Source organism: Gastrolobium bilobum, unplaced genomic scaffold (genome assembly GCF_033153095.1).
Source record: "Gastrolobium bilobum isolate Gb01-03AN ecotype WA unplaced genomic scaffold, APGP_CSIRO_Gbil_v1 utg12646, whole genome shotgun sequence".
Taxonomy (NCBI): Eukaryota; Viridiplantae; Streptophyta; class Magnoliopsida; order Fabales; family Fabaceae; genus Gastrolobium; species Gastrolobium bilobum.
Genome location: NW_026898844.1, coordinates 1 through 65,054, shown reverse-complemented (window position 1 = coordinate 65,054; position 65,054 = coordinate 1). Strand labels below are relative to the sequence as shown.

Here is a 65,054-nt window from a genome sequence, read left to right as displayed (position 1 = left end):
CAGGTTACATGTGTTCGAAGATTCACTTTGATTTAAGATTTCAAGAATTTGTCGACAGTAACCCACAAGTAGCCTCATGGATAGATCAGATTCCCAAAGAGAAATGGTGCAGATCTTATGATGAGGAGGGCCGAAGGTTTGGTCATATGACGACTAACCTATCTGAGTGTATCAATAAGGTCCTACGGGGTGCACGTAATTTGCCAGTAACGGCATTGGCCAAGATGACGACTTGTTGAAAGGCTGGAGAATTGCGTGGACGGTTCACAGCTAGACGATTTCCTTGCAGTCATGTGCTAGCGGTGTGCAAGGTTGAAAAATTGAACCACTATGACTATGTCGATCCTGTGTTCTCAATTACACAAATTGAGAAGGTCTATGCTGCACATTGGTTTCCAATGGGTAATGAGTTGTTGATCCCAGAAATAGATGGTCCAAAATTAATCCCAAATGCATCTTTGGTTCGTGCACAAGGTAGACCGAAGTCTTCAAGGATACAGAATGAAATGGATTGGGTTGAGTCCCAACCCACAAGCAGTCAAACTAGATGCAGCACCTGCAAGCAAATTGGTCACAATAAACGTACATGTCCTATGAGGATTAATCCTAGCTGAACCAATGTTGTGCATGTATTTAAGGTCTTTTGTAAGAGTTCATGTAATTCTGTTATGAATTTTGATGTTACTTTGTGTTACTGTATAACTCATTATGTAATTTGACATTTCATTTCTAAGTCCATTATCTAACATTGGTCCATATTGATAGATTGAAACTCATAACTAATACTAATATTACCAAAAAATGAAATCACCAAGTTTCGGGGAGCGTAAACAAACGGTTTGGGGTAATACGTACCCAATCGCATACGAATCCTGTACAATACTATTTTGTACCTGAAAGTGTGTTCCCCAAGTCATTATATGCGTGTACATTGATATTCGATCGGTTCCGTGCCAAAAAAATGCGTGCAAAACAGAATGGGGTGTCAAAACCAGTTATTTAGTCGAGCAACCTGTACTGGTTTAGTCGATTACACAGTTTAGTCGACTAAACCAGTACAGGTTGCTCGACTAAATAACTGGTTACCCCATTCTGTTTTGCACGCATTTTTTTGGCACGGAACCGATCGAATATCAATGTACACGCATATAATGACTTGGGGAACACACTTTCAGGTACAAAATAGTATTGTACAGGTTATAAACCACGAATGTACATGTATTGCATAAATCTTGGGTTAGGGTATCCGAAACTTGTGTTCTTCATTTAACTCTGTTATGAGCACCTGTTCTGAATTTCATTGGACATTTTAGACCCGTTGGACTGTGATTAGACACAAATTGAAAACAAGAAGGTAAAAGATATTTGTTCCTTCATTTGGTAAACAAGAAAACAACAATAATTACGTAAACGGTTCACAACATGATGGGAACATCAAATAGTTCATTTCATAACCATAATATTACATAAACTACAAATGTCAAATAGGAAGACCGAAGTCAATTACATAACAACATACACTACAAACGTAAAATAGAAACATAAACCCTAAATCTAATCCTCATCCTCCTCGGACGCCGTCTCCTCGTCATCCTCATCTGACACATCAGCCCCCTGCCCTGCAACATCCTCAATCTGCTGTCCTCGTCCAAGCTCTAGACGAGCAAGCCTATCTTCAACACCCTTGAACCGTCCCTGTATATGTCTAAATCTTTCATTTCCCTTCTGCACGTGACTCTTCCTCCATTTTTTGTGTTTCAGCGCCATTTTTCCTATTTTCTTCAGCGTGGCGTTTATGCCCTTCATGACATCACGTAATGAAAACCCACCCTCAGGCTCAGCTATCTCCTGCTGGTCACCCTCATCATCATCGTCATCATCATCCTCCACCTCGGGCTCAACCATGTCTACAACTGGAGCAACATCAGGAACCTCAACATCAGCCGCACCTGTGAACTGCCACACTCCTGTTTGGGGGTTCTTTGTCATCTTGCACTGCTCCAGTAGACGTTTTCCAAACTTATGATTATACCCTGTGGTCTTCTTCAAGGTCACATTACCCATGGGAACATCAAAATGCTCCAATATCCTCTGAACAAGACAAGCAAATGGAAGTGCACCCTTGTGTTTGGCCTTATACATCATCCAACAGATGTAGTGCCTCCAGTTCACCGAAGTACCATGTCGGATAGCCCACATGATGGGAATGTCATGCTCCAACACCCTGGAATGATTGAACGCTCGCGGAAACAGAATGTGGGTGATGACATAGTGTAGTATGCGGGACTCCACAGTAAGCAACCCCACCGTATAGGCAATGTGTTGCCCACGGACTCTTCTCTGCTCCTGCACGGCATCACCGCGTGTATATCCTGGAAGTATGGTCCCGCTGTCTGCGTCATATTCCACAGTCTGCGCAGAATCAAAGTCATACCCCAGTAACTCCAACCATACCGGAGCCGTCATGATGATCTCCACCCCGCAGACCCTAGACCTCAGCTCACCCTGATGGTAGCTGAGGTTATGGTAGAAGGCCCGTACATGCAGCTCAGAATATGAACACGACAGTTCAGCCAAGGTCCTAAGATGTGATTCCTCCAACCACCTCACAATGTTAAAACCTTCTTGTTCAAAAAAGGCTGTATCAAGTGATTTGGCCCCACAAATCGGTCGGTTAACAAAGTCACGGACAAAAGATTCATGAACCACCGGGTCATTCTCGAACAAGTATCCGAATGGGAGGTCGACAGCAGCGGGGTCTTCCTCTTGTGGCCTTGACGAAGACGGACGGTCTTGTCGTAGCTTCTGTCGTCTCTCATTTCCAGTGCTAGACGATCTTCTACGGCCAGCCATGGGAACAACTGTACCTACAATGCAAGTGGAAACAAAAATCAATGAACAATAACAATATCAAAAAATTTAAAATTCAATATAAAAAACAAAACCTAATCCTAAAATAAAACAGAAAACAGAAACCCTAACCCTAACCCTAAAACAGAAACCCTAACCCTAAACCTAACCCAACCCCAAGCACATAACAAAAACCCATTCCTTGCCCTAACACTACAACCCAAACAAAACAGCAACATAAACCCTAACCCTAACCCTAACCCTAACCCTAACCCTCAACCCTAAGCCTAAGGCACCACATCACCCCTAACCCTCACCCTCACAACAAACTTAGCACCCTACCCCTAACCTAAATCCACAAAACCGCAAACAGAAATCAAATGCATGGATAAAAAAAAAAAAAAAACTAAACTGGATGGTGGATAGTTCTGGGGATTATTAATTATTTAATTAGGGGCAAAAGGGTCAAAAAGCCTATTTATACCTCTATTTTAAATAATTATTATTTAATAATTCTCATTTTTAAATTTTAAATATTTTATGTATCTCTTATTTCATATAAATAATAAAAATATTATTATATGGGTTTTAAATTTTAATTATTTTTTTAATTTTGTTGATGACTATGCATAAATATTAACTACGTACGAATCCCACGTTTAGTGATGCGAATCTTACTTTATTCTTTGTTTCTTGTTCTCATTGTGGATGAAAGGAAGGGTTACTTGACTCTATCATTCGTCTTACTTGCTCTGTTCAAAACTCTTAATTTCTTATATTATCTACATCGATCGTGTCTCTTTTATATTAGATTTTCTTTTGATTTAGTAGTAAAGAAACTGCATATAGAATTAAAAACTGAGATGCAGAAATCATGTGTATGATATAATATTGATCTATATAATTGGATTTTATTTTATTTTTTGGGTGTGTGTGAGTGAATATGTAATCTGAATTCAAAGGACAAAAGACTGAATTCAAAGATAGCGTTAATAAAGTAAAAATTAATTATAAAATAAGAAATCCCAAAAATAATGCTATGGAAATTATTTTTATAAATTTAGGAGTTTTTAAATAAAGAAGCTAATATATGTTAGTAGGAAAAAATTAATGAATAAAATATAATTAATCAAGAATATTGCTTATAAAATTAAAAAATTGAATTTAATTAAGAATAAATTAAGATAAAACTATTAAAAAGATTCTTAGAATAAATATAAGGGAAAACTTCAAAAATCCCCCTACAAAGTTTCTCAAAATCACTTAACCCCCTCCTGTTCTCAAAGTTTTCTGCATAACACACCAGTGCAGTGGATGGACAGTCTGTTGAATCATGAAGGTCACCACAGGCTGAGCATGGTTCAGTTTCAGCTGCTGTGAGTTTGCAAGACTTCCATCCTTGGTGCTTCTTGATCATTTTTCAGGTTCTTCACCTCATTCATGAGTGAGGCTAGCTGGGCTTCCATGACAGTTTGTTTGTCTAGTTCGAGCATGCAAGGCTTCCTTACTGGGTTCACCCTGTCTATTGGCCATTGGAGACATCTTTCGGCAGTTCCTTCTATGATGTCATACCTGGATTCAAGAGTTCATGTAAAAAAAATATCCTCCTGCAGCAAAATCTAAATGTGACTGAGAAGTATGGTCAAGTCCCTTAAAGAAAGATTGTAACACTCCCCAACTCTCTACCCCATGGTTTGGACATTTTCTAATGATGTCCTTGTATCTTTCCCATGCTTCGTAGAGATTTTCTCCATAAAACATCCTAAAGTTAGAGATTTCTGCTTTTACATCAGCTTGTCGGGACATAGGGAGAAACCTCTCTATGAACTTGTTAGAGAGTTCATCCCATGAGTGTATTGAACCAGGGGTGAGAGTTTTCATCCATGTTTTTGCTTTTAAGCCCAAAGAGTGAGGAAATAACCTCATTCTCATACTCTCATCTGTCACACCCTCAGCTTTAAAATTATCACAGATATCTTGAAATGTTGTGAGGTGTGTGTATGGATCTTCTGCAGGGAGTCCATTGAAGACTCCTGCTTCCCTAATCATGTGAAACATGATAGGTTTCAGTTCAAAATTGGGTGCTACAGGAGGGAGGATTACTCCTCTCTCTGGTCTGTTCCTGAAAGGAGCAGCCAGAGTTCTGAAATTTTGTTCAGGAGGAATATCTTCATTATTATTGTGATCAACCATGTTTTCAAGAATTTCTTCCCTGAGGTTTCTTCTTCTTCTACGAAGTGTACGTTCTGGTTCAGGATCAAAGAGAAACTCAGGTACTTCAATGGAGTGGTCAAAGTTTGTTTCAAACTCTTCACTCATAAACCATAAACACAAGTTATATGAACAGCAAGTTCAGTGATATAAAAAAAATCAAATATACAGAGTATGTACTAAAACAGTAATAAGAACAAAATTTAGTGTTGCTATCCCCGGAAACGGCGCCAAAAACTTGTTGGGTGGTTTGCTGATGGTGGAAAAATATAAGTTCTGATGGGGGACGTTCCTCTGTTCTATATTGGTGATAGAACACAGATTCGTTCCCTTACTTCCAACCTAAGTGCGCAAGTGCACGCATCAAGTAATAATGGGTGTATTAAGGCCCAGATTATCGTTCCCACGAGGATAGAACTGTAAATATTGTCTTATACTATTTTATAAAGAATGAAAATGAGAAGAAAAGTTAGTGAATGAACTGTCTAGTCAAATGTTCCCTACTGTCTTGACAACGTTCCTCAGGAACAGTAAGTTCAGTCTGGTGGCAAACAATTGCTCGCTGCGTTATATATGTGATCCTTCCTGTTTAGAAGAAGGTGAGATAATAATCATTGGAGATTTGGTAGATACAAGATTAAATAAAGTAAAAATAATAAAACAATAATAACTATAATTAAGAGACAACAAGTGGATGGTTTTAAAAACAGTTTAACAAAAGGAACGGATTCACTGCTTCATTCTTAAATAGTTATTTCCTCTGCTCAAGACTTAGCACTTTTTGGCTTTGTCCCAGTTTCTTATCTGCCAACTCTGATTCCTCAGCTCATGGAGTAGATGGCTCACAAGTTTCCATATTCTTATGGCTCCCTTGACTCCAACATGTACTCAGTACAGAACCTTAAAGTGGACGAAGCGGCCCCTTATTCCTAAGGTGACCAATAGTGTTTTTGCCATGACACTACCTGCCCCCAATGGCTAAGCTGTCTGAAATCCCTTCCTTATGGAAGTTCCTTTCTCAGTATGTGTTCAATTTCCATTGATACACAATGAATATAGCTTACTTAGCCAGAGAAATACAAAAAGCTTCAGTCAAGAGTTTCGAAAATAATTCTTTAAGAGTGTTGCAGTTTATCCTTTCTATAGATAGTTCAGCCCATGACTAATATTTTAAACATAATTATTCTAAACTGAAGTCTCATAGACCCGAGATTCAGCTCAGAGATAACGAATGGAACGAAAAGAAGAAACACTTATATTGAAATCAAACAAGAAAGATTGCAACAAAGCATAAAATGGAGAAGATGGTTTGATGCTCGTGGGGAGTCTTAATGGATGATACAGAACAGAGAAGAAGGGTTGTCACTTAACTACAGTTACAGCTATATAAAACTAAACTACGAACTACTACTAGGTGATATCTTCTTTTAGGACTTCAATCCCTCCAGAATTCGATGATGTTTTTGTATTTGGGACGTCTTATTTATAGGCAGAAGAGGAATGACAGTCTTGTAAATCCTTTGGCGTGAGTTTCTTGAATGAAGGGACGGGGCGGTGGCAACAGTGTTTAGAAGCTTTGCAAATTGCTTGATGGGACAGTATTTGTTGATGATTAGTCGTTTTGTGCCGTCCTCCCATGCCTTGCTTTCTTTTTGGCCAATGAGAACTCTTGATTCTCTGCTCTTCACGTTTCCTGGTGCTTAAGTGGTGCACCGCCTCTGCTTTTAGAAGACTTTGTTTCCATGTTTCTTGCAAAAGGGACATATGCATTAAATGAGTGGAGCAGGTGCATTAAATGCTTCTCAGTCCGTTCCTCTTTTAATATATTTTAAAAGAATACATCACCATATGTTCCCACACTGTGTTTTTGTCACAAATGTGTAAAACAAGTGATTTTCATGCTGAAGTTGCTCATCAGATGAGGGAACGTAAGGTATTTTGCCAACAAAATAGGCTTAGATGGGAACGAATTTACGTCCCATCAATATCATCGAGCAGTTTCAAGATCTGACGGTGACCTCATTGTTTGGAGGTGCACTTCTCGAAATGGAAACCGTGCAAGTTGAGAACGAGCTCATGGAAAAGATCAAAGAGGCGCAAGTGCAGAGAGAGTGCCTAGATTATGTGAAGAACTAGGACGGTGTGTCTTGGAAAGAGGATGGACAGTTGATCTTTCAGAAGAGGATTGTGGTTCTTCGATGTCCGTTTACTGTTGAAGTGATGACAGAGGCTCATAAGGGCCAGTTTACTGTCCACCCTGGTGCTACAAAGATGTATCAGGACTTGAAGAGGAACTATTGGTGGCCGGGCATGAAAAAGGACATAACTGTGTTTGTGTCTAAGTGTCTGATATGCTAGAAGGTAAAGATAGAACACCAGAAGTCGTATGGTAAACTTCAACCTCTTGAGATTCTGGAATGGAAATGGGATAGCATTTCCATGGGCTTCATGGTGGGATTGCCGAAGACTCAGGCTGGTTACGACTCTATCTGGGTTATTGTGGACAGGTTGACCAAGTCTGCCCACTTTCTCCCGGTGAAGGTGAGCTTCACTACTGAGCAGTTGGCCAGACTATATGTTCGCGAGATTATGAGACTTCACGGGGTGCCCGAGAGTATCATTAGTGATAGGGATCCGAAGTTCACATCTCGGTTCTGGGAGGCGCTGTAGGAGGCTTTTGGTACGCAGTTGAGACTGAGTACAACCTATCACCCTCAGACTGACGGACAGACTGAGCGGACCATCCAGGTATTGGAGGACATGTTGAGGGCTTGCACTTTGGAGCAAGGTTCAGCATGGGATAGGTACCTGCCATTGGTTGAATTTTTGTACAACAACAGTTTTCATGCTAGCCTGGGCATGGCACCCTACGAGGCATTGTATGGAAGGAGGTGTCGGACTCCTACCTGCTGGTCTGAGGTTAGAGACAAGGAGTTGTTTGGCTTGGACTTTGTCCAAGATACTACCCTGCAGATCCAGTTGATCAGGGAAAAGTTGAAGCAGACGCAGAATCGCTAGAAGAGTTACTATGATGTGAGGCATCGTCCACTGGAATTTAGTGAGGGTGAGCACGTATTTGTGAGACTTTCACTTGTCACCGGTGTTGGTCAGGCACTTGGAGTGAGAAAGCTGAGCCCGCGGTTCATTGGGCCATACCAGATACTTGGTAGAGTAGGACCTGTTGCCTACCGGCTTGCCTTGCCTCTGAACTTGGCCAACATCCACAACGTATTTCACGTGTCTCAGCTTTGCAAATATGTGGCGGATCCTTCGCACGTGGTGCAAACGGATGATGTGGAGGTTCGGGAGAACTTAAAGACTCTCGTCGAACCACTCAAGATTCTCGATCGAGGCGAGAAGCAGCTGAGGAGCAAGATCATTTCGATGGTCAAAGTGCAGTGGACTTGGGAACGAGAGGACGAGCTTCTCCGACAGTATCCCGACTTCCGAGACAGGCATGTTTCTGATTTTGAAGACAAAATACTTAAAAAGGTAGGGTGAATGTAAGAACCTGCACCACTAATTAAGGAAGTTAATTAATTAATTATGAGAAATTAGGAAATAATTTCGTAATTGACCCTAATAATTATGAGAAGGCTTAAATAATTATGGTAAGTGATTAATAATGTTGAAAGTCGCTTTTCTGACGAAAAGTGCAGATACCGGTTCTGCTACTCCGTATAAATGCGTACCGACGAAGTATTTCGAAAAATTATAATAAGTGCATGAATATTCTTAGAATATTATATAGGACTTGTAAAACAAGTTTCAGGTTAAAATAATGAGAACTGGTGCCAGAACTGATACTGGCTATGGAAAAGCGCGTACCAGAAAGGTGCTGCAAAAAATAAAATAAAAATATCATAAATGTTAGAAAAATGAGTAGGTTCAGATTCCAAAGTTTGGGATTAAAATGCTAAGCGTAGCATTTAGAGCTAATACAATGCGATTAAGACTTAAGTGACAATATATACCTAGTGCACATGATCCTAAGTCTATTTTGTGCCTCCATCGTTGGAATTTCTGAAGCTTTGTGACCAGCCACCTTGTCACTCTCTTCCTTCTTCATTTTCTCACCAAAGACACCACCTTTGATCATTGTTTCTTCTCTTGGTCAACATATCTTGGTGTGAGCTACCTTGGATGGGTGAGAGAACCTTGCTTCTGAGTTGTGAGCACTGTTTTGGGAGAGTTGTTGGGCTGAGTTTCTTGTTAGGAGTAATGGAAGCTTTCTCTTGGGTTGTAAAGGCTTCAAGGAGCCATCTTGTGAAGTAAAAGACTGACCTTGATGCCATTTTCGTGTTGTGGTGAAGTCAGTGCCTTGGAGGCTGATTGGTGAGCTCCAAGAGCCATGATTGCTCTGTTTTGAGCTTGGGTAAGTGTCACCTACCTTGATCATGAGTTTTAGTGGTTAAAAATAGAGCCTTGATGCATGTAGGGATGGCAAAGTGGGCGGCCCGCCCCGCCCCGTCCCACCCCGCCATCAGCCCGCCAAAAAATGAGTCAGCCCGCCCCGCCCCGCTTTTGAAAGTGGGCTGAAAAACTCAGCTCGCCCCGCCCCGTTTGACGGGTTGGGCGGGTTGGCCCGCCAGCCCGAGCCTATTTTACACTGACCCGCCTCGGCCCGCCTATGCCTGCCATTAACCCGCCAAAAAATAAGCCTGCCCCGCCCCGCCCCGCCTCGCTTTAGAGATGGGTTGAAAAACTCAGCCCGCCACGCCCCGTTTAGCAGGCGGGGCGGGTTGGCCCGCCGAGCTGAGCCCGCTTTGCCATCTCTAGATGCATGTAATGAGCAAAAGATAATAACTTAAGGTTGGGTAAGGTTAAACACACCTAGAAATGCATGTTTAAGACTCTGAAATCGTGAAAAGAACCACCTTTGGGAAGGATATCTCGTGAAATGCAAAATTGCATTCTGTCGCGAAATATCCGGATATTGATATCCAGATATGGGGTCTTGAGATATCCGAGTATGGATATCCGGATATGATATCCGGATATGGGATATCCGGATATGGCCCCGACAAATATCCGGATATTCTGGATTTTCGAGGAACAATAACAGTACTATTCATGCAGAACTGAGTTATGGGTTTGTGGACCCTAGATTGTGGAAGTTGAACTTCTGTAATGATTAAGTTAAGTCAGAATCAAGAGATTAAGGGCTTGTGGCTTTGTGAGAAGCCTTAAGACTTAGAACGCAAAGGAAAGACGTTGTCTTTATATCGTATGCTTGTAGAGTATAAATATTGATGTTGTTATTGGTCATAACAGATTGTGATTGTGCTGTGTGTGGACCTTGAGCTTGTGTGAACTCTTGGCTTGGATAGCTAGCTTGCAAGGTAAGCTTTCGTGTCCTCGGTTTAGCCATTATATGTTCCACCATATCCCATGGGGGGATGGTTATATGCATGATGTGTTTTCATGTATTGTTTTATTGAAATGCTATGGAGCTGTTAAGTGCAAAACGCTTATGATATGTATGTGGTGTTTTGCCTAGCCAGGAAGCCATGGGGTGGTCCTGGGGGCGGGTACAGATGGGCTGGTACTGTGTGGGTAATAGACGTATTCCTGCACTGATTTTGGAACAAATATTGAATTACTGCTTTTAGAACTTATATTGCACATCTAAGTGAACTTGGGGTGGAAGATCCTTGAGGACCCCTTGTCTTACTGAGATTTCTATTTAGAGATCTCACCCCACGTTTGGGGCACCATTTCAGGTTCAGGTAATGCGGGGGTTGAGACCTCTAGCGGCAGGAGGCCGGAGCTGAGATAGATGATTGCTGTTATGATTATATGCTGGATGCTGTTATGTTATCTTTATGATTATGTTGTTACTGTTGAGACTGTTGTTGGGCCTTGTTGCCTTATTTGGTGAGCATGTGGATTGTCCATGCCACATTTGATTATGTTTTGTAGTTTAGACTTGAGTTATATAAACTATCAGGGTTGTCCGGCTTACGTGTTGTAGTGCCGTGACTAGAGACTCAGTTAATGATCTTAATTATGTTATGAGGTTATTCAGTATAGATATCTGTCTTTTGCATCACATACAGGCAATGTTTTGGAAATGAATTAAGTAATTCAACTTGGTAAGGATAATGACATCATAATTGAAAAGAAAAAGAATATTCTGCATTTTAATTAAGCGTGGCTTAATACGATGGCATGTTAACAAACTACCCAGGGTGTTACACTTGTAGATAGTGGAGCTTCACAACACATGACAGGTTCAAAAGATTTGATGTAAGACATGAGGACTATATCACCTTTGCCCGTGAGTTTGCCAAATGGTACCATGGTTCTAGCAGAGCAACGTGGGAATGTGGTTCTTGATTCATCTTTTATTTTGCATGATGTTTTATATGTGTCACAGTTACGGTGCAATTTGATTTCTGTGTCCCAATTATTAAAAGAAACAAACAACAATGTGATCTTTTCTGACAAGGGTTGTGTATTGCAGGACCATATGCTGAGCCAGACGATTGGACTAGGTGACAAGCGAGCAGGGGTGTATGTGTTTCACTCTGCACAACCATCTGTTGCTGCTATTCGCACAAGAGAAACTATAGAAGTATGGCATAGACGATTGGGACATGCATCTCATGAAGTAGTTTCTTTGCTTCCTTTTTCTAGTAGTTTGAATAAAGAAAATCAAAAGAAGGCGTGTGATATTTGTTATCAAGCCAAACAAGTTCGTAGTATGTTTCCTTTGAGTTTTAGTAACAGTAAAGCATGTTTTGATCTTATTCACTGTGACACATGGGGTCCTTATAAAAATTCATCTTATTCTGGTGCTCGTTATTTTTTGACAATTGTCGATGATTACAGTAGAGCTATTTGGGTATACATGCTTGCAGATAAAAGTGAAACCTTTTCTAGGTTGCAAAAATTTATTCTCATTATTCAGACTCAATTTCAGAAAATAGTTAAGGTGATCCGGTCTGATAATGGCACAGAGTTCAAAAATAATAATTTAACCAAGTTGTACACAGATATGGGCATTTTAAGTCAAACGTCTTTTGTTCATACACCGGAACAAAACGGAAAGGTGGAACAAAAACGTAGACACATACTTAATGTGTCTCGTGCGTTGTTGTTTCAGGCAAACTTACCGGTTGAATTTTGGGAAGAAAGTGTCTTGGCAGCCGTCTATCTTATAAATCGAACCCCATCTAAGGGTCTTGGAGGTCGAACCCCACATGAGCTGTTACATGGTATTCCACCTGATTTTGAACATTTGAGGGTTTTTGGAAGTTTATGTTATGCAGCGGTTCACCCCAAACCGTACGATAAATTCAGTTCTCGTTCACGCCGTTGCATTTTTATTGGCTACCCTATTGACCAGAAGGGGTGGTGTGTGATGGATCTAGAAACTCGTGAACGTTTTGTGAGTTGTGATGTTCGCTTTCATGAAGATGAATTTCCATTTGCAGTAAGGAACCATGTTGATGATGAAGTTTTCTCGCCAACTCTTCCTGCTGTTATCCCACACAGTTCTGATCCTGGTTGTGGTACTCAAAATGAGTTGTCTATTGCTGAAGAGAGGGGAAAGCCTATATCCATGTATCCAGCTGAAAATGTTGAGGAAGAACATGAGGCTGAACCCGATACTATTACAGGATCTACAGAGATTGTTGTTGCTCCAGCAGAAGACCCACTTGTGCGTCGTTTTACTCGGACTCGGAAGCAACCAGAATATTTGAACCAATATGCCTGTAGAATTGAAACACATAGTACCTTTGCACCTGTCACCAATTCCGATTGTGCTGCTCACATAAGGTACCCTTTACACAATTATGTTGATTTTGATAAATTTTCTCCTAAACATCGAGCATTTTTAGCCGCTATTGATGCAGGATATGAGCCAACAAATTTTCGTGAAGCAATGACGGATACCAGGTGGATTGATGCAATGAGAAAAGAGATCTCAGCACTTGAGGAAACCAATACATGGCGTATCACAAACCTTCCTCTAGGAAAGCATGCCTTGCCCAGTAAATGGGTTTTCAAAATAAAATATAATGCAGATGGTTCGATCGAGCGATACAAGGCTTGTCTTGTTATTGCAAGAAATAGACAAGTTGAAGGAGAAGATTATGGTGAAACATTTGCACCCATTGCCAAAATGGTTAGTGTGCGAACATTGCTTGCTATTGCATCTGCGAAGAAATGGGAGGTACATCAGTTAGATGTACACAATGCATTTTTAAATGAAGATTTGGAGGAAGAAGTCTATATGCGCTTTCCTCCAGGTTTTCGGCCATCCACTGGCTCTTCTCATCAGGTGTGTCGTCTTCAAAAGTCGTGATATGGTTTAAAGCAATCGCCACACAATTGGTTTTCTAAGCTCCGTTCTTCGTTGCTCGAATATGGATTTGAACAATCCAAGGCTGATTATACATTGTTTTCCTTTTCTCATGGTGATGTATTCTTAGCTCTTTTGGTGTATGTGGATGACATAATCTTAGCTGGGAACAATACTGCAGCTTGTATGCAGGTGAAAAATTATCTTAACACTTTCTTCAAGATCAAGGATCTAAGACCACTGAAGTATTTTCTAGGAATAGAGGTTGCCCGGAGTCAAGAGGGTATTTTCTTGTGTCAACGAAAGTACGCATTAAGCATTCTCGCTGAGGCAGGCTTGAGTGGGAGCAAACCAGCAGTTACTCCCATGGAACAAAATCATAGGTTAGCTCTTGATCATGGACCCTTATCTAACCAACCAGAACGTTATCGACGACTTATTGGTAAACTTATATACTTGACCATTACCATGCCTGATTTGAGCTATGCGGTTCATGTTTTATCACAGTTCATGCAGGCGCCACGTGAGACACATTTTCATGTGGTTACTCGTGTTTTGCGTTACATAAAAAAGAGTCCCGGGCAGGGTGTTTTGCTGCCTTCTATTAGTGATTTGAAGTTACATGGTTATTGTGATTCAGATTGGGCATCATGTCCCCTTACAAGGCGGTCTGTTACAATTTATTTTGTCATGCCTGGTCACTCTCCTGTATCTTGGAGAATAAAGAAACAAGTCACCGTAGCTCGTTCTTCAGCAGAGGTCGAATACAGGGCCATGGTTACGGTTACTTCCGAGTTGATTTGGCTTAAAGGATTTCTCTTGAGTCTTGGAGTTAATCATTCTGGTCCTATGGATCTCCTATGTGATAATCAAGCAGCACTTCACATTGCTGCTAATCCAGTATTTCACGAGCGAACTAAACACATTGAGCTTTACTGTCACTTTGTTCGGGATCATATTTTCGCGGGTCATATTGCTACAGCGCATGTTCATTTTCAATCTCAGCTGGCAGATTTGTTCACAAAAGCTCTTGGACACTCGACCTTCCATGGTTTCCTTCCCAAGTTGGGCATTTCATCCTTACATGCTCCAACTTGAGGGGGAGTATTGGAGGTTATTTGAATTTTGAATTTAATGTAATAGGAGTTGATTGCGAGCTGATTGCGTTTTGTATTTAATAGGAGTTGATTATGTTTTGTATTTAATAGGAGCTGATTGTGTTTTGTATTTAATAGGAGTTGATTGCATTTTATTAAGAGTTGCCATTTTACGAGTTGGTTACAGATTGTGTACATACCAATTTTATCTAATGGACCAACATCATTTCTCCAACATTATTCAACGGTGCACAACTAGCATCATAACTTGAGCTGGCGATCCAGCCATCCAGGCATTGACTTAAAGGTTGGAATTGTTGTTTGCACCTATAACACCATTCCTTCATTTTTCATTCTGTGATGATATACAATATCAAAGCCTATTCATGTGTAGCTTTAAGTTATGGGAGGCTAGATTGCTTGACATAATATCGGAGCTTATGCCCAAATAATTTAAACTTTGATATTTACCATCCCATTTTCCAATAATAAACGTTAATTTTGAGTATGAAGTAAAAAAAATCAATGTACTTACCAATTATTTGTTGTATATATAGCTTTAAGTCATGGGAGGATAGATTGCTTGACATAATATCGGAGCTTATGCCCAAATAATTTAAACTTTGATATTTACCATCCCATTTTCCAATAATAAACGTTAATTTTGAGTATGAAGTAAAAAAATCAATGTACTTACCAATTATTTGTTGTATATATATATATATATATATATATATATATATATATATATAGTAGAAGTATTATATATTTACTCTCGCATCATGTATTTCAAGTGGTATATACTCCGTAGTTCTATATATAATATGACCTCCATTGTGCTATTACACACACAGATTTATTCCAATGTTCATTTAGTTTCTTGTTACTCTACATGGTATCTAGAGCCTAATGAGAGGAACCTTGATTCGCTTATTTTCTTCGGTGAACCCATTGTTCATCGCATTTTTCAATTTTTTTGGGGGATACTGTCTCTTTGTCCGTTTCCGAACGTCTCTTTTGTTCTTGGATTGTCTTTGTGTTGTTGTCGACCTTTTCTCCTCCCGAACCACCGTCATAAACATGTTGACCGCCACTCCTTCGTCGTTGACCACCGCCGTCCGTTGACTTTTTTCGGTGAACCATCTACCATTGTGCTTCTCTCGGCAGTGTGGTTGTTTTTGTCCAGGTCGCCTCCACATTCGATCATCCACACGCGCGTGGAAGTTTCGCCTCTCCCTAGGGTTGGCTGGCACATGGCAGCTCCTTTCCAGCAGCGACTGGTTGAGTTTGCCCCTTCTCCGAGACGATTCTGAATCTGGTCTTGTTTTGGTGTTTTGACTTCATTATTGGTGACACACAGATCCCACTTCGTCTAGTTAGTTTTATGATCTGTCGTTTCTGATTTTTGGTCTTTTTTTGGTGATTATGGACTCTCTCTCCCTATCTCTTCTGCTTTTGCGTCTCCGAGTGGTCGTGGACGTAAATACTCTAAGGGCCGGTTACTTTGCACTCACTGTTATCAGACTAATCATACAGTTGACCGTTGTTGAAAGCTCCTTGGCAAGCCACCTCTGCCTCGTTGGACTGCTCATGTTGCTCAATCTCCTTATATTGCTCCTGATCCAGGGTTGCCTTCTGCACCATAACCTCCTGCATCTCTTCTTAATGAATTTGTGACCTGGTGTTCTGAGAAGCAAGCATTTGGTTCTGCTGCCTCTATTGCTCCATCTGATAATACTTTGTTGGGATATCTTAGTTACAATCTCGAGGCCCTTGGACTCTTGATTCTGGGGCTTCTTATTACATTTCTGGTAAGAAGTACTTATTCACCTCTCTTTGTACTACATGTTCATATTCTACTATTACTATGGCCAATGGGTCTTTGTTCCAATCCCATAAGATCGACACAATTTTTCTCTTCCCTACTTTATCTATGGATCTAGTTCTTTATGTTCCTGATTTCTCTTTTAACTTACTTTTTATTAGTCGTTTAACCAAATCCCTTGATTGTGTGGTTTTCTTTATGAAAACTTCTGTCATTTTGCAGGATCGGAGTTCGGGGAAGGTGATTACCATGGAAGGTGATTACTAGAGTATATGAGTTTCATGGTCTCTATCAAATTTTTCCTTCTTCTTCAGCTTTCTCTACTTCAGACTCTCCCCTAATTATCCATGCTCGTTTAGGTTATTCAAGTCTTGTCAAGCTTCAGAAGATGGTACCTCATTTATCGTCTCTTTCTAGTTTACATTATAAGTCATGTCAGTTTGGCTCATAGTACGTTCTCAAGTCGTCTTAGTCATCGAGCTTTGTCTCGTTTTCTTTTTGGTCCATTTTGATATTTGGGGGACGAGTCATCATCCTTCTTCTTTGGGGTTTAAGTATTTTGTTACATTTATTGATGATTATTCCATATGTACTTGGTTATTTTTAATGAAAAATCGTTCTGAGTTATTATCTTTTTGTTCAATTATTCTATAAAAATCAAAACTTAGTTTGGTATTCGTATTCGTACTTTTCGTAGTAATAATGCATGTGAGTATTTATTTCATCAATTTCAACATTTCTTTTCTTCACATGGCATTCTTCATCAAACATGTTGTCCTCATAACCTCAACAAAATGGTGTAGTCGAGCGTAAGAACTGTCACCTTGTTGAGACTACTCGCAAATTGTTAATTAATGGCAATATTCGCTACAAGTTTTGGGGTGATGTTATTCTCACCCCTTGCGATGTCATTAATTGTATGCCCTATTCTATTCTTCATCACAGCATACCTCATTCTATTTTGTTTCCCCATCAACCTTTATATCCTCTGACCCCACATGTCTTTGGTTCTACGTGTTTTGTTAATCATCTCGGTTTTGGCTTGGATAAACTAGTTCCCAAGTCTCATAAATGTGTTTTTCTGGGTTACTCTTAGTCTCAAAAGGATTATCGTTTCCACTCTCCGACTCTACGTGGATACTTTATCTCAGCAGATGTTTCATTTTTCGAATTAGTCCCATTTTCTGGCTCCACTACTGTTCCTATGGACCCTGGTTCTGTTCGGTCATCTCTCCTTGTCGCCTCCTTTGAATACCTTTCGCCTTTCCCAGTCTCTGTGTCTGACTCTCATTCGGCCACCTCTTCTCCTAATGAGTTGTAACATGTTTCCCCACTTCTAGTTTCTCCATATGTTTCTGTGGGCTTACATCCTACTGCATCTCCTCCTTTAGCTTAAGTTCCACCTTCGGCTCTTAACCTTCCCATTGCTCTTTGTAAAGGTACCCATGATACCCGCCCTTCGGTCAGGTATTCAGTTAATATTAGTTACCATTGTCTTTCTCCATCATATTTTGTATGTCTTTCTTCTTTGTCTTCTGTGTTTATTCCTAAGACTACATGTGACGTCCTTTCATATTCCAGATAGAGACAGTCTATGATTGATGAAATGAGAGCTCTTATCCCAATGGCACGTGAGATCTGGTCTATCTTCCATCTGGAAAATCTGTTGTTAGTTGCCGCTGGGTTTATGCTATTAAGGTTTGTCCCGATGGTAAAGCTTATCGTCTTAAATCTTGCTTGGTGGCAAAAGGTTTCACTCAATTGTTTGGACTGGATTATGGTGACACTTTTTCCCCTGTGGCAAAAATGTCTTATGTTCGCCTCTTTATTGTCATGGCTGCTATCCGCCACTGGCTTCTCTATCAACTTGATATTAAAAATGCTTTTCTTCATAGTGATCTTGCGGAGGAAGTCTATATGGAGAAACTTCCTAGGTTTGTTGCTCAAGGGGAGTCTGGTCTTGTTTGTCGTCTCTATATGGTCTCAAGCAATCTCCACGAGCTTGGTTTCACAAATTTAGCAATGTTGTTCAACAATTTGGTATGACTCGGAAAAAGTGATGATATTGTCATCATAGGTAGTGATAATCATGGGATTACTCAGTGAAAACAACATTTATGTCATTATTTTTTGACCACGAGTCTTGGAAAACTTCAATATTTCTTAGGAATCTAGATGGCCCAATCTAAAGATTGAATTGTGATATCTCGGAGGAAATATACTCTACATATTCTTGAAGAAAATGCTTTATTAAATTCTAAGTCTGTTGATACCCCTATGAATCCAAATATCAAGCTTCTACCGAATCATGGGGAGCCTTTTTTAGATCTTGAAAGGTATAGAAGATTGGTTTTAAAACTGAACTATCTTACAATCACTGCCTGACATATTTATTTGTAGTTAGTGTGGTAAGTCAGTTTCTTAATTCTCCATCTCAATAACTGGAATGCCATCATTCGTATTTTCAAGTATATCAAGACTAGGGGTGTTAAAAGAGCTAAGGGCCTTTGGTTGTTGGATCCAGACTTAGATTTGTATAAAAGCTTATTTAATAAAAAGGCCTCAGGTTCCAAATCAAAAATCGGGTTAAACTCCGTCAAGCTGGCCTACTAACTCTCTTTTTTATAGTAACCTAATTTTCACTCCTATCATCGCGCCTATCTCACTCAAGCCATCAAGCAACCATTCTCCGTCATTCTCTTCGTCGAAGCCATCTCCAAGCATTTCACCATCATTTTCCCTTTCAATTTCTGCCATCTTCGAGCATTTCACCTTTCTCTCTTGTTGAAGGTCTCTCTTCGTCTCTCGGTGGTTCCCAACGGTTGAAGGTCTTCATCCTCTTCCCGCGACCTCCGTTTTCAGCCATCCGACAGAGCTTAAGGCCGCCGATAGAGTTAACATCAACGTTCGCTGCTCCGATGAATCGACATTTACTATTGGTGTTATCATTGATGCTTATCGGGCAAGTTTGGATGAAAATACAGTTAAGCATTAATTTGCAGTGCAGATTAGGTACGTAATAAGTATGGCATAAAAAAAACAAAAGGTATTAATTTACTTAATTTAAATTATTTTATATCTTATGATATTATAATTGAATGTTGAAAATGATTTGACTTTTTTTTCTTTATATAAGAGGTGGCAACATCATAATACATTAAAATGTTGATATGAGTATATGAAATTGTTTACGCATAATTTGTAATCTTTTGTTCTTTTGGATATGCAAAATTTTGCATTAGTTTAGTTTATTGGTTAAGCATATTTTTTGAATGATTTTGTTCTATATTATGCTATTTAGATATATATTGTATTTATGAATCTTTATGGAATTATTAGTGTTGTTGGTTGTATATTCTTTTTGGATACATTTTTGTTGTCTTTTTTTTTTGACAAGTTAACAGGCTAAGCCATACTTTTATTTTTGTAAATAAGCTAGACATAAGCCAATAATTATATTCATAACAGGTTATAGGCTAGGCCGGTCTGACATATTTAAACACAGGTTTAGCCTTTCAAGACCAAAGCTCGGCCCGTTAACCCCCTAATCAGGACATATCCAGGAAAAAGCCTTGAATATGAAGATAAAGGTCATGTTAAATTTGTCAGATACTCTAATGCTAATTGGGTCGGTTGTCCTACTAATAGGACACCTACTACTAGATATTGTGTCTTCGTTGGAAGCAACTTGGTTTCCAGAAAAAATAAGAAACAGAATGTAGTTGTCAGATCAAGTGCTGAAGCAGAGTATCGCTGCATGACTACTACTACTACTTGCGAGCTCATTTGACTTAAGCAACTTCTTAGAGAGCTCAAGTTTGGAGACACTGGACCAGCAACTCTCATTTGTGATAACCAAGCAACACTACATATTTTTTTCCAAATATATAGGAGGAAGATCATTTGACTCCAGAGTAAGACTTAGAACTTTTACTCCTCATCCTAGCCGTTGATTTACGTCCATCCAACGGTTATAGTTTAAGAAGTTATATTAATTAATTAATTATTAATTACACTATAAATGACAACCGTTGATTTCCGTCCATCAACGGCTAAGATGAGGAGTAAGAGTTAAAAGTCTTACTCTGGAGTCAAAAAAACCCTCCATATATATATATATATATATATATATATATATATATATATATAATAAAAGTAGTATAAACTTAATCTCACATCACATATTCAGGTTATATATACTCAGTAGTTCTATATATATAGTTCTATATATAATATAACCTCCGCTATGCTATTACACACGTATTTATTCCAATGTTCGTTTCATCTCGTATTATTAGTATTCACGTTTCCAAGCCAAACCGCGAGGGTTGGAGGTTGTTATGCACTTCAATAATAACGGCAGGTTCTTGTTTGTTCTCCATTTCACCTTCACGTGCCTCCCCACAATAACTTTTTGACAACTAAGACTTAGAATTCGAAAATCCCTTGCTTCCAGCTCAATTGTGTCCTACTTTCATAACTACCATCTCAAAGGTCCAATGCATGAAATAGCCCTTTAATCTAGTTGATATCGCTCTCTACATACCCCAACTGTTTAATTTATGCTATCTCTTCATAGGGGTTTTGAGCTTGCCTTCTACCATACCTCAGCATTGAATTTTGCATCAACATCTCCCTTGTTAAATCAGGTTCTGCCCCTAATAAATTTGTGAACCAGTGCACACAATTTCCTTCCTTTTGCATATTTGGTGAACCAATATATACAATTCACTCACAGAACCGGACTAACAAAGTCCATCTGTATTTAAGCTTTTCAACGCCACATTCCCATTAAACTTGTTGGTATTAAAAGGAACAAATAGAAAATGAAAATAACAATTGCAAATAGTATGACTTATGTGTAAAATATGAATCTTTGAAGAAATATCAGGTATTCATATTCTCAATTCCAAGGTATGAATTTCAGTGTTACAGTTAAGGAATGGAATCAAGTATCCTTGTAGAATTTGTTCAGTAATTACATTCTATATCATGATAACGACAAACTATTTTAATGCTAAACATAGCTGTACAAAATATAAGTTCAAATGAAAACTGTTATATGCATTATCAAGATTCAAGATCATACTGCATTGTTCAAAGTTCAAACAATCATTCAAAGGCAGTGCCCCCGCTGGAACGGGGAAGACAGAGCCAAAAATGGCGTAGTTAAGATGTTAGGCTGCAAAGGCTGAAAAGAAAATCCCGCTGACTGTGGGGGATGTTGAACTGAACTGTTAAGACAACAAGCCAATACAAAAGCAGGGAAACAAGTCATGTACCTAAGCTCAGTTTAGAAAACAAATAGTAATACATCTTTTCTCTACTACAAAACACAGCGTTTTACTTTTTTTACATATTTATGTACACTACGCTATTTGCACACCTAAGCATGCAAACCACTTGTATACCTACCTACACAGATGGCACCATTTTAATTCAAGTGGATCTACTTAAACATTTTCTGCAGAAGTTCGGATTAGATATAACTAAGTGTGCAGAAAGCTTTCTCCTTTGAAAACACGCGTCAAATATATAAATGGGAAAAAAATGCACTTGGACAAGAAAGGTTATTCAACTCTCTTCCTCTCCCATTTCGCGAAAAAGTAATTTAATTTCCATTTTCAACCAAAAGACAACTATCATAAACTATAAATAAATTAAATAGCACAACAAACAATAAAAATTTGGTAGCAGTTCCTTTTTTTTAAGAAAATAAAAAATAAAATTAACAAGCTTCTATTAGAAAAGCTAAAGAAATGTTTCGTTGATTTTTGGATTGCTAGTGTCCTACTCGTGGTACTTTCTCGTAGGCCAGAGATTTGCCCCAATATGGCAGTTTCCGAGATATTTATCATTTACACTTATATCAGTAAATCATACAACAAATGCATTTAGATCTAAAGCTGCACGAGTTGCTTAGCCAAGACGAGAGTAGTTGAATCCATTTCAACATCTAACATTCAATCTTACACAGGCTCTCCAATGTAATGAAGCTTTTAGTCCAAGACACTAAAACTGATAACAATTATCTTTTACTCGTTTTTAACAGTCAAAAACTTACCCTTAGCTCTACTTCACTTTATGATTGATAACATTGTTAATATTTATTCCTCAAAGCATCACTAAGATTACAATATTATAAACAAGCACTAAGATACTGTCACCATCTATATAGGATGAGGAAAAGCAAAGAGCATATGCAAGAACTTACCCGAATGACAATGATAATGAAGTCTCTGCCGAGTTATGAACTCCATTTTGATCAGGAGATAATAATGTCCAGAATACTAGATCACACAAAAAACATAACTCGCCAGTATCAATTAAATAGAAAGTGAAAGTTAAAAGAAAAATCTAAAAAGAAAATAAAGTAGAAACGTCAAGTTCTATCCTAGAAATAATAATTGAGCTTAGTAATTAGGAACCGTAAATAAATCCACAAAGTTTGCATCTTGTCACTTCACTCAAAATTGACCAATTGCAAGCCAGTTAACAGCCCAAAAAGAAGAACAAAAAACTTGCTCAAAAAACTATTTCTACTGTTTTCCAGAAAAGTAATACTTATTAATTTTGCAAAGCAACCCAAACTGGTCGGTATACCCAGAATAGAATATAATTCGAAAGTAGACTTTACCATTTGTTATTGGGTATATCCAGAATAGAATATAAGGATTAGACTTTACCATTTCTAATTCAAAGTAGAAGCAAAGGTTCACCCCGTGGTCAACATTGTTCGGTAAATGGTTTATCCAGTTAATGACTGAACTACCGACTTTTTTGCCGCACTGCTGCTTAGTCATCTACAGTATTCATGTCATTTCAAGAGAGCAATGGGCTCTTACAGCATCTTATTATTAGTACTTCGCATGGTTTTGCCATATTTCTTTCAATCATGCTTGATTACTATTGTTGGTCAGTCATGGATAATGTCATCCGAAAGATCCCCATGGGTTGACACACACTCATATTATGGCAGTAGCACTCAACGACTATATTGCAATGACACTAACACGGAACACGATATGACACGACACGCCGATATATTAATTCTAAAAAATATTAGATTTTGACACGTTAGGATACGTTTTGATATTAAATAATATTTTTAATATATATATATATGATATAGTTTATATTTAATACATATAGCAATCCATAATAAGTTATATAATTAATTAAATATTTAAATTTCATAACATAAATATAAAGCAAAAATAATTTTTCATGGCTTGTCAATTTTTCATGTTAAATTTCATAATAGAAAATATTTGATTTATAAATTAATTTTTCATGTTTACCGAAAAAAAAAGATAAAATAAAATAAAATTTGAATATGCATGAACGTTGTCGTTGACCGTCTGTCGGAAAACGTTGACCACGTGACGGAACGCGTGTCAAAATGTGTTGGAGCGACACCGACACACATTTTTCACCCAAAATGACGTGTACGTTCATCAATGCTCAATGAGATAACTACGGCCATTATGAAAAGTTGATCTTGGATGCTGCAGATCCAAATATTGGTGCACACCTACCAGGTTATACTAATGAAAATCAACCGTTAATGCCTAAAGATCCTAATCCTGAAGCACACAATTTTTCAACATGCTTCAAGCTGCCCAACGTCCATTGTGGGATGGTTGCGAGACACTCACTACCCTATTTGCTTGCCTAACAGCCCTAAACTTGAAAACAGATTATCAAATAACAAAAGGATGCTTCAACCAATGGATGAAGTTTGTTGGACATGTTTTACCGCAATGGCATTCCAAGCTGAAGATTTTCTACAATGTTTAAAAATCTTCCCTAATGGATGCATGTTGTTCTATAAAAAAGATGTACTACTCAATAGATGCAAATTTAAGGAGAAGATCGACATAAATATGTGAGGAAAATGGAAAGGTGAGAGTGGTTTCATTGAGGAAACTAGCATAGGTGTTTATCGGTTATGAGAAATCAAATCATGTCTCATGAGTACTTATATTATAAACCAAATGAATGCAAAAAAATTGGAATCTTAAAATACAAACGATTCTAATAAGCATAATTATAAATACAATCAAATACATAATTGGTATACAGAATCACAATAAGGAAAAAAATCAACATAGTTGAAACACAAAATAACACAAGTGAACAACGAAAATTCGACAAGACATTCACAATCAAGTTTTAAAGCGAAGAAGTTGCTAAAATTCCTATTCAAAACATGAAGGAAAAATTTGACACTTGAGCATATAATTTTATATATACCTAAAGCACTTAAGTAACTAAAATTAAACATCATCCCATGACTTGAACAAATTTAGGTTTTGTTTTACGCAACAAAATACATTAGAAAAACAATTATAAAGAGAAGTTCAAGCCAACTAAAAACAGGTTGCTGCCAAGCACATTTATAAGTTATAACAGTTACCTAAAGAGAATTGATTCATGACAAATTCAATACTTCATAATGTTCAACCTTAATAATTTATTCTACTTTCGTGCTGATTTTCTAATCAGAGCTATTGCCATTTTTTTTAGTATTTTTTCTAATAAATTTATTGAGATTTAAATTTTTTTTTTAATCAAAAAAGTTTAGTTTTAACTTTTTGTACTTATCTTATTGTAAATTTAAAATAACAAGTTTTAACTTTTTATTTATTGTCAGCATAAATTGCGAGAGGAACGTTTTATTCCAAAAGAAATGAATAAGAAAAGGAAAGTTGAGAATGTTTTATTGTCAATATTTAACGTAAGTTAAAACAAACATATATTTACAAAAAAAAAAAAACATATAAATTTTAAATTTAATCGAAAACGCATTTCTCTTGTAGTGCACGTTATATAAGGAGCTGAATTATTGATGCTTCTCATCGCCATTTTTCAAGGTTGTCCATAATAATAGCTCCTAAGATCATCTGCAACTACATTCTCATTTTTCTTTCTCCTACCGTTATTAACACTGCTAGCCATTGCAGATGACTCCACAACCAACCTTATCTCCCAAAAACCATTTGCGAGTCCTCCCCACAACCGTCTTATTGCAGTCCATTACTTTTTCATGTTCTCAATTAAAAAATCTTTGCCTAAGTGCCGCAAACATTTATCTTCATCTTTAGTCCAATTTGTCCCAAGAGACATAATTCATGCTCTTAAAGATTGTCTATTTCTCTTTGAACTTAGCATAGAATACTTATCGAGGTCCAATGACATTGCTATCAAGGAGGCCAGTAAAACTCTCTCCAGCTCCGAAGTTGATGATGCCCAAACCTTGCTTGGTGACATCATAACCAACCACTAGACATACTTAATGGACTACTAACCACAACTTCCGATTCAAGCATAAAGAATGGTCTTTTTTTTTTACTATTTGATGACAACAAACACCATAGTGTGTCACTAGCCCTATTTACAAAGGGTTGGGTAAATGAAAAGAAAAACAATCCATTATTATAGGATTCTACAGGGTGGCATTTGGGTTTCTATAATGGTCAACTTCCTATTAAGATGTCGAATCGAACGAGAGTCATTGACGATTCAGCTGGAGGCACGGGAAAACAAGAGGATAATGAAGACGGTAATTTGATTAGTGACATTAATGTTGTTAGCTAGGATGTACGCGGAAACTTCACCACCATCAACCAAGTTATCGTTACTACTCTAACTAACACCAATGCAACAGATGATTATTTCATGATTTTTACCAGAGAGGGCATGTATGAAGAATACATGTCTATCCCTCAAAACAAGGCATATCATACGTGGTCATCCCCGAAACAAGGTGTATCTGATTATGATAGGACAGGGAATCAATCAGAAAAACTGACTTATTCTTAATGATGTGGGATGGACACACACCCTCTCTAATAAAAATCATGAAATAACCACTGTTGCATTAGTGCTATTTGGAGTAACAGCAACAACTTAGTTGATAGTGGTGAATTTTCTGCTTCCATTCTGACTTGCAGCAATAATGTCATTAATCAAAACGTCGTCTTCATCACCCTTGAAATGACTTTCATTCCATCAACATCTTCAGAGGAAGTTGATCATTACGAAACTCAGATGCCACCAAGTAGAATCTCATAATAATGTCTTGTTTTTCTTTTCATTCACCTAGCCCTTTGTGGACGGAGCTAGCGACAGAATGTGGAGTTCATTGTCATCAGATAGTCAGCCAAAAAAGCCATTCTATATGCTTAAATTGGAAGTCGTGGTCATTAGTCGATCTAAGCATGACTGGTAGTTGGTTATGATGGTCTGCAGGGTTTAGGCATAACCAACTTTGGAGTTGTAGAGAGTTTTATAAGCCTCCTTGATGACGATGTCATTGGACCTTGATAAGTATTCTACACTAAATATAGAGAGAAATAGGCATTCTTTAAGAGCATGAATTGTCCCTTGAGACATATTTGATAGGAGATGAAGATAAATATTCGTTAAGTTCAATAAGTTGTGGTACTTAAGAATTTGAGAAAGTCATGGATTGTGGTGGGATGCTTAAGAATAACATATCTACAATAAGACAAGTATGGGAAGGACTGACAAATGGTTTAGAGGGAGACAAAGGTGGTTGCTTAGGCATCTGCAATTGCTATCACTGTAAATAACGTAGCCGAAAAAAAATGAGAATATAGCGTAGATAACATCTTAGGAGCTATTATTATGAACAACTGACAATTGTATAGAAGAGATTGAAAAATGGTGATAAGCAGCATTGATGATTCAGCTCCATATATAGCGTGTACACTACAAGAAAATAGGTTTTCACATTAAATTTAAAATTTTACATGTCTGTTTTAATACGTATTAAATATCGGGAATAAAACATTCACAACTTTCCTTTTCTTATTCGTTTTTCTTGAATAAAATGTTCCTTTCATAATTTATAATGGCAATAAACAAAATGTAAAAAAACAAAATGTAGAAAAAACTAAAAAACTAGCATTTTAAATTCACAATAAGGTAGGTACAGAAAGGTAAAACTAAACGATTCTTAATAAAAAATAATAATAATAATAATAATAACAAATATATTAGAGAATAATATAAACCATTAAAAAGGCCTTCACTTAATAGCTTAAACTTTTGGGTTAAAATGGTTCTTTATATGGTATCGGAGCTAACGTGACTAAGTGATAACAAGTTCGATCCTCACCGCCCTCCATTTAATTAATAAATAATTAAGTCTTTTAGAGTTTCTTAGCATAGGTAAATATGTTTATACATTGTTCACCCTTCAAGTCCAGTGGGCACTTGTGTGAGGGTGCGTGTTAGAAAATAATATAAACTATTAAAAGGCCTTAACTTAATAGCTTAAGCTATTGGGTTGAATTTACGTTTTACAAAATAATAATAAAATTTTAAATCTCGATAAATTTATTAGAAAAACTATTATAAAAAACGGCAATAGCTCTCATTAGAAAACCACATAAGATAAAGCATAAAAGTAACATAAATTAAAGAGATCAACCACTATAAAGTATTAAATTTGTCATGAATTAATTTTCTTTAGCTGTTATAACTGCAATTGGCAGCCTATCTTTAGTTGCCTTGAACTTCCCTTTATATTTGTTTTCATAATGTATTTTGCTACATAAAATAAAACTTGTTCAAGTCATGAAATGATATTTAATTTTTAGTGACTAAAAGTATTAGGCTCGAATGTCAAATTTTTCCTTCATATTTTGAATAGGAATTTCAATACCTTCTTTGCTTTAAAACATGATTGTGAATGTCTTGCTGAATTTAAATTGTTCACTTCTGTTATTTTTGTGCTTCAAATTTTTTTAAATATTATTTTTTATTGTGTATAGTGTGGTTGTTATGCTTCTTCAATTAATCTGTGATAGGAAGAATAGATTAAAATTAAATGAGAAATGACAATAGGTTGCATCTGCGGAATTAGCATTATGCTTCTTTTATGTGTTTTGTCATTCAGGGGCTATAACAATCATAATTTAGTAAAAGAGAGGCAATTGGTTTGACATTTTATGACAGAGGCGGTGAAGGGGCTTAGAGGACATGCTTTTAGTTGGTACAAATGCTGGAGTTGGCTCAATCCTAATGTGAATAGGGGGACATTTTTTGGGCAGTTCTACAACGATTCCAATCGGAGATATGCTTGGAGGATGAAGATACGAAATCAGACTTTCAGGAGACAAAATTTGATACGCAAAAACATTCAGTGCTGGAGAAGCCAGAAATTATGGAAGAAAATGAGAAGACAAAGACTAAAGAGAAGCACACGATTATTGTTGTTATGTAGAAAAACACAGTTGATGAGTAGGAGTTTGAAAACCAAAGGGGAAGTAGGAATCAAGAAAAACTCATGGTAGTAAATGAAAAAAACCACTCGGTTTTGTGTTAATCGAGAATGAGAAAGAAGAGATAGGGAGGAAAAAGCTAGAGGAAGAGACCAAGGAAGTTGAGAAAGCCATGGATGTGGGGAACTCTTGACCAAGGTGGTACATGAATTGATGACACCCTAACCTCTGATGGTGGTAGTCATCCCACCACCACTGCCTGACCCACCAGATTCAGACTGGTGTAGGAATGTATCGTTGCTATTTGCAGCGGTGGCGACAGAGGAAAATAAAAAAGAACAGGGAAGGATCTAGGTTAAGATTGGGATGCAGCAAAGTCTAGGCCCAACCCAAAATAATATGAAATTTTTAGTAAGGGCTTTACAGAGTTACTTACTAACTCTGCATACTATTTGCTTATTTTATTGCTATGTTTTCATTCTCGTGAAACAAAGGCTTCACACATATATGCACCTTATTTAGCTATATTGTTGCTCTGTTTTTATTCTTTTAAAACATAGGCAAATAGAAGGATTTCTTCTTGTCCATATGGGTACTTTCTCCTTTAACATAGTTCATTTATTAGAAAAACAGAGCATGATGAAGCTTTCCTAAAAACTAAATCAAGGCTAATCTAACCTTCCAAAAGTTAGAAGCTATCTCTTCTTGATAAGCAGAGCTAACTTGGTTATGAAAGATTAAATTGCAAATAGAAAGGAAGAAACTAAAAATCACCTGACTGGTCTGAATGATTATTGAAATCCGAGCAAAATATCACATTCTGCATATTTATATGGTGCATTAAGTCAAAAAAGGAGTAAACAGCTGTCTATTAGTACTTCAAAACATAAAACTATAATATGACAAGCTGCTGGATTACAGCACTGTACACCTACCTCTCCCATGCCCTGAGATACATTTTGGACCACATCTGCAGGAAATGGCAATAATTAAATGGTCAGGATGTCTACTATTAAAAACAATTAAAGAGAAAATGAAAGAAATTTTGAAATGTGAAGAAATGCCAGAGTTACAAAATGTACAACGGAAGAAAAACAATAGTGGAAAATCTTAAACATTTCAAAGAACTGTCAATATCATTCAGAAAACATAAGATAGATTCAACATAACAAATTGCAAATCATTATCAACAAATTGTAACCAACAACAAATGCATGTCAGGGAAAGGGATTCCAAGAGATGAGCATCAACAACATATTTATCTCAAATTAGTTGGGGTTGGTGGTCGAAGAACCCAAATGAAAAGATTAAGAGAAAAGAAGGGGGAAAAATAAATAAATCAATCAATATAATTAAAAAATTAAAAATAAAATTGCAATAAAAATAGAATAAAAAATAAAGAGAAAATAATGATAGATAAGAGAAAATATAAATAAGAAAAAAATAGTAAAAAAAATGAAAATGTACATAGAAAAAATATAAAATAGATTGATAAAAGGGAAAAATAGATTAGATAGGAAAACAATTAAATAAATAAATAAATAACGAAGGAAAATATAGGGAAAAAAAGACTAGACAGGAACAGTCTCATACATAGAAAGAGAATAAAAAAAATTAAAATTCCACAACTCCCTTGAAAAAAGAAATAGAACTATAGCAATTCGAACAATCAAAGTAATAATTGATATACTCTTGAAAATGTCAATTAGTCATGAATATAGCAGTTTGAACTTAGTTCTACTATCAATCTGTGCGCATTTGGCATTACCAAAAAGGCATGTCCTGAACCTAACTTTTAAGATTGCACAATTGGAGAGGGATCGATCAGCCGAAACAAATCTCAAGAAGAAAATATGAATTTTTCTGTCATGCAAACAAGAAAATTGCAACAAATGAATGGGACTATTTCCATCACACCAACAAACTACAATACCAAACATATTATTCTACTAAAAATGGGTGAAGCAAAGAGCAATCATTTTTGCCATGTGCCAACAGATCAACGCTGCTTTTACTAGTTAAAAAATAGTTAAAATAGTATTTACCCAAGTTTGAAACACTGGGCTTTACAGCTAATGTCAAGCCAAGAAAACAATCATCGGGATCAGGGCCAAAATCCTGCAGTTTCAGTTCAAGATTTGGCTTTGCCCCTGTAAGTAGTGCAAGAAGAAAGAAATAAACAATAGAACCAAATACCTATCATGATGCAATTAACAAGGTAGAATTTAAGACACAAAGAAAATGGAAATTCCCTCACTCTTGCTACTCAGCTTCAGCTCAAGTGGGTCACTGAGTGAATAAGGAACCCATGTATCCACCTGTCCACTATATGTTAGTAAATTGAAGACAATAAGTAAAGAAGAACAGGCTTCAAAGAAAAAGTTACATGGAAAAAAGGATGTTGCAATGACTGATCTGCATCTGGCCTTCTAGATGGGTCCCATGATAACAGTTGCTACAAAATTTATAATGCAGTAGATATTAAAGAATAGTACTACTTACAGAGTCAAAACAAATTTTGATATTGATATGTTGATAGACAAATTATATTGACCAAACCATACCGTGATCAAATCTATAGCTTCCAAACTAGCATTTGGAATGATATCAGTAAGCTTCATTGGTGGAACCTGCACAAGCATCAGGGCAACTAAAAATACAGGAAGTAGTGATGAAAAGAAAAAATGACAACAAAATAAAGTAATATTACACGACCAGACTCCCGATACATTAACACTTACAGCTTCATGACCAACAATGTCCAATAGCCGAGAGTCATTTGCCCCTATGGTGAAAGCAGTTAAATCTGGCATACCAAGTACGCGGTATATTTTGTACAGTTGATCTATTTCACTGTCAATCCAGAAAAGGAATTTTATAAGATCTTATAAAAATCCTAATGGTTCTTTTTTAGGGATATATGAGATGTGCCTCAACCAAATAGTTCATTATTTTGAAGAAGTTTCCAATTTAAATATCAAATATCAATTACAATTTATGATGTGATATGAGTAAGAATGTTAGAGATGTGATATAAAAGCATTCATGTGTGAAACCAAACACCTTAAACTACTAGGATAGATTGTTCATAACATGATATCAGAGCCTCTATAATTGATAGATCTAGAGTTTGATCCTTGTCACCCTCATTTTTCTAATAATATGTTTATTAGAGTAGATGAGGTGTACAGCTTATACAGCTGTACACAGGGTCAATATTGTAATTAGCCAGAGGGACATTTATGTAATTAGCATACTCATTCAGTTTCAGCTAACTGATTCTGGTTACAACTAAACCAGTGACGTGGCATATCTCTGAGGTCTATATTAGACCACTGTGTAACACATGTATATCTCAATGAATCACTTTACTCTCTTTCTTCTAGCTTTCGTTCTCCCTTCTCTCTCTCTCTCTCCTCTATGACTTCTTTTATGGTATCAGAGCCCTCTCTCTGAGGGCCTGATACGGATCCAACCACTCGATGTCTTCCGCTTCGCATCCACCGTCTCAGTCGTCTTCAGCTGAAGGAACAACCACCAGAAATGGAACGACAGAGCACCGGTCATCTTCTCCATCACTGTTCACTCATCAGATCTCCGTCAAACTTACGGAAAACAACTTTCTGATCTGGAATCAAGTTGTAGAACCAGTAATCACATCTCATCAACTCCACCACTTCCTTGTTAACCCAAAGATACCGCTTCAGTTCGAGTCTGAGCAAGCTCGTATTGATGAAGCTGTTAATCCTCTTTACACTGAGTGGATACGTCAAGATCAAATGCTTCTTTCATGGATTCTGTCTACTGTTTCAGAAGAAATCCTGAACGAGATCCTTGGTGTCTCTCATGCGTATGAAGCCTGGGAGCAAATCCACAAGTTTTTTCAAGGTATGATGAAGTCCAAAACTCATCAACTCAGATCTGAGCTTCGCACCATCAAGAAAGGTGGCAGATCTGTTGCTGAATATCTTCGTCGAGTTAAAACTATCTGTGATGAGTTGAAAGCTATCAAAAGCCCTATCTCAGTTGAAGAACAAACTGAACTGATTTTAGCTGGTCTTCCTCCTGATTTTAATGCGTTTGTTACTGCTGTTCGAGCTCGAGAAAATCCATACTCGCTCAATGATTTACGTGTTGAACTGATGTCCTATGAAATGATGCTAGCCAGGCAGAACGAAACTCTTCTTTCTGATTCAATGACTGTTAATGTAGTTCAGAAGGTATCCTCTGATCCAAAGGAAAGTTCAAGACCTGATTCGACAGCTATGAGAACTCCTTTTACTCCTATTCAAGCAAGTCAGACTCAAAGACCTTATAATACAAATAATGAAAGAGGAAGAGGAAGGTTTTATGGTAGGAATAACAGAGGAGGAAGAGGCAGAGGACGAAGCAATGTTCAATGTCAACTCTGTTACAAATTTGGACATGGAGTCCAAAGTTGCTGGTATAGATTTGATGAGAACTTTGTGCCTGAGTTCTCATCACCAGAATCTCATCAGTTCTTTCCACAACCACAGCCTTCATTTCAGAGGTCCTTTCAGTACAACAGATCTGCTAATGTCAACCAGCCACAAGCTTTGGTGACCACAAATCAGTCTCAACATCATGCTTCACAGCTTTGTAATATGGCTTCACAATCTCACGACCAAGGACTCTTGCCTACTCCTTCAAATGTTCAGTCCATAGAGTGGTATCCAGACTCAGGTGCCTCTCACCATGTGACTGCCAATCCTCAAAATCTTCTACAAAGCACACAACTATCAGGTGCAGACCAGGTTTACATAGGCAACGGCCAAGGTTTGAGAGTCAATGCTACGGGTTGCTCTTCCTTTTCTTCTCCCCTCAAACCTCATACTCACCTACATCTTAACAATTTATTACTTGTTCCCTCCATCACTAAAAATCTCATCAGTGTTAGCCAGTTTGCTAGAGATAAAAGTGTTTATTTTGAATTTCACCCTTTCACTTGCTTTGTCAAATCTCAGGCATCTCATGAGGTCTTGCTGGAAGGAGCTTTGGGAACTGATGGATTGTACAGCTTTCAAGGAGTTAATCTTCACCCCAATTCAAGTCTGCCGTCCAGCCAACAGTGTGCTTCTGCTTCTACATCCAATTCTGTTTCTGTTTCTTATAGTCCTAATTCCCTATTTACTAGTTACAGTGTTTCAGCTTGTACTGATACTCCACTCACCAATGTACTCACACCAAACACATCTAATAAAGTCAGTAGCTCAAGTCCTATAGGGTCAAACTATATATACTCTCTTTGGCATTGTAGACTGGGTCATCCTCCCACTGAGGCTCTAAATTCAGTTCTCAAGTCTTGTAATATACCTGTGCCTAATAAAACTGACATTTCCTTTTGTTCTGCGTGTTGTTTGGGAAAAATACACAGATTACATTCTGGCTCTTCTACTAAAGTGTATGAAAAACCTTTTGACCTTGTTTTTAGTGACTTGTGGGGTCCAGCTCCTGTCAAGTCCTCAATGGGCTTCACCTACTACATATCTTTTGTAGATGCCCACTCTAGATACACTTGGATTTATCCCCTTAAACAAAAGTCAGAAGCATTGGTTGTTTTTAATCAGTTTCAAGCCCTTGTTTCAAACAATTTTCAGTCCACTATTAAAGCTCTTCAAACTGATTGGGGTGGAGAATTTAGACCCTTTCATCAACACCTTAAAAATCACGGAATAGTTCATAGGGTTGCCTGTCCTCACACCCATCATCAGAATGGTGTTGTTGAGAGAAAGCATCGTCATATAGTTGAAACTGGTCTTACCTTACTTGCTCATGCATCCCTACCCATCAAATTTTGGGACCATGCCTTTACCTCAGCTGTGTATCTTATTAATTCTCTTCCCACTGCTGCCTTGAATTTTGAAGTTCCTTCTATCAAACTACACAAAACATTGCCTGACTACAAGTCATTCAAGGTCTTCGGGTGTGCTTGTTTCCCTTTCCTAAGACCATACAACAACCACAAACTGGACTTTAGGAGCAGTGAGTGTATTTTTCTTGGCTATTCCCCTACTCACAAAGGCTACAAGTGCTTGAACTCATCTGGCAGGTTGTTTGTTTCTAAGGATGTCCTTTTTAATGAAACAAAGTTTCCTTACCCCATTTGGTTCAGTTCATCATCCAGCAATGCTACTGCTCATTCCTCTCCTCCTGTTTCTAATTTGATTCCTTTGGTAGACTCACATATCAAGTCTCCTGCTCCTGTACATTCGTCACTCTCACCACCTCAACAGAGCTTGACCACTCAAGGTTCCCAAGCATCCAGCAGCAACACCTCATCATCATCACCATGCAGTGTAGCTCCAGCAGATTCCTCTTCATCACTCTCCAGCCCTGGTTTATCTTCTGGCTTGTCACCTTCACACAGAAATTCAGTCTCAGCTACAGCCTCTTCAGGTTCATTTTCTCCTATTCCTATTTCCTTTAGTTCTTCTTCTCCTTCTTCTGTTGACTCTGGTTCTGAATATATACCCTCTAGACCATTCCATATCTCACCCTCTCACACTGTTACTACCTGCTCCAAGATTGTACCTCACCCACAAGTCATGTCCACTTCCCTTGAACCTGCCACACTAAAACAAGCCCTGGCTAACCCCAACTGGTCTGTTGCTATGAAATCTGAAATGTCTGCACTACAAGCTAACTCAACTTGGTCTTTGGTTTCTCTTCCTCCCAACCGGACTGCCATTGGATGCAAGTGGGTTTTTCGCGTTAAAGAAAATCCTGATGGCACTCTCAACAGGTATAAGGCTAGGTTGGTGGCCAAAGGTTTTCATCAGCAGGCTGGGTTTGATTACACAGAAACTTTTTCCCCTGTGGTTAAGCCTATTACCATCCGCACTATCCTTACTATTGCTATCTCTTTTGGCTGGATTTTAAGGCAACTGGATGTCAATAATTCCTTTCTCAATGGCACCCTTGATGAGGAGGTGTACATGCAACAGCCTCCTGGCTTTGAATCCACAACTAAGTCTCTGGTCTGTAAGTTACATAAGGCTCTTTATGGCCTTAAACAGGCACCACGAGCTTGGTTTGATAAGACTTCTCTACTGCATCTTGGATTTGTTGCTAGTAAATGTGATCCTTCCCTGTTTATCTACAGGAAGTCAGCACAATATATCTTTCTCTTAGTTTATGTTGATGATATAATCATCACTGGCAATGATTCAAGCTTTATTCAGACTCTTATTCAGCAACTTAATTCTGAGTTTGCTCTTAAAGACCTTGGGGATCTTGATTTCTTCCTTGGAATTGAGGTTCAGAGGACATCCTCTGGTGCTTTGATTCTTAATCAGTCCAAATATATTAAAGATCTTCTTGGTAGAGCTCACATGGCAGAAGCCAAGGGTATCTCTACCCCACTTCAATCTGGCTGCAAACTCTCCAAATTTGGGGCCAATTACTACTCGGATCCATCCTTCTATCGCTCCATTGTTGGGGCTCTCCAATATGCTACCCTAACTAGACCTGACATCAGCTACTCGGTTAACAAAGCTTGCCAATTTATGGCTCAGCCTCTTGAAGAGCATTGGGCTGCAGTCAAGAGGATCTTACGTTACTTGAATGGCACCCTGCATCATGGTATGCTGTTGCAGCCATGTCATCCAAGTCAATTATTCTCTATCACTGCTTTTTGTGATGCAGATTGGGCTAGTGACCCGGATGATAGACGATCTACTTCAGGAGCATGTATCTTTTTTGGTTCCAACTTGGTGTCTTGGTGGTCCAAGAAGCAAAATCTGGTTGCACGGTCCAGTACTGAGGCAGAGTATTGCAGCCTTGCTCTTGCTACCGCTGAGGTTCTCTGGCTCAAATCTCTCCTTCATGAGCTCCAAATTCAGTTTGGCACTCCTCTCATTCTGTGTGACAATCTGAGTATTGTCTCTCTGTCTCATAATCCGGTTCTTCATGCTAGGACTAAGCATATGGAATTGGACATATTTTTTGTAAGAGAACGTGTTATTGCTAAAGAAATCCGAGTCTGCCACATTCCTTCCTTGGATCAAGTTGCTGATACACTCACTAAGAGCCTCTCTGCCTCCAGATTTGCTGTTTTGAGGGACAAACTCAAGGTGGTGGACTCTCTGAGTTATCTCCATCCACCCTGAGTTTGAGGGGGCATATTAGAGTAGATGAGGTGTACAGTTTATACAGCTGTACACAGGGTCAATATTGTAATTAGCCAGAGGGACATTTATGTAATTAGCATACTCATTCAGTTTCAGCTAACTGATTCTGGTTACAACTAAACCAGTGACGTGGCATATCTCTGAGGTCTATATTAGACCACTGTGTAACACATGTATATCTCAATGAATCACTTTACTCTCTTTCTTCTAGCTTTCGTTCTCCCTTCTCTCTCTCTCCTCTATGACTTCTTTTAATGTTGAATTTCAGCATTAGGTAAATGAAGCTGTGTTTGTCCATGCTTCAAGCCAAAGGGCTCTTACGTGAGAGGGCATGTTAGAAATGTAATACAAAATCATTCAATTGTCTTCACCTAACAATTTAAGCTTGTGGGATAATTGGTTCATAACAAAGGAAAAGGTCCCAATGTTTTGATTTGAACTATAAATAACAATCTCTGGAGTATCAGTTTCTCACAGATTAACACAAATCCAAACAGAGAAGTGTCTTAAAGATAGACAAGAACAAAAAAGCATTGCTCTTTATACAGAAATAAATTCATACAGACCAAAGAAATGAAGAAAAAACAAATACATCAGTACAGAAAATCCTTCCAAATCCTTAGAACATTTGGCATATATATGAATCCAAAAACACCCTAAGATATGTAATGAAGCCATAAAAAACAATTTTTCCCATAAGTAAAAATTAGTTATGAAAAACCTGAATAATAAATATTTCATTGTTAAGCTCCAATCAAATGTTTCAAATTACTAAAAGTGGAAACATGGTAAAGCTACATAAAATCTTTCCCCTCCTTGATTTTGTTACTTTGAATTTCAACATCATTCTATCCAGATTCAAAAACAAGATTGTCCTTTCTCTAATATGAAATCACAATTCTTAACTTCAGTAGCAAATCTCGCAATGTCTTCCATTCATATTCAAATGTAAACAAAATAGCAAATAGTTTTTTTTTTTTTTTTTGGAAAAAAGTGTATTAAATATGTAAAAGCACAAACCACAACAAATTAAATAATTGCATTTTAGAAAAACAAAAATAAATTAATAACATGATTGCAATGAGTTGTCATTATTACATTAGCCTTTTACAACAAGACCAAACACAAATTATGGGACTGTAAGATACCTTTCACCAGGAAATAAGGGGGTCAAAGTAAAAAGCTCAGCTAATATAGCACCAACTGCCCACATGTCTGTAAATAAATTTATATGTTATTCACCACCTTAAGAAGAAAACAAGAATAATGTCATCTTAGAATGACATCAAAAAATTGTAAAAGAATTTTGGCCCCATGAGGCAACAAATACCAATTTAACTGAACAAAATAATGACAAGTTGACATTAACTCAAACTTCTTCAGACCAGAAAATAAAGCAGTAAAAGGGAATGACAAGATAATTTATCTACAAATTAGTCATCTTTGTCTCTATGACAATATAAGGTTGGATAGCTAGGCTAAACTAAGCATCCCCGGCTACTGGAGTGCTTGGGTTAAGCTTTTGGGAACCACTTTCAAAAGTGGTTCTGCCGGTGAAAACCAGATTGAGGCAGAAACTACAAATTGTAACTTCTGCCTCCAAAATCATGCTTAATGGCTCCCAAAAACAAACACCAGCACGCTATTAAGCCATCTATATAAGAAAGAAAAAATAGCTAAAATAAGTAAAATAATCAAAGAAAAATTTAAATTCAAAAGAGACTAATGCCTACCAACAGCAGGAGTATAACATGGGGACTGCAACAAAACTTCTGGAGCTCGGTACCTGATTTCCCGAAACAAAATATGTGACGAAGTTGATGATGATAAGAAAAATCTTAAAATAACATGTACTCACAGACACTATAAAATCTTGGAAGTTATATTTGAAATTGTCCACAGAAAAATTTACGTGCATGAGTGAAAAAAAGACAGACTAACAAAGAAGACATGAAGGAATATGACTCACCACCGTGTTGAAACATATTGGGTATACGGAGGCATTGATGATACTTCTCTGGCCAGTCCAAAATCAGCAATTTTAAGAACATCATTTGTCACTAGCAAATTTTCTGTACAGAAGAAAACATTCCTATTAGATCAAGATCCATATGACTTTTTCAACAGATTGAACTAGGAAACATAAACAAAACAGTGTACCATGAGGAATTTGCTAAAATAAGTTATATGCCTTACCAGGTTTTAAATCCCGATGAAAGAATCCTTTCTTGTGCATGTGACTAAGTCCGTGCAGCACTTGATTCATAAAGCACCGTATCTCTCCCTCTGAAAAGGGCTTTTCTCTCTCTTTTATTAATTGATAAAGATTAAAATCCTGAAGAGATGAAATCTAGAGTCAAGCAATTTCTGATAAAGCAAAAGTAGATACAGACTTCCATCCAACCTTAAGCTTAAATATTGGAGGGTTTTGGATAAATTACATAGGATTTCATAATTCTTCCAGTAAATATGTATGTAGCAGTGAGAACTTTGTAACTTTGCTGAATTTTCTTGCGAAGATTAAGACACATGGCACAGCCCTAGCCCTGTACTTCTAGACTATTACAATGGGTTTTGTTAATGGAAGCACGCCAGGATATCAGTGCGTTGTTGTTTAGGTAGTTTCTCACTTTCTCTACCATTTCTGTTTTGTCTTGAATTCTTGGACAACATCATTTCCTCTCAATTATTATTCCTCCTCTTCTCCCCATCAGTAATTTTTTTCTTTAAGTTTTACAGTATAAAGCAAAAATATATTACACTTCAATTTGACCTTTACATGTTATATGATATGTACAAATCACTCAACGCACTGATCTGAGACATATCCTACACATAAAACATAAATAAATAAAGACAAAGAATAAGAGTTTCTTTACCATGTACTCAAATATGAAAAACAGTTCGTTATTTTCTCTAACAACCTCTTTCAACTTTATGATATTTGTGTGATTCATTTTCCGGAGGACCTGCAGAGGGAACACAATGCAAAATCTTTATTACAGTTCTAGGAATATGTGAAAACCACCTACAACTAGAGGAAAAAATAAAATAAAATAAAAAAACTGTAGAACATACCTTAACTTCTCTTAAATTTGTGTATTCTTCCCAGAAACAAAACTTTCTTTTCAACCTTTTGACAGCGACCTGATAGACAAAATCAGGAGCATATTCTAAAATGTACCATCAGAAAGTGCAAGTTTCATAATATAATCACCATTTAAATCAGCATGGTTATAGCACCACCTTGTGAGGGGGCACAAAAAATGTAATACATGCTTTTATAATTTATACAAAAACATGATATCCGTTTTGACCATCATTCCACAATGTGAACGTGAATTTATAACTTCTTTATCACATTCCCTCAAAGAATACCCTTTGACACAGCTCACTTTAAACGTGTTATACATTCACTATGAACTTAGTTAGGACTCCGGATAATATATAGTAGGGTCCTCTCATATCCGTATTATCATTAGAATTCCTTTTGTTTCATGATTCTCTATCAACTTTTAAAATTATCAGAGCTATCATTGCACACAGTTAGATAGTATGTAATTACTGAATTTCAGTTATCTATACACAATGCATATATATGAAAGAATACATGTGTACTATGACTATAGCACTTGAAAAATGAAAACAAACATTTCCTAAATTGAAACAAAGATAATACAAAAAAATGGATAAAAAAATAGGCGAAGAAATTAAACTCCTAAAAACTGGTTAATGTAGGATGATAAAGTTGAAAGAATTTCTTTTTAGTAGCCAGAGTTGCTTACAATATCCAAAGTTCTCATATCGCAGGCTTTATATACATGACCACAAGAACCATCCCCAAGCTCTCTCAAAAATTTATATCTAAAAAGAAAAAGACAGAGAAGAAATAAGTTAATCTGCTGACAGAATCGAGACTCCAGTAACCATTCACAAATCAATGGATGATAAGAAACTAACCTTTCCATTATTACAATTACAACACTATAACCAATAACACTTCAGAGAGACTGGAATGGACTCCATTAAGAGATGTCTAACTGTCAACGCAGTGTTGGTACTTAGTTTGCAGACGTGGATTAGTATTAAAAGGTAGCATGAAGCATTCAATATCATCAATAATCCACTTTTCATTGTAGAAGTGATCCACAAACAGCAAGCAGTCTGTCAACATGTTGCAACCTTCAGAACCCCAGTTGACTTGGTTGATGCCATTAGCATATAAGATGTAAAATCCATTTTGATTACATTGACTTTCAATTCAGCCCATATATTGGAAACCAGGCGATAAGCTGCAGTTGAAAATATAAATGTTAGTGCTTTTCTAAAACTCCTATAATTTGCACCCTTGAACACCAAATGATCAATATGTGGGTGCATATGTAGTTTATATGTATGTATGATCTATGAAGCACCGACACTTCAAAAATCCTGACGTGTCGTGTCCGACACTCCCTGACACTTCAACACGCGTTATAGAAATTCAAAAAAAGTTCAAAGGTTTCGTTATGTTGAGTTTGTAGTTCCAACTATTAGATTCGTTGGATTACGATTAACATTTTATTGAGTTTAATATAAATATTTGGGATATCTTATGTTTCTTTGCAAAATTGATAAATATTATAAGTTTAGTTTCATTTTTTTGTTAAATTATTGAATATTAAATATAATATATACTATATAAATTAAAAATATTATTTAATATCAAAACGTGTCCTAACGTGTCGAAATCTAACATTTTTTAGAATTAACGTGTCGTAGTGTCGTGTCGTATCGTGTCACGTGTCCCGTGTCAGTATGGGTGCTAGTGTATGATCTTGGAAAGTGCAATAAAAGGAAAATAAAGTATTATATTATTTCACTGTGCAAACTCAACAATGAAATTATCACTTCATTGTCAGCCAATCGGACCCTAAGACCCAAACGCTTTGTGGTATTTGCTCATCCAATCTACCCAGCAATCAAATATAACGCTGATCAGAAAACCATTCTTCCTAACAAGACTCTGATCCTAACAAAACGATGATAACTATGGGCTGCTGCATAAGAATTTTAGCCTAATCGGAAAAAGAAATAAGTAAAATAACTTTTATATATATATATATATATATACAAAAAAATTCATTAACAAAAACAAAAAATATCAATGAAATCAAAGCATTAAAAGAAGAAGAAGAAGAAGAGGTCATCTTCATAATCTGTCCATAAAAGTTATTTCCTTTGAAGGTATAACAATCATATATCAACAAAACGTCACGCTCGATACAACTTGTTCAGAAATAATACAAGAAACATAATCTCAGATTGTGTTCATTGTAATATCCCTATAAACTATTGCTTCGACTCAAACCATTGACAATTTTCATTCCTCATTCTCTTATATACAAACCGATCATAAAAGAAAAAAAAATGAAAAAAAAAACATAATTCTAGCTGCATTTCAGTTTTCTTACAACCTACGAATTTGATGCAACGAACGCAACAAGAAGAATTAGAAAGAAAAATTGTAAAAAAATATATAGAAAAGAGGAAGAACTCACTGTGTACGATAAATGGATAGAATCATAGAGGAATTAACAAACACACAACCACAGATCAGCCATGAGAATGAACTTTCTTGGAAAAAGAAAAGAAAAAACTGAATTTTAAGACAGAGAAGAGGAGAGAGAAAGTTTTAGAGAGAGAAAATTCGGATTTGCGAAGAAGCCATGAGAGAGAAAAAGAACGGTACTCCATAGAAAGAAAATCGAAGGAGGAGAAACCAAAGAAACAAATATATTAAAAAAAATTTGTTTATTATTTTAAATGATATAATTTTATATTATTTTTAGTGAAATTATGTTATTTTAATATGTTTTGTCAAAAAAAAATTATAAATTAAGAAAAAACGAAAATGAAGGAAAGAGAATGTAAAAGTACATTAAAATAATATAATTTTATTAAAAATAATATAATTTTATACCATTTAAAATGACAAATATTTTTTCATATTAAAATGGGTAAGGATTTGTGATTTTAATTTTATTTTTATTTTTATTTTTTTTGGTAATTAAAGGATTTTCACTTTTAAAGAATATAAAATTATATTATTTTAAATTAAAATTATTGTATTTTTTTTTTTAATAACAAAATTATTGTATTTTATGATGAGAGAAATGGTTTACAATAAAAATGAAGAGAATTTATCGGTCATGTAATAGTAAAATAAAATAAAAATATTTTGTGAGTCTCATGTATTATTTTTTCTCTCTTCCAAAATATTATCTTTATAGGAATAATTTTTATTATCCTGTTAAATGACCAATTGATTATCCTAAAATTTATGTTGGGTGAGAATAGGATATTTAGTGGGTCTCATATATTATTTTTTTTCTCTCCTTACGGTTTTTTATTTCTTCAAAAATATTGTCTATATAGGAAAAAAATTTATTTTTCTGTTCTATGACCGACGGATTATTCTGAAATTTATAGTGGGTGAGAGTAGGAGATTTTATGAAAGAAGAGCATAAAAATCACTAAATACACAAAAAATAATATAATTTAATTAAAAACGACTTAAAATTACACCTTTAAAATAATATATGATTTTTTCTTAAAATACTGATGAAAAAAATATTCTAAACTATTATTTAATTATTTTATGACTTTAATGTTTCTACAGTAAATATAGATAAATTATTATATTGGCTTCTAAAATAATATTATTTTGAATTAAAAATTTTAAAAATTATAATAAAAAAGACTATTTTAACCTTAAAATAAATTATAATAAAAATATTTTAATTTTCCTTTTAAAATAACATCATTTTAAAATTAATGTAGATAAATTATTTATATTAAAAAATCTTTATTTTATTCCCTCTTAGATTTCAAATAGAGATTGCTTGGCTGTTGGTGTGGTGGGGTGGTGGTCCCCACATGGTTATAATAATATATGGAATTTTTGTAGGATTACGGTTTTGTCATCCAACTACTTTCGTATTAAAAAAATGTGATTTACTTGTTATCGGTTTTACCCCTAACTTTAACTTCTTAAAAGACGATTTGAGCCTCAATGAGCCGGTTGAAAAGATAACCTTACCCTTTCTAGCTGGATAACCAGAAGGAATTGAAAAGTTATTAGGTCATTTAGCACCACGTAAGCGAGCATATCCTGTTTCAGATCCCAGAGATGGATTTACATGAAACCAAAAGATATATGAAACGTTTCTACCCTAATATAATATGGAAAAACACTTTTCCTATATACGAGATAAACTCCTCCAATTCGATGTTCTTTTAGGGTGTGTTTGGTACAGGAGAAATTTTTTGGTGACCAGGAATCATGATTAATGGGAATTCAGTAGAAATTGAGTTTACTTGGAATCTTACGAAAGATGTGTTTGGTTCGCCAAAATATTACCGGGAATACTGGGTAAAAATTACTGATTCCATATTTGGTTTAGAACGAAATATGACTTGGAATATGAGGTTATTTTACAAAAATAACCCCAAACTATTTTTACTTTTATAATTGATAGATTGGGTCTAGATTTTTATGTGTATTGGGGTATTTTTGTCTCAAAATTTATTGTTGTGCTTTCCCTTTACTTGGTATTCTGATTGGTATTCCGAATTACCATATTATTTTTGGTAATCTGAATAATGACTTTTCTTTATAAATCAAATTACCGGTAATCCTTGGATATCCGGGATCGTAACTTATTCCTTCTACCAAACGTGGTAATTACATTTACCAAAGAAGGATTATCGGTAATCCTCTCCAAAAACTTGAACCAAACACCCCCTTAGAATTTAGCATAAAAAGTAAATGATATTTTAAAAAGGGTTAGAATATTATAATAATCAATTAGGATTAGTATTAATATTACTATTAATCAATTTTACCATTAGATCAATTGTATTGATCTAAAGGTTATATTTATTTTTATCTTTGTATGGTTATGATTTCTCATATTTAATGTGAAAACATTAAATATGAAAAATCATAACCATACAAAGTGAAAATAAATATGAAGTATTAAATATGAAAAATCATAACCATACAAAGATGAAAACTAATATAATCGTTGGATCAACATAATTGATCTAACGGTGAAATTGATTGGTAATAACATTAGTAATAATCTTAATTAGTTGTTACAATATCTCACCCCTTTTAAAAAAAATTATTTTTCTTTTATAACATGAAAAACAATTTGACTCCCTAAATGTGACACCTAATTACTCAAACTACCCTGTCATCATGCTCTACAAAATATGTTAGTTAAACTATTATTAGTAAGTTATGCATAAATTTTCTGTATTACGGTACATGAATGCAAATCTTCATGGGTAAGATGAGATCGGCCATTGTTGATACTACCACTATAACTTGATATTGATAATGGGACCTTAAAACGCCGTATCCAATGATAAATTAATCCCAATAACAATAACAATTAGTAAAATATAAAATGCATGAGCAGAAATAAGGGTCCCAATATAATGTGACCTTATCGACTCCGACATTTTATGCTTTTTAACGTTTGAGCGTACATAAAAACATCGTAAAATTGGAAATATGAGGCACTACGAAACGCCAAATTGGAATCATAATATAGTTTAAATCACAACTTCACAATCAACCAACAATGTTCAACTCATCAACTTTAACAATTTTACACTCTGATAGATCTATTAATTGAATTTGGGACAGCCCTTAAATTGGACCCGTATAAGGGGTCTATTGATCGACAGGCTCAACAAGAGGCAATCTAAAATTTAAATCAAGCATAACTATGAAAAGGTATCTAAGCAGGTGGGATGAGAGCATGTGTTCGAATCTCCCCAATACCACCTTTGAGATGAGTTTAAAGCCTTAATTATGGACGCGCCCCGAATCGGATTAGTTGCGAAACAATGAACTGATTGGAATATTTCAAAAAAAAAAAACTATGGAAAGGTATCCATCAAGGATACTAATCCTAATATGACAACATGACAGATGGGCTTGGGCCCTTATCAGAGGCACTAAAGATCCATATTCTACTACCCACAGGTAAATCCTATAAATAAGAGATAAAACCTAAAGGTACGTTACGCTCTCTCTTTTATTGTTATGTTGTCACTATGTGCACACACATCCCCATTGACAAAGCCGTTATTCATTCATTATGCACAGTGATCTGCTTAACTCAAAAGCATCTCTTTCATAGATACCTTGGAGAAGGCACCAGATCCAATATCAACATACCAGTCCATTGGGCTGGAGCCTGGACATCTCTGTCTCCAAGATAGAACATTGGCGCCGTCTGTGGGGAATCGACAAATTTGATATTCCCACAATCGTGATTGAAGATGACAGTCCGTACAAGGAGCAATAGCCAACAACCATAACCTCCAAACCAGCCGCTGGATCCCGTTTTGGAAGAGGTGAATCAACCTCCCCAACAACAGGAAAACGAGGTGGACTATGATGCGATCCATGTCAGCGAGGATGTATCAGACACAGTCTCTACGCCAGCCCCTCGCAACCGAGTTGTTGATCCAGCTCCCAATAGTCTTCTGCCTCAGAACCCTATGGAAGTATCTGCCTATGTTGCACAGGCTGCAGATCCTGATTCCCGCCTAAATCAGAACATGTTTGCTGCTATTCTGCGCCGTATAGAAGATATGGAGAATCGTAATAACCTCCAACGACAAGATGATTTCAAGAGAATCCAGGAGGAAAACGTGAGGAGAATGCAGGATTTGGAGCAGCAATTGATGGGGATGGGAGGACCTGGATCAGAAAGGATCCAAGGTCATGATGCCAATGGTCGCAATGGGAATCATAACCCGGCTGATCAAGCCCGGACTGCAGAGGCTGAACACCAAGGAGGGCCAACGAGTTTGCTAAATCTCGAAACTACTGTGGGCCCAAATCTGGGAGACCACAGAGTGAACAACTAGAATACGGACACGTAACCTATGGTCCATAACGCTTCGATAGGAGCAAATATGCGGATGAGTCGGGATGGGACGCACCTTAATCAAGATGCCTCACCCGTCAGAGGATGCGTGGAACCCGGCGCATATAGGAGGAATTATAGTAAGGGCAGTACAATAACAGTCCCTTCACTGGTGAAATACTGAATGTTCCATTCTTGGAAGATTTTGATTCGGCATGCTTGCCGGAATATGATGGAAGTCGGGACCCACAGGTCTATATAGATGCATTCGACACAGATATGTATATCTGAGGGATTGATGAACCCATCATATCCCGGATATTTGCCATAACTTTGACTGGGGCTGCGCAGGTATGGTTCTATATTATGTTGTTTGGATATAAATTGAATTTATGAATATTTATGGAATTACTAGGGTTGTTGATTGTGTATTCTGTTTGGATAAATTTTTGTTGTCTTATTTTTTTAAAACAGGCTAAACAAGGCTTTTATTTTTTGTAAATAAGCCAGGCCACAGGCCGATAGTTATATTTATAACAGGTAACAGGCTTGGTCAGGTTGACACATTTAAACACAGACTTAGCCTTTTAAGATCAAAGCTCGGCTCGGCTCGGCCCGTTAACACCCCTAGTGTCAGTGTCTATTTCTAGACACTGACCAATCACGATGAACCGCCGTGTCTGACGGCCGCGAATGGGTGCACCCGATGACCGGTTCGGCGGACAGGTACAATCATTGACCGGTTCGGTGTGCAGACACAACCGGTGACCGGTTCACGAAAGGAAAGAACCGGTTTGGTTCAAAATTTCTCAAAAAACTGGCGGGTAGAAACGTTTTCGGTTTTAAATTTTGGAGGGAAGCAACAGATACTTTTTTGGTCAAAAAATTAAAAAATTATTTAATAAAAAATTATTTTTATTACACACATATGAACCGAACCGAACCGAGGACGGACGACAGGTGCGTTGTGGACCAAAGCCTACCTAGCTCTTCCCCCTCCACAAAATGTGTAGTGACCCAAGGGTCAATCTAGGAGAGTGAGGCGAGAGCTTATAAAATCTCACACTTCCTATTAGTTTTCCAATGTGAGACTTGTTAAAACCCACACACCTCTTCATCTTCCCTTTTCTCTTTTCTTTATTAACCCACTTCTTATTCATAACCAATGAATTATTAACATAGATTCTAACAATTCCAACCTATGACTAATCCTTATCCCTTATTCGAATTCATAAGGATCTCACAATCAATTGTTTATAAGAATGATGTGATTTACCATCAATAAATCTACAATAACAATCAACTACACAAAAGCATTAAGAGCAAGATTAAAATAAACGATCAAATTCATAAATTAAAGAGTAAACACCCTTTTTGGTCCCTGACAATATCTACGAAATTCTTTTTAGTCCCTGACAATAAAAAAGGACCAAATTGATCCCTAACAATATGTAAAAAGGGCCACGTTAGTGACGGAGGAGTTGACATAAGGACTAACGTGGCCCTTTTTTCATAATTTTAGGGACCAATTTGGTCCTTTTTTATTGCCAGGGACTAAAAAGGATTTCGTAGATATTGCCAGGGACCAAAAATGGTGTTTACTCTAAATTAAAAGGTAACAAAATAGATTTAAGGTTTATATGACTAGGCTACATTGAAACTGTAGAATAAAAAGTTTAGTTCATAGTAGAAAAGAAACAACAAAACAAATTCACGATGCAAGACATTGAAACAAGATTAAAGAAAGAAAGAATATTTACCTTTTCTTGGTCAAACGACTTACGCCCAAATCATGATAGTGTGTCTTCTCCCCTCCGTGGATGAGTGGTGATTGAAGAGATGAAGGTTAAATGATGGTTCAATGTTGTCTCCCACCTTCTTTGACTTTTGGTGCAATTCTCCTCTCACGAATCCTTATTAGTCATCATTCCTCATGCTAAAGACTAACCTAAAAGTCGTGCACTGTCATTTTTACAACGTATCAACGCTTAGGCGCTAGTTACTGGGCGTTAGAATATCTGAGATGAAGTTTTTTTTTTGGGTCAGGTGCCCAAGTGCTGGATACTTGGCTCCTGGGCACTCATATTCCCGAGACAATGTCTTATTTTGCGATCGAAACACCTAGGCGCTGGCTGGTGGGAGCTCAAACGCTAGGAAACCCAAGAACAATTACTATTTTAGCCGTTGGGCGCCTCAGCGTTGCACACCTAGACGCTCATATTCTCGAGACAAGGTCTTATTTTGCGACCAGATCGCCTAGGAGCTAGCTAGTGGGAGCCCAGGCACTATGATAGGCTGAAGTTGCACATCTCTTCATATTTTGGTAATAACTTATGCTATAGTTATCCAATTGATGCAGTATTGATCTCGTTGGAAAGCTAAGAGAACGGTCTACAATTTCCATGAACAACTTGAGATCTAAATACATAATCTATGACATGATAATTTGTTTGAAGAATAATTTAAGCAAAAATCTTTTGGATTTTCTCCTAGAAAACATCACAAATAACACAATAAGTCCATTTCATCATACTCTATCAATTTATGTGAAAAATAAGCCATTTATTTTTCCAAATAGTTAGGTAAACAAGAAATATATGTAATAAACAAGAGTAAGATAACCTTATAAAATATAGTTACCACACCCCTCACACTTAATATTTTGCTTGTCCTTAAGCAAAAATAATTCAAAATAATAACTTAGTGTCTTATAACTAGGAAATGTGAATGGACATGTCAAGCATTAACAGGTGTGTGTTCTTATAACTCAAAAAATGAGCATCACATAAAGCATGCATCAACAATTTACTTAATTCTAGAATGATAGAAAGTAGCATTCTTAAAAGGGGAGTACAAAATTCAGATCAATACTCCCTCACTTAGATATTCAATACGCTCAACTCTCAAGTGTTTAAGGGTACGTGTTTCACTCAATTTCCATCACTAAAATAACACTATCACAAGCTTGATGATATTTAGGGGTGGCAAAATAACTTATGACCCTCGACTCGACAGGTCAAAACGCATATAGCGTCGACCCGCGGGTTCAAATATGTCGTATATGGGTTTGAGTTTTTGACACGAAATAGTGTCGTGTCGTGTCACGGGTTCACCCACGTGACCCCATGTCAATTTATATTGGGGATATTTTTGGTAATTCACATTATAAAATCTTCTTCGTGTCGTGTTAATCCGAGGGTATACGTGTCATTTCAGTTTTTTTTGTATCTTTTTAATTTTTTATTTTAAAAAAAATTCTTAATTTTTTTGTGTCGTGTCGTGTCGACTCGCGATCCGCAACGCGTTGTATTCGGGTTTGAGTTTTTGACCCGTGAACGAAAACATGTCGTGTACGAGTTGAGTGATTTCATGTTCATGTCGTGTCGACCCGTTTTGTCACGCCTAATCATATTCTCACTCTTCATAGTAAAATAGCATGCATAATCTAATCAAAAGATCTTTCAATGAGTTGTAATGTGACCTGGTTAAAAGGAAGGAATCTGTTTAGGAAGGATGGCTAATATAAAAAAAGGAAGGAATTTGTTTAGAAGAGAACATATTTTTACATCCAACTTATTATTTTTCTTCTTTTTACCTAGTTTCTCCAATGTACAATTCAAAACATATTCCGTGAAGTACATATCTTAGTCTTTTCAATGTATTCCATTTTCAAATCTGAAGGAAGGTAAGGACTTCTATGTGGATATGACTGAATAGTATAATAGGACATTATAAGAATTTAGGAATAAAGCTCAAAGGGTTAAACAATTGACAATATCATCAGGTGATCTATTCAGCCAACTAGTTTATATAAAACATTTGCCTTTATCATTTTAGAAAATGCATGCAAAATATCATCTCAAGGAGGAAAAAAGCAAGTTCTAGAGTGCTTCAAATAATGATGTGCGCACAAAAGAAGATTATATTAATTTAGGCTCAAACCCTGCCGATTATGGATATGAACCTCAATTTTCTACTCCTTAAATCAATAACTATCATACTTATTCAAGAATAACAAATATGGAAATGCTTTCATGCATTGCTAGTGTCAAAAACACCGATACAATAAAGTTCATGATTCAATATTTTTCAATTCTCACAGTATTTGTTTTCATCCATTCCGGGGTTTCATAGTTCCTAGAAAGCAACCTACTACAATTGTAATGGTAATCAAGTCATATAGCAAAAATAGAAAATAACATTTTAAAATTTTCTCCCATACTCCCACAATTAAATTACAATTTGTCCTCTATAACACCTCGTAATTCCAAATATGAATTTATATGTTACAATGTGAATTAAAAGGGTAGGATTAGAGAAAATCCGGAAATTAAGGCCAAACTGTGTGAAAGGGGCAAAATGGTAATTTACCAAACACGTATCCCTAGGCATGAAAAATTGAGTAGAAGACCTAAAATGGTAAAAATAATGCCGAAATTGGATTCAGAACGAAAAATCGAGTGTGAAGGCAAGTTTCGAAAATTTTGGGTGAATAGTGATTTTTCGGTGTAAAATACTGCGGTAGAACTGTACCGATAAGTGTGAAATTTTGATCAGTATTTTTAGGAATCAAAAATATGACGCGAACGAGAAAAATATGTAGGTTATGAATTTGTGGTTTAAATTAGGTGATTAATTAAAGTTAAATCGCATGTGGGACCCACCTATGACTTAAGTGACTTATATGTCACCATTTCTACACCTTCTCTCTCCTAGTTTCTTCTTCTTCCCCGTGTTGCTTCTCCTCCATAGTCGTGAGAGACAAAAAATTTCCCATTCTTGTAACTTCTTCATTTCTTGACCGATTCAAGTGATTCTTGACTTGAAATTTGTTGGAAACAACCTTCCTAATCCATTGGTAGTAGTATTAAGCCATGAAAACCACCACATCTTGAGAAAAACCCCATGTTCAGCGGCGGTTTTGGAGGATTTTGGAGAATTTTTGGTGACTTTAGGGTTGATTCATTGCTTGGAGATCAATCCCTAGGATCATTGGAAGCTATTGGTGGTAAGGTTTCTCACCCTCACTTTGTTTTAAATGAGATCATATAATGGTTAGGGTTTTTGATGATGTAAGTTGGGTTAGGGTAGTTAGGAGCATTAAATGGTATGTTTCCTATGTAATTAAATGCTTAGAATGATAAATGATGATGATTGATGCAATAAAAATTATGGTGATTTGTAAATTTATAACTTAGGCAATTTTGTGATGAGTTTCTAGACTTTATGAAATTGGTATGTGGTGTAATTGAACAATTGAATCATGAACCATTGGTATAGGTTTATAAGGGGATTGTATGACATGTGTAAGTGTTGAATTGGATTGAAAATCCTTTGGAATCCTAGAATGAAGAATTCGACCTATTTAGGTCATGGATGGTTAGATGATGTAAAAATGATATAGTTGATGTTATATGATCGTGATTGGTGTTTAAATGAATGGTAGGTTGGTTTGATGTAGTGAAATTGAAAGGAGGAATGTTGGATGTGTTGTGCGTGTGAGATTTCAACCATATTGAAGGAAATAAGGAAAATGATGGGAAAATGTGGTATAACCAATGAGTGATGCCTTAGTGCATAAATGGTGATTTAGTTTAATGACTAAAATGGTTGAAGTAATTGGAGTAAATGTAGTTGGCCATTAGGCCTAAGTTGTTTGTTGAGAATTATTGTATTTTGAAAGTGAATTGGTTGTCTTGAAATTGTATTGATGATCATGTTGATTGATCATTATAGGTTTCCTCTCTCGGACTCAATAGAGGAGAATTAACTTGGAGCATACGTTTTGGAGCATTGGCTTTAGTGTTGAGGTAAATCTTTGGAACTTGGGTTTTATTCCCTCGTGTGTTCCACCACACCTAGTGGAAGGTTGTGGTTGGATTTGATGCCTTTGATTATGTATAAATGTATGTTCATGCATTATTGACATGATTGTGTGACATGCTTGGAGCATGTTGTGTGATATAATTGTGATCTCTGGCCAGTAGATGTGTGTTGGTTTGGACTTCCGCTGGAGATATCCTTTGGGGATTCCGGTCGGGTTGTTGCCGTGGGGCCGACTCTGGGAGCGGTACCAGGATGATCCAAACGTGGGACTTCCGCTGGATAGGGCTCATGAGGAGTTCCAGTTGGGTTTTGCCATGGGGTCGTCTCAACCATGGGAGAGGCACCAGGAAGATTCCGGGAGTTATATGATGGGGTCCTTAGGGGGCGTTTGGTACATGAGAAATTTTTTTTTGTCCGGGAATCTCGATTTTCAAAAATATGATTTTTACATTCAGTTTACGATAATATCTAAAAATTTAAAATTTACAAAAATTATTTTCCCGGGAATCCTAAGATAAGCCATGTACCAAACGGCCCCTTAAGGGAATCCTGATGTGGATGTCCTTGGATTTGTGCCCAGTTGATGTGTGATATTTGTATGTTATGCATTTTATATGATGATCATTGTATGCACATTGAGTGAGCCATGAGGTGGAGTGATCCTCAAGTACCCTTGGTCTACTGAGATATATTTGTATATCTCACCCCGCGTTTGGGGACATCATTTCAGGTCATGTTGAGCATGGTGGATCTCCGGGCAAGAGGCCCGCTTAGTGGAAGAGTAGAGCGTGAGGAGCATTTGGAGGGCATGTCATATTGAAGGATTCCAATTGATGTACATAGTATAGTATGTGATATTTTGGACTTAGGATATGAACTTGTTGCATGTGGATATTGCCATGCTCTTGTATATTTATGACTATATGTTAAGTCCTTTAAAAATTGATGTATAGTTATGCCTCTTGTTATTTTTGTATTTTGAGTGAGCATGAGACTTGTCCACGGCCACATAATTGTATTTTGAGGCATTTGAAGACTTGAGTTGTAAATAGACCATTGGTGGTGTAAAATGGCTATGATATTGCAAATGGTTGTAATGGATGCACTCGTAATAAATATGCATGATGGAAGGGCCTAGAGCCTACATTAGTACCTGTGTAAGGTGTATATTAAGTATCAAGGTGTTAGGAGTATGTTACATCACTCATTTTGTGTCCTTAAAGCTGTCATCTGTCATTTTTACTGCATAGTAATCGATTACCTTTCATTGGTAATCGATTACTTGAAACAGAGGACGAAAATTTGAGCTACTATGATCAAAGTAATCGATTACCAGAGATTGGTAATCGATTACCTAAATCAGTAATCGATTACCAATCTCTGGTAATCGATTACCAGAAAACAGGGGAGCCCAAATTGAGCTTCTGACTTCTACAGTAACCTTTGGTAGTCGATTACCTCAAGGATGGTAATCGATTACCACTGTGTTAAACTTTGAAAATGTGTTTTCTAAAATCTAAAATAAATGGTATTGCTTAGAGAGATTATATTTGGTATGTTTTATGCTTCCGCGAGTTTTGCATTTACAATTATGGCGTTGTTTTAATTGATTACGGAAACGGTTTATGTTTAGAGAAAAGAATGTAATGAAAGAAAAAGTTTACCCGTAATTTAATTAACTCAATTACTGTGATTGCAACTGCGCTTAATACCATATGCAATGATAACATTACCGGTACGTAACGGGCTGTTACATCCTCAAATTTATAAGAAGAGAATAGTAAAATAGGGGATGAAGAGATACTGCCTTGGAATTCTTAGACTCTATTTTGATCTTTGTCGTCCACCAAGACTTTAAGCTAAATTTTGATGCGGTTATGATCCTAGCATACAAAAAGAAAATTCTTAGGGCTGTCTCCCTATAGCGCCTTAGTTAACGTCATGGCATGACTTTCTCCCCTTGACCATGCATCTTTAAGACCTGGTATTTATAGGCATAAGGTAGTGCAATTGTTTTCAATTCCAACAATGCAAAATATGAAAATCCTAATTTCTTTTAGGCTGCAATTCAATATGAACATGTTGACAAAAATTACCGAAAGTGACTTTACTTTATACATGATTCTTCTTTTTCAGTGGTTTTCTCCATAGTGCCTTAGTTAAAGTCATGGCATGACTTTTTTGTTGGATATATTAATAATATAATCCAATAATATATTCACCTACAAGCCCAATAGGTGAAAGTATGGTTATTTGGGTCTATATGGGCTGGAGCCCAATAGCTTGCATTGTGGTTTCCTAAGCTGGAGGTAATATTGTCGAGCATTCCAAACTTGATATTTCTTGGTGTAATACTTCAAGCACCTCTAAACCCTTCTCTCTCAAACTCATTTCTCCCCTTGATCATGCATCTTCAAGAAAGAAGACATTTACCTTCTTCCTCATATTTTCATGTCCACGATAATGCTTGAGTCTTTGGCCATTCACCACAAACTTGTTCTTGAAATATGAAATTTCAATCGTTCCATATGGTGTAACATTATTGACTTGGCGAAAAAATAACTTCAACCATGAATTGAAAAGGATAATTTTCTAGCTTGGTGCGAAGATGTTTGCTACCTATTTTTCTTCTTCGTGGTTCCACATCTACACTTCCTAAGATGTAATGACACTAGTTTGACATCAAATTTACGCTATTAGAAAATCATACATTATCAACAGAATTTTTCAAAAAAATCAATTCCATCAAGAATAATGACTAATTTTTTGATAGAAAATATTTCCATTTCAAATAGAGACGAAAATATTTTTTGTCCCTAATAGAGACAAAATGAGAGAGGAAAATATTTTTTGAACATCGCTTGAGGAAAGATACTAAGGTTTCTGTGAATCAATTTGAATTTATGCCAGGAAGATGTACCATGGAAGCCATTTTCTTGATGCGACAATTAATGGAAATATATCGAGAAAAGAAGAAGGACTTACATATGGTGTTTATAGATTTTGAGAAAACATATGATATGATTCTAAGGAAAGTTTTGTGGTAGGTTCTTGAGAAGAAAAAAGTACCATCAAAGTATGTAAAGGCAATCAAGGATATGTATGATAGGGCTACTACATGTGTGAAAACTTATAATGGAACATCAAGTTATTTTCCTATTACGTACGGTAGGTGTGCACCAAGGTTCGACAATCAAGTTATTTTCCTATCAAGTTATTTTCCATAATATGGAACTTACTTAGTTTGATACCCTTATAATCTAAAAATACAAACCGAAGGACTTTGAGATTGTATCGTATAGCAAGTAGGGGTGTAAATAGGCTAGATCGGCCTACAAGGGCCTACGTCGTAGCTTGTATTAGACCAGATTTGGCCTATTACGGGTGTGCATGACAATCATTATGTTCCCTGGCACTGTTTCTGAAAAGAAACAATTCTATTTCTGTGCATTGGAATAGTTTTTGAGAAAAAAAAAGTGTTTGATAACATGTTTTTATTCTGAGAATGAGAATTACTTTTGATAACACAACAAATAATATAATAAAAAATAATTTCTATTGAGCATAAAAAGTTTTCGGATCATCACTTTCTTTTTCATATGGTGAGGTGGTGGTAGCAGCAGTAGTGATTGTGGTAGTGGTGTGAAGATGGTAATGGTAATGGTGGTAGTGACAACAATGGTTGCGGCGATGGTGGTGGTAATAGTGGCGATGATGGTGGTGGTGGTTGGTGGTGGCGTGATAATGGTGATGGTGGAGACAGCAGTGGCTGCAACAATGGTGGTGGTGGTTGATGTTAGTGGCGGTGGTGGTGGCAATGGTGTGGTGATAGCATGGTGGTGGTGGTGAGAGTAGTGACTGCGGCAATGGTAGTGGTGGTTAATGACAGTGGTGGCGTCGTGGTGGCAATGGCGTGGTTGTGGTGATGGTGGTGGTTGTGGCGGCATGGTGGTGGTGGTAGTGACAACAGTGGCTGCGATGATGGTAGTGGTGGTTGGTGACGATGATGATAGTGGTGATGGTGGTGGTGATGATGGTGACATGGTGGTGGTGATGGTGGCGATGGATGGAGGTGGTGGCGATGGCATCGTTGTCGTTGTCGTGGTGGTAGTAACGATAACATTGGGGGTACAACGACGGCGATGACGATGATGGCGGTGGTCGTGTCAGGATGATGATGGTGGTGATGATGATCATAACGGTGAAGAGTGATTGAGAGAAATAAATGTTTCTCATTTTATGCCCGGGAACAAAAAAGCAAAACGGATCAACCCCTCTTTTTGCGTTCTTGCGCCAAAGATCTTACCATTTTCGAAATAACTGGAGCTACATCCATTTTTCTATTTCCATGTCGGGCGGTCCGAAGGGGACCACCGCAACTAAGTGGTTGTTAATGGAGTTGAAGTCACCAAATTCTGAGGAGCCGGTTTCAATTTATATCTACTTCCTCCACATATCGTACCTCAAACCATATTTTCTAAACGAACCAAGGCCAATTAAAAAAATTTATTCTTTTTTCTGTTCTGTAGTACAAAAATTGAACCGGTTCTTCCCGGGAATGAAAAAATAAACTGATTTTGCCAAACGAGTTTTCTATCCATTTCTATTCCTGGGAACAAAAATTAAAAAAACTGATTCCGGGAAGGTTGTCATGCATACCCTACAAATAATCAAATAGAACAGACTTAGACTTTTTTTTAAAAAAAACCTATTTAAAAAGCATGTCATAGGCTTTTTGTACATGTTGGGCCTATAAGCCTACAGCCCAGTCTATATCACATCATTTATTTTAAATAAAATAAATAAAATTAGTATTTTAATAATTTTGAATAATAAAGTAATATTATTTTAGTTATTTTTTAATTATAGAGTGTTTAATAATCTTTTTATCAGGTCATGTGATACAATCTCAATCAATGTTAGTAGACTCGACCCGGTGATCGAATCGGTCGAGGTACTGGATCACTGGTTCAACCGTTTGAACCGGATAAATATATATAAATTTAAAATTTATATTTTATATTTCATATTTCAATTTAAAAAAAATGTCATAAAAAATAAATATTTATAGTATCAAAATCAAACAAATAAAAACAAATGGCTCTTATTTTCACTTTCTTCCACGTAGGTTTTCAAAAATTCAACTTTTATCTTTCTTAAGCACTGGCTTTCAAAATTTCAAATTTCAACTTTTCAAAATCAAACAAATGAAAACAACTTTTCTATCAAATTAAATAATAAAAAATTTGAAAAAGAAGGAGATAAGATAAGAAACGTGTGGTGCATAAAAAACCAAACAAATAAGGGTACATGACAATCTTCCCGGAATGAGTTTTTTTTAATTTCTCTTCCCGGGAACAAAAATGAATGAGAATTGCGTTTGATAAAATCGGTTTATTTTTTTGTTCCCGGATGAACCGGTCTTTTTTTTATGCTGGGGAAAAGAAGAGAATCAAATTTTTTTTGCTTTTCTATTTCTGGGCACAAAAAGAGAATCAGTTTTCTCTCACACTGTCACGACTTCCTTCCCGCTCACACACCAACACCGAACTGTCAGTGGCCTTCAACCACATATCACCTTACCACCACCCCTCCCTTCACCACAGAAGTTCGTGGTCTCCTTTCCTCTCTCTCTCTTGCGATCAGAATTTGATGAAATTTTGCGATTTTTGAAATTGGGGTTAGGGCTCTTCAAAGATTACACATAAATCTCTTAGGCCCCAAGCTTTGAAAAAGATTACGTCTTTTATATAGAGCACCATCATCAATGTTTCTAATCAAGATAATTGAAATAGAACAGATATGCTTATATGCTTTTTATGAATCCTACCTCTCAAATGGATTCTACTTTGACGCAGAAGCTTTGAAAAAGGCAAACAGTTCTCTGTTTGTTTCCCGAGAAAATCACTGAGCCAACACCATCTCCATCGTCAATGGCTTGGGTTCAACGACTGAGCTCTATTGATTGGCACCAAGAATCCTACCCGGACTTTCGGGATTTCTCCGTTCTACCCTTTTTGGCTCTCTTCTTCCACACCGTTCGCTTCTTTCTCGACAGATTCATATTCGAGGTACTACTCTGTTGCTGTTGCTCTTCTCTCTCCTACCAATTCATATGTAAAAATGATAAATGCCATTAAAAAACTCATGTTGCTGAGTTTTTATTTTTTTGACTATTCAGCTGCTTCCATTGACCCTTTTGTTTTTTACTCTAGTCAACTCAACTTATAGAGTTTGGAAAATTTCTCAATGGGAAACAATTCCAAACCTGCAATTTCTTGTAATATAGCAACCCAATTTCTTGGATCTATTTTTTTCTTTAAAACCTTTGTTGTAAAAAAATATTAATTGAGAAGAGGATTGAAAAATAATGGTTAAAACTATATATTAGCATTTGTTGTAAAAAAAATTACACAATAAAATATTTATAATTTTTAGATTTTTTTAAATATGAAATTTGGCCCTTCGGTTAAAATCTGTCATTTGGTATTTTATACAGTTGATGAAATCAATAAACAAAAGTAAAGAAATAGATTTGTATTGTGTTATCAAACGTAATTCTAATTCTCAGAATGAAAAAAAAAAATTGTGTTAACAAACGTAATTCTGATTCTCGGAATTAAAATAAAATATGCTAACAAACGTAATTCTGATTCTCAGAACTCTTCCAAGGCACAGAAATAGAAAAGAATCATTTTTTTCAGAAACAGTGCCAAGAATTAGAATGGTTGTCATGCGCAGCCTAAGTGTCTCTCTTTCTTCAGCACTGGTTTTCAGCTCTTCTCTTTTCATTGTGTCTTACTATCTTCTCTTCAATGGCCAGACATCATCGTTGATATTTCTTCTGACGTCTTGGACTCATTTTTCTTCTTTATCTCCGACACCTTCTCCTCCTCCTTCTTCTTTGTGTATTTCATCAAACCAATCTTCTTTTTGAACCGGCAAGTCATTGATTTTCGTAAAATTGGCCTGTTCTCTCCGATTCATACCTGGTCACACCGAGTCACTTGCATTTCTGATCCATTACTCAACCGAATCGGTCACATGGTCGGTTTGGGGTGTGCATGACAACTTTCCCGGAATGAGTTTTTTTTTTTTAATTTTTATTCTCGGGAACAAAAGTGGATGAGAATTGCGTTTGATAAAATCGATTTTTTTTTCCCGCGATGAACCGGTTTCTTTGTGTGCTGGGGAATAAAAAAAAGAATCAAAAAATTTCTGTTTCTCTATTCCTAGGCACAAAAAGAGAATCAGTTTTCTCACACTCTCACGACTCCGTATCCGCTCACACACCAACACGGAACCATCACTGTTTTCAACCATATCATCGGACGACAAATCCCTCCCTTCACACAGAAATTGCAAATTTTGGAATTTTTTAAATTGGGGTTAGGGCTCTTGAAAGATTACACTTCTGAAACATAGTTGTGTGTGTACTACTATAATCTTGAAATTGATCAAAATATATAATTACTCCATGACTACTTGATCAGTTATCGTGAACATTTTTAAACTTTGGTAACGCTATGATTATTAACGTAATAGGGTAGAAACTGGAAGGATCTTGCTTTTATCGTGCTACATTCTTTATCAAAATAATACGCTGCAAGTAGAAAGCTAAACATGGTGGGATCTCTCCAAAATTGGACCCTATATGACTCAATACTTTTTTGGATTTATCGCGTTTTTTTTGTGTGTGTAAAGGATATGGCTACCCATATATAGGCCATTTGCGAAATTTATATGTAACTTGGAAAACGGGAAAAAATAAAAAAATAAAGAAGAAGACGAAGACATAAAGAAAAAGAAAAAAATGGGTTATCAAACATAATTCTGATTCTCGGAACAAAAATAAAATATGTTAACAAACGTAATTTTGATTCTAAGAATTGTTCCAAGGCACAGAAATAGAAAAGAATCATTTTTTTTCAGAAATAGTGCTAGGGAATAAAATGATTGTCATGCGCAGCCTTAGCAGTTTCTGGTTCGAATCCACCGGTCCGGTTTTTATAACACTGATCTCAATTGTTCACAAATAAATCAACAATAATAATAAGCGATAGGAGAGAAAAATTGTTGGGGTAAAATGTGAGAAAATTTTAATAATTAATTAATTTATGAACAGTTGAAATTATCTCACATGACATATTAAAGGAATATACTACAAGCTATCAAAATATAATTTGAAACGTTGTTGCCTTAACGGTGACAATGGAAGCAATTAATTAACTATCACAATCAATTGATATTTTATGTTGATTAATGTGTCTTTTTTTTGTAAAAGTTACTACAACAATTTATGTGGCGTACATCTTGCACAAATGGGATGCACCCTAGATTGATATTTATTTATTTTTTATAATTTTTGTAAAAATGATTATGATATTTTAGCCATTTTTCTTTTAACTTATAATTATGAGAAAAGTATTTCTCCAATTCTCCAGTGAGCTCAAAACGACGTCATTTTGGGGTTATAAGATTAAAAAATTATAATGATAAAGACTAATATATAACCCTGCAATATATTATAATTACAAAAATACCTTAATTTTTGTCCCAAAACGACTTCGTTTTGAGCTCACTGGAGATAATTTTATCTCCGGTGACTGAAGAAATCCTTTACTATAATTATATATTTAGTTTTTAGACTTATTAGTTTTAACATGTTATCGCCTAGTTGGTGGAGCCATGCATGGAAGTAGCCTTAGTTTAAGTATATTTCTTTAATACAAACTCTATCTCTTAACTTTCAGTACAATTATATTTTTTTATAAATAAATGTTTTTTCCCTCTTAAACATAAAGTAACAGTTTGATGAATTGATGATTTTTACGGGCAAATTAGCAATGAGTCAAAGAACACACCAATTGAACTGTGACAAAGAATTTGAATTATATAGTTCTAAAGCACACCATCATTGATAAATGTACACACCAACAATGAATCAATACTACCCTAAAAAATAATTCATCAAAGTTTAATAGCCATAAGATCAATAGATGAGTCCCAGCAAAACCTTTTGTTTTGTTTATTGTACAATATACAAAAATTGTACAAAATAGAGCCTAGTAAGAAAAGATTTTTCAAGATAATATCAATCTTGATCCAAGTGCAGAAGGATGAAACAATTGATGTTTGCAATGCAGTATTACTGAAAGCCCCAATTTTTTCAAAATGAAAGAACCCAAATTGTGTCGCTCAAATTCAATACCCAAATTGGCTGTTGATTTTTTTTTTTTTTTTTTTTTTTGGAGATTATCCTCCTCGAATAATTCCATAGGTTTATTGTGGATTAATTCGGAGTTCGGGGCTCCAAGATTAAGGTTTTAAATCCTTCCAACATTATTTTTGAGAGGAGTTTAAAGCTTTAATCCAAGACTCACACCAAATTCCGGATTAGTCCATAGAAAAATTAGGAGATTACCGGAAGCTATTCTCTGGGAAAAAAAATTCAACAGCAAATGCTACTCACAATTTTATCAAAGCTCAGCACCAAAATCAATTGAGGATTTCAAGCTCAAGCTCAGAACATCTAGGTTAAGGATTAGGGATCAGGTTGAGTGAAATATCTTTTGTTAGAATTAATTTCAATATAAAAAGTTTGATTTTGAAAAAATACATTATTTTGTCACCAAGCGATGAATGTGTCATTTTGCTACTAAATGAATGTCCACATAAAACAAAATCCCGTTATCTGATTTTTTATTTCAATTTTATTTTCTATGAAATATCGGACATATCCTTAACTATTTAAATTTTATATTCGGAATACCCATAGACTTTATTTTGTATACTCGTAATTAAAATCTTCTTGCAACTCTTAGAGAAACATCCTTGTTAACCAGCACATAAAATATCAACAAATTATAAGAGCTAATTTATTACCTGCAACGTTAACATTAATTATATCCCCATTATTATGAATAAATTTTTGGTGCTACTGTTGCACCAAAGATTCAGTACATCCCACCAATAGAAATATAATATGTTAGCTAAAGTTTGCTTTTCTTTGCCAAATTTTCTCTCTCTCCTATGATATGTAATGCTCTCATTGATGGGATGCACTGAATCTTAGTGCAACAGTAGCCATTATTATATCATTAGTTCACCATTAATCAATTAATACTGCCCTTAAAAATAATTCATCAATGTTTAATCGCCATAAGATCAATAGATAAGTCAGAGGAAAACTTTTTGTTTTGTTTCTTGTTTGACCGTCCATGCAAACCGAAATAGTTTAGTAATATATGTTGTTTGATATGCATAATAATCACTTGATTGAACAATGCACATAAAATGTTGCAAAAAACAATTTTCGAAGAGCCTCATTTAAAAACAAAAAAATAAAATTATGTGCCGATAATATATTATTTTTTGACATTTTTAGTCATTATTATAACAATAAAAATCTCATTAATTTCTTGATCTGGTAAAGCATTTGATAGTCTGAAAACCTTTAAATCTTATTTTTTGTTGAAAAAAAGTGACACCACGTGGTGCTGTAAGATAATTAATTACGTACTTTAAAGCAGCTTTGCCATCGAAAAATATATAATATATGGGATAACATTTTTTTTCATATATATGATTTCCGTATTATGTTATAACCTCTAGCAGATATTAAAAACGAAAAAGGAAAACAAAAAATCTCTAACAAATTTTCGCATAAAAAGGAAATTGCTAGATAGACTATTATTGTTGAGATAAAATACCAACTGCCTGCAAGTTGTTGTTCCTATAAATAACTATAGAGAGTTGTTTAATGGCTTGCATTGTCGCATACCCAGGTTGGTCATCAACTTTGTGTGGAATTGGCATTAAGTTACGCCAGATATGCTATTGTCAAGTTCTACTATAAAACAAGCGGACAAGACTTCCATGTGTACACAAAATTATCTCCATTTCCAAATTTCAAAAGTTGTTTGGAATCTCGGAAAAGACCAAATCTCTACCATGGTCATTCCCTCCTCCTATTCTCGTGTGGTATGCAATTCTCGTCATCCAATTTTTGAGCATATTTATGTTTGAATCTTGAATTGTTTATTATAAAGTTACATGAAATAATAACATTAGAATACAAGCTTTATTCGTAAATAAAATGAGTGATAATTGTTAATGATTTATGTATGTATAGGTGAGCATGGGGTTTATGTTTAAAGCAATGATGCTTTCCTCATCAATACTAGTGTTTCTATCGAGCACAACATACTCATCCTTTGTATTGGATCCCGAAACTCTTCTCAGGACATCTTTGAAGAAAACTAATTTGTTAATTAATGAATCTAAAAAAGGTCATATTGAGTCATATTATGAGGATCCCAAAAGACACATCAAGTCAGCAACTTTCGTGTCTAAAAAGTTTAAAATGGGACCAGGATCAGTTGTGGAGACACAAATGGTAGATATTGATTTCCCAAGAGGTCATGTTGGTATCAAGAGTTTTGATGCTGAACTAATTGATGAAAAAGGGAATCCTGTGCCTTTGTATGAAACTTACCTCCATCATTGGTTTGCTTTAAAATACTTTGACGACCCAAAATCAACTAAAAGACTTAAGGAAAGAGCCATTTTTGTGAGAAACCAGGGAACATGCCAAGGTGGTATTCTTCCACATTATTGGGGCTTGGGAGGTGAATCACGAGGAACAACCTCAAACATTCCAGATCCTTTTGCAGTAGAAGTAGGTAATTCTGCAGAAATTCCTAATGGGTTTGAAGAGAAATGGTTCTTCAATATCATGGCCATTGACACACGTGGCGTACAAGATAGGAAAGGTTGTTCCGAATGCAGATGTGACCTTATGAATATCACAAAAGATTTTCTTAGTGCCAAAAAGGGTGTTGATGGCAAACCATTGAACCCTGATTATAAGGGAGGAATCTTTTGTTGCGATGACAAGTTACAGTGCAAATTGAGAGAGGGGTTTCAAGCCCCAACTAGAAGTCTTGCCCTGAGATACAAAATAAGGTGGGTTGATTGGGACAAAATTCAAGTCCCTGTTAAGGTTTATATACTTGATTCCACCGATAAGGTCAGGTCGAATGGCTCCAAAACAATCCATGAGTGCAAGGTAAATAACTTATGTTTATATACATTTAAATTTTAACTACACTGTTCAATTTCAATGTCAATTGAATTCCAAAATCTATTAATTTGTTAGGATTGTGTGAGTATCAAATATTTGTCAATTTGTTACAGGTTGAATATGATATTCCGAAAAATGGGAATAACAACTCCCCTCATGTCCAAAAAGCAAATATCCCAATGGAAAAAGGCGGTTATCTCATCTACGGCACTGCTCATATGCATACCGGTGTTGTTAACGCAACTTTGTATGGACAGGTGAAGTTCAATATTCGCCATCATTCTCATGATTATAGAATTTTTATTTTTTATTTTTAAATTTGTGTGCTTCATTTGTATTAAAGTCATAAATTTGCTTAATATTCCATACAATTGTAGGAAGACATATATTGTATTGTGTCTTCACTTCTAAAATTATGTTTTTTGATTAATTTAGGATGGAAGGATTTTGTGTACTTCAACACCAAAATATGGAACGGGAAAGGAAGCGGGAAATGAGGAAGGTTACGCTGTT

At 36.2% G+C, this 65,054-nt stretch overlaps 2 protein-coding genes across 5 annotated transcripts; one reads left to right on the top strand and one right to left on the bottom strand.

Annotated features, from left to right (window-relative positions):
- Positions 1-21,188: 21,188 nt before the first annotated feature.
- On the bottom strand, positions 21,189-58,753 carry LOC133284674 (serine/threonine-protein kinase MHK). Of its 4 annotated transcripts, XM_061481740.1 has the most exons (19): positions 58,287-58,753; positions 48,391-48,573; positions 40,659-40,990; positions 40,484-40,562; positions 39,777-39,845; positions 39,578-39,667; positions 38,895-39,033; positions 38,668-38,770; positions 38,432-38,484; positions 37,847-37,913; positions 31,290-31,401; positions 31,113-31,178; positions 30,935-31,003; positions 30,806-30,866; positions 30,594-30,698; positions 29,484-29,518; positions 29,323-29,368; positions 22,509-22,584; positions 21,189-21,528 (listed from the first exon to the last, which is right to left on the bottom strand). In XM_061481740.1, the coding sequence occupies exons 3-19, from the start codon at positions 40,664-40,666 to the stop codon at positions 21,411-21,413; spliced, it is 1,296 nt and encodes a 431-aa protein (XP_061337724.1). In that variant the 5' UTR covers positions 40,667-40,990; positions 48,391-48,573; positions 58,287-58,753; the 3' UTR covers positions 21,189-21,410. The 4 variants fall into 4 exon arrangements, with proteins under 4 accessions (XP_061337724.1, XP_061337725.1, XP_061337726.1 ...); XM_061481741.1 differs by lacking the exon at positions 48,391-48,573; XM_061481742.1 differs by lacking the exon at positions 48,391-48,573 and having other exon boundaries at positions 40,659-40,862.
- A 4,656-nt stretch (positions 58,754-63,409) lies between these two features.
- On the top strand, positions 63,410-65,043 carry LOC133284676 (uncharacterized; the record flags this gene model as incomplete). The annotated part of the gene is made up of 4 exons (XM_061481743.1): positions 63,410-63,439; positions 63,591-64,526; positions 64,655-64,798; positions 64,977-65,043. Coding segments are annotated over exons 1-4 (1,177 nt in total), but the record flags the coding sequence as incomplete, so codon positions are not given.
- Between the last annotated feature and the right edge of the window lie 11 nt (positions 65,044-65,054).

Bases quoted from the DNA above. Each gene is read 5' to 3' on its own strand.
- LOC133284674 (XM_061481740.1), bottom strand. The intron at 37,914-38,431 runs GTAGGCATTAGT...ATTTATTTACAG, and splicing joins ATGTTATACTCCTGCTGTTG to ACATGTGGGCAGTTGGTGCT. The intron at 29,519-30,593 runs GTAAATACTATT...CATTTCCTGCAG, and splicing joins GCCCAGTGTTTCAAACTTGG to ATGTGGTCCAAAATGTATCT.